Raw genomic sequence first — 72089 nt, 5'->3', positions numbered from 1 at the left:
GACACACACAGGAGAAAAACCTTATCAATGTGATATATGTGGTAAAGCGTTTAGTATGTCGCGAAGCGTCAAGAGACATAGAAAGTCACACACCGACAAGAAACATTTCAAATGTGTTGTTTGTGGCGAGGAATTTAACATATCAGTTGACCTTAAAATCCATCTAAAGACGACACACAAGGGAAACATGCCGTACAGTTGTGACTTCTGTGAGAAGGAGTTCAGTAAATTGTCTAGTCTACAGTTACACGCGAGGCTACATACAGACGACAATCCTCACAAATGTGATGTCTGTGGTAAAGGTTTCACTGTAGCTGGTAGCTTAAAGGAACACATTAAGAAACATACCGGGGAAAAACCATACAAATGTGATATCTGTAGCAGGAGGTTTACACTAACAAGTAGTCTTAAGGCACACATTAGAATACATACTGGAGAAAGACCATATACATGTGGTGTCTGTGGTAAAGATTTTAATAATTCTAATGATTTACTCGTGCACCTCAGGTCACACACGGGAGAGAAACCCTATAAGTGTGATATCTGTGGTAAGAAATTTGTCGTGTCGAGTTCTCTACGAAAGCATCTCAGGCTTCATTCACAGGAAAAACCCGTGTGTGATGTATGATGTAACGGGTTTAGTCAACCGAGTTCTCTGTGGGAACATGATACTTACAGACGATAAAATCATACTAATACATCTATGGTGAAGAAAAGTCACCACTTACGAAAACAACTTGTTCCATAACAATGGACTCTATACAAGCGTGATGATTGGGTGATGAGTTAAATCAGTCATGGGGCTAAAAGGATCAACTCAGGACCTTTAGTGGATTGTCATGTGATGTGCTATCGCCGTTTATGTAACATGCATCAGTCACGTAACTCCTTTGAAATAAAATTATCAACAGATCTTTAGAGGACTAAAACATCAACAGATCTTTAGAGTAATATAAGTCATTTGGAGTAAAAAAAATCAACAAATCTTTCAAAGAGCGATTTTTGTCTGTATTTTTAATTCATTATACAGCTCCGTTGTCTTTCTAAATTTGTTTTGAAAGACGCTGTAAACTTGTGTCCTTTGTTCAGTCGTGGTTACCTAAAAAAGCTTAGTTAACTTATTTGCAGCAAAGAAACTACCACGAATTACTAAACCGAGACCTTGGATAACTAAACCATGGCCACTGATTAGTAAACCGAGGCAACGGATTGCTAAACCGAGGCCTCGGATTAAAACAAAAATGGGATGTCCCTTCTGGGGCTCCGTACTAACCTCAAAACCAAACTCGGGAAAAGAATTTAGAACCAAGAGAATGATGAGAATTTTATATCCTTTACATAAACGCTGTCTAATGATACTTATAGTGTTTGATGCCATCCATATTAAATTAGTTAGATTTGATTAAACAAACTAAAACATTCAGTCAGTATTGTGCAGATTTTCACGAGGAACATTGAGACTTTTTTGCTCCAAAACACTGACGTCTTTCTCACACAAGTGGTAATGAGAGTCAAAGGACTTTAGTATTGGTGTTATGATAATCTTTGATATTATTCCCTGATCACTAATGGTGGTCGTTCCCTCGTAAAATTCAGAGCGTTTTTCCACGCAATTAAAGATTTCCCCCAAAGATATTCTTAAGGATTTGGACCGACAATATTAGCTCGAGGTTAATCTGCGAAATTCCGGCTCAGTCGCTCAGAACTTGGTTAGAGTAAACGGTGTTTAATGTGAAAGTTAAGTAGCTGTCACTGAGCAAAATCAACTCTCAAAAATATCAACTAACTGTCTCAACAAATCTACATCTGGGAAATGATAAAGAATGTTTCCAACTTTGTCTTATTTGAGAATTTTTACTAACCACTGTTTAACTTTAACCAACCTTTAAGCAACTGATTCTAGGAGTCGTAAACTTGAAAATATTCTTTACAACTAAGAGTTGTCTTTGCTTAGACATCTCTTATACAAAACTCATTAATTTACATATGTTCAAACTTAATTAAGAGGAAAGCAATTTGTAATTGTCTTCAATGTATTTAATGCATAATTGTTGCTTGTAGAATATTTTTAATTTTTCCGGTGGGAGGTTCATGTTAATGAAATTGTTTAGTATTACTTTCTTACATGATCTGATAGAATTAAGATCGAACCACTGTCCTATTATCTAACAACTTTTGGTAATATTCTGGCGTTTGTTAAGTGTATATTTCGAATACATTGTGCAGTATTATACTTGTTGTTAAAAAAACAGAATCGGATAACAATTCAACATATGTTGATTCTTTCATATCGTTACGATAGCACATCCACTTTGCTTAGCGTCCACACGTGCTTGCACGGAAAATTATTTGTAGATATATATATGTGAAAATGTATCAATTAGTATTCATACGATATAAGTTTGTAGTTTAGAAAAAGGATTCCTTCGTAAGGACATAAACATAAAATAAGAAAGTAGTGGCTTAAAATTACATTGTTTGATTTGGTAAATGCGTATATAAGCTTGTGACTTCACTAGTCTAAGATATAACTTTATTTTTCTTCAGTTGGCTACCAGGTTTAGGTCCTTAGCATCACTGACAAGTCCTAGATGGTCAAACAGATGTGTGATGCAGTTTGATCAGTTTGGATTTATTGTATGGAATTATCAATTTGTATCTAAAGGTGTCATTCACTTGGGTGTTTTTAGTATAGTCTCAATACCTGTGCGCCTTAAAGGATGGCCTTAATTTCTAAATATTAGCTTAGTTTGGAAACTGAAAATTGAAGGAGGAAGATATTCAACGAGTCAATTTGGCCGAAAACTGAATCATGTAATGTGGATGTATATTTGTTCTGCAAATAATTTGTGGATTGTGCTTGGCATACTTTTTTCCCTGCTTATCTACTCTCTAATAAATTATGATGTAATATTTTCATTTGTTCTGGAGTGTTGTTTCCAATTTACATGTTGTTTTGGTGTGAGATGTCTGTCCTCTATGCGAGTCTCAATTTTCTGTGTTTATTTTCTTAAAGTTTGATTTTATCTTTTAATGATAGTTAATAACATATATTCTAAGAAAAATAACACTGTGTCCATATTGAAAACGAAAACTTTATTGACAATGGATATTATTTAAGTAGCGTAAGAATAGAATGTGTCTATTTCGTCTTTTGTATTACATGTTATGATGTAAAACACAATTATAACAAGCAATAGAAAATATTCCGTCATTTCCTTCAACCGATAATATTGACTTCTAGAAAGAATCTAATTAGTTTCGAGGAAGTCATAAGTTAAGGAGGCGCGACCCATTCAAAATTATTCGCCAAATTTTCTTTATACTTTTAAAGAATGATTATGTTACCATATGTGACATATGAATGTGGTTTTTCTGAAAATCTAAGAATTCCGAGTTGTTAAATTTTTGGTGAAAAATGAAAACAACAACAACAACAACAACAACAACAACAACAACAACAACAACAACAACAACAACAACAACAACAACAATATCAACAACAACAACAACAACAACAACAACAACAACAACAACAAAAAGCCCAACATTTTCCTTTGTATTTATTCATTTATTTATTTATTTATTTATTTATTTATTTATTTTAAAACGATTAATGAAAATCGTAACGAATCTATCAATTGAAAAAATCTGTATCTACAAATACCTTATTTATGTAAAAATATATAAAACAATATTTACAAAGTCGATCAGATTTGAATTTAATAGACAGATTTCAATATTTACACGTAAAATACCCTCATGGCACATAGTTGTACACACTTTAAACAAAATATCACAGTTACAGGAAACATTTTTAAGTGGGTAGTATTATTGCATAACACATACACTATGTATATTGAGCGTTCAGATACACAACATGGACACTTGTATGACTCGATGTCTCGCTTCCCAGTGAAGAATCCGGTAGGTGTACTGCCGTTCCTTCTCACTCTCATCACTACACAGTCACTACTGAAATCTGACCATGCGTCGATATTTTTTACATCAACCGGCGACGTTGGCTTCAAATAAGAGTGATCATGACAGCTACTACTTTTGATACAATAACTTTCCAAACGTGTAAACCGTCCTCTCTCGTCTCTTCTGGCCATTGTTGACATCTCGACGCACTTTTCATTCTCTATATACAGAAGAGTTCTCTTTCGCGCAACATGAAATGTACACCCCACACCACAAAGATAGGATGTTGCATCACCTGGTGTGTGGAAACATATTACTTATGCATTAAGCATGATCAAGTCTCCTTAAAGAAATAATCTTTCGGTGACAGCTTGCTTATAAAATTCAGATGATCAGTGAAACTAATATAGTAATATAATTATTTTTCGACCAAATAAGCGATAAATTTTTCTTATCTTCCAGTTTGTTCTGCAATAATTCATTCATTATCTTAAAAAACCCATAAACAATTATTTGGCAAATCGATGTGCCATAACTGTCGTCATATAAAATATTTGCGCCTTTCCATTGGTCAGCTTAAACACACTGTCACAAAGATTGGGTTTAAAACACAAGTCAAAAGCAATGCAAGATGTGGATTTGCCTCAGCTTCAACTTAAAGATTGGCGTTCTGCCAAATACGACGACACATTGACTTTAGATAGATTTTAAGTAAATATTTCCGTTAACGTGAATTCAATTATTTACCCTTTCACTCAAATATTAACATGCAACATTGATAAGACTATCCAAAGATAGAAAGTCCAAATGAAGTTCTGGATGAACGTTTATGCTTTCGTCCGACACTGATACGTCCCATTGATCAAGGTAGATAATATTGTCTCGCAAGTCTTTTAATCCTCAAGCAGAACTTGTCCTAAGAACACACTAATGTAGGCCCACGGCGTTTTAGCACCGAAATATGTCGACATATACCGCCAATTTCAAGAAAAGATATTCGACAAAAAATACTTGTTTTTTCTTTACTTATCCTTTCTTTTTTATAACAAATGGCACAATTTATTATTGTGATATTTCTTTTGTATCGACGATAAACTTTACAACGACCAGAATTAGACTATTTAAACCATAGCTTATTGCCGTCGTATTTCAGGTAATACATATGTTAAAAAACATGAGATTGCACTAAAAGTTTTTCTTAACTTATTATTCTATTGTAATAAGCAATGTCATTGCATTTTCAAAAGAAACATTATGGTCAATGCATTACTAGGTTACCTTCTTGGTTTTTCTTTGGGTCGGTTTATCAAAGCTTTGTTAGCTTACATTCGTTATAAACGTTTTATTTTGTAGTTTAAATTAAAATCCTCACATGATGAGCGATGTTATTTTACATATTGTTATATTAAATAAGCTCCATTCAATGTTTTAATATATCACATTTTAATTTTCGTTTTCTTTGTCTTTGATAGCTGCAAGAAATGTTTCATGAATTTTGCTATGGAATTACAATACATCTTACGTAACATAACTTAGCATCTAGTTACTAACATGCTCGGAAGATTTAAACATGAAAAACAAAAACAAAAACAAAAACAAAACAAAATACACATGTTACGTGTGAAGTTGATATCTTATCGCACTTATGTACTTGGGCATTAATACATATTATCAAATACAATAATGGGATACAATCGGACACTACCACTGAACTGCATACACATGTATCGTACCGAAATGTACATTTCTGACTGAGCGTATCAATATCCCATTGGAGAAATATACGTATCAAAACTATACCATAGCTGAAAATATATATTCTGATATTGAACTTAACTCGTAAATGTGTTTCCAAACGGACCGGACTAACATTGATTGAATGTTTAAGTTTATTTGCATGTACATGAGAATGTTATTTCTGTTTTTTCCCTTAAAGCATGTTAGACATTGTATGGCCTGGACTAAATGTTATTACATAACACATCAACTTTCACGTGACGATAAATTCCGCAATATTCGCACTAAAAGGAAGTCTATCATTATAATTAATTTATGGTAACTTTGACAAAAGGCATAATGCTTCAGACCCCTGTTTCTAATATTGAGGACTAGGTCCAATTGCAATGCAGCTAAGTATGCGTGACTCCCAATCCTTCAATTAAATAGGCCACACATTTGATTTTTTAAAATTGTTTCAATTATAGCATACATTCATATATTACAAAAGTAAATACAAAACTGCTCATCTGCTCGCATAAAATCCATATCAATATTGATGTAGGTCAACCGGATGCACACGTAGTATATCACAAAACGAAAGTGGAAATACCACCTACAATTAATACAAAAGTGATATAACAATTTGTTTTTGTTTTGAAACTAACAAAAGTTGTTATAGGGAACAAAGAGATGAGAGATGATGTATGTGCAGTCCATTGTCATGGCATGAGCTAAGGTATGTAATCATTTAAAGTTTTCGCTGTGAACAGGCTAAGATTTTTCTTGTCTAGTAATTTACCAATAGTCGGTATAGGACCTTATCGATTTAAATTAATACGCAGTTATGAATTTTCTACATGTGCAAGGACTGTTACTGTTTGGGGATGTACTATTGAACGCGATGTATATGACGTTTTCTTTAAATATTAATAATGATAATTATGATTTCATTTATTTAGACAGGGTGACATATTTAGATAAAATCTAGTTTACAATATGGCCCTTCTGTCGAGTGTCGGCATATGTATGTACAAGTTTAATAAGACAATAAAAAGTCACAAGTCAACAATTTATAAAGCAATGTACATGTAAAGTTTATACAATGAAAAGTATCACAGACAAACAGGTACTGCTTCATATAGCTTACTGGTTGTAAAACATTTCAATGTATTTCTTCTTAAAAACATCAACAGTGGAAGCCCTGTGATATCTTCACTTAGACTGTTCCATGGAACAGCAACTATAGCTAAAAGATCTCTTAAATAGAGTTTTTCATTTGTAGCTGCTCTGGTAGATCTTCTGGAAACATCTCTGACATAAGAAAAAATACTATTTAGAATATCTGGTGTTTGTCCATTAAGAATTTTAAAAGTCAGAACAGCTTTCCTAAAATTGTAAAAATCAGGAATAGGCATCCATTTCAATGCATTAAAAAATGTACTAGATGGAATTAAAATATCTCTGATGTTGAGTAAAATCCTGGCTGCTCTATTTTGTAGTTTAAAAATTTTGTCATTGAACATTTTGTTGCTCGGAACACACTAAACACTTGAACAATATATAAAATGTGGAAAGACAATACTCTGGTAGACTTTCAAAATAACACAGTCTGACATAAATGGTCGAACTCTTTTAAGAACTCCTACTTTTTCTAGATATTTTTTTTGCAAACCCTGTCAATGTGTTCTTTCCATGACAGTGTTTTGTCTAACAGAACACCAAGAAGTTTGGCACAATCAACAGTTTCTATGATTTTTTCATTAAAGTTCAAACATAGATTTCTACACACATAGTTTTTGTACAGAACCAATCATCATACAGTGGGTTGTGTTGAGATTGAGACTTAATTCGTTATTCTCCATCCATTTGTATGTACAGTCTAAATATTGACATTGTCACTTCAGGCTTTGTTATCCTATCTATTATAGCACTGTCATGTGTGGTATAGATTAAAGGGACTAAATAGTTAGATATTCGTTTCATTACTGATAAAATGCATTATAACATTTAGATATCTGTTGAACACTGTTTACTTTCTGTTAATTATGTTATTTCAAAGTTTGATTAATTATTTTGTTAAAATCGTCAAAATTTAAAATAAAACAGGAGCGATCCAACACTTATTCATATCATTATCGTTCGCAGAGTGTAAACAATGTCTTTGCGCATGAAATTTTATATCTAGATTGATTCAAATTCATTTATTTCGCTCTGGCACGCGTTAAGCGTGAAACAAGAGTCATTTTGACAAAGTACGAATTGAAACGTGACTGGCAAATCGAGTTTTGACTATTTACATAAGTATACATAGAAAGAAATCATATGTAAAACGGCGGGTGAAAACGAGGCTCTGAAAGGTCGCGTGATAAATCCGGCTATCTCCGATAGAAACAGCGATGGGTGGTAGACACAATAGTAAGTGTTGACAAGCGTTAGTTTGAAGCTGATAATCGTTATCGATTTCTCTCAGAAAATGTCGTCGATGAAGCTTCTGGGACAAATTGGTCCTATTCTCCTTATGTGTTGTCGAGAGTGTCGATGTTGATCATTCTGATGTTCAGATTTTGCCCTCGTCTCATCGATCTTGAGTTTGAATATAAATTTTATTGATATATTGGTATTTTCTTCAAGCTTGATCCACCTTTTTCCCCGCTTAAAATAAATCACTTAATCTGCAGCTCCCTACAAGATACGTCAGATACAAAATAAAAGCTGTCTCATGAAAGTGACTAATATATAGTATTTTCCACTTTCTTTATAGGCAACAAAGTGCATTTATATCAAAGTTACTGCCACATGACCCTGTGATACTAATTTGTATAATTTATTATTGTCATTTATCTCTGCATATGCCTTGTGTTTCCTGTACGTGAAGAAATAAAGTTGATAATTCCTATTGGTTACCGAGACCTGCTGAACTTCTTAATGTACTAGTAACACTAGAACCCCTTTTCATACAACTAAATAACTTACTATAATAGTTGTTACATTCTGGATTGTTTGCCATCTATCATATAAAATACTTTTATGTAAACTGAGATTCGAAATATGGCGAATAAACACCAGCATTTCGTTTTTAAATATACTTTAAATTTATTTAAACAAAGCATTTTATGTAAATAAGAAAGTGAAAAGTACAGGCTAATCGTTTTACTGACAAGTTAAATCCGAGTCTCTTAAGACTCTTTAACAAACGTCAATACAATAAAAACTAATTTGCAAATTGTAGTTTCATATCAATATTTCAATATACCACATTCAACTTTGAAAAGGGCGTTACTTACAAAATCAACAACACAGGGCTTCAGTTACGGAACCTTTTAGAAAACTTGGTGGAAAATGTGTGATCTCCATTGTGATCTCTGAGTGATTCTCTTTGTCCGTGTGCGATATGAAGTTAGGTGTGTTAGATACTTGATAGTAAGCTTAATGGTTTCGTTGTTATAAACCTACAGTGCTTGATATTGATAATATTACATTTCAATTTACTTTTCTTTGTTAAAAAAACCCAAAACTAAAAAGTTACCAAAAGCTATTGCGATATTCTGCCTGTACAGTTTCAAATTAAAAAAAAAAAAATAAGATAAAATAAAACTTCAGTGAGTCCGAGATGTGTTATTTCACAATAATTAAAAGTATACTTTAGTAATGTGGTATTGTATACAATGGTAAATATTAAGTATAAGGCTATATATTTATTTCTATGTATTTTTCAATGTTATATTATTCGGAATGTTGTGACTTTCGAACACTAATATAAATTTTACGACAATATCATTGTCCAAAATCTTTACACTTCTATAGCATTCCGTTTCTAAGAATATTGATAAAAACATCTCCCATCCCGAAAAAAAACCCAAAACAAACAAACGAAAACAATAAATAAAAAGAAAACCCAAAAGAAAAAACACACACTTAAAAAGAATTGAATACAAAATATATATATTTTTTTTTATTGAAACCTGACTTTAGATCAGGAACCCGGAGAATGAACTGTAGTCATGGCCCATCAAATCCCTAACGGGATGATCTGTATTTTGAACGTGAACTCGATCGTCTCCATTCAGTGTCAGTACTACCGTGCATACTGCCATATGGTCTCCGTGTTGTTTGTGAACGTTACATACACGATTTCCATTTTTGAGAATTATGAAATATTCGGCTAGATCTGTAAAGGTGTAAATCTGAGACGTAAATGAATACATCCCAGCGACTGGCGCTATGAAGACACCATGCGAAGGGTCGTATCCGTTACCAACATTTGTTAAAACGTTCTCGAACACTATGCCTTGGTACTTTCCAACGCTGATAGATGTCTGCTGGCGGATGGTGGCATGAAACCCTACCTGGCTCCCTAAAGGATACATACAGAAATGTTATGAAATAACTTATAAAATGTAAAGACAAGGAATGAAATAAGATAAAGAATTTGGTAATTTACAAGAACATTTCTTTCAAAGCAAACACATTTAATTAATATGTAAAAATCTTTTTTTTTCAAAAGGTTTTTGCATGACTACAAAGACCAATCAATCTTTGTTTTTTGGTATGCATGCTATACGACGGATAAAAAAGACAAAGTCCTTTTTAATGCAAGTTTAGAATAAAATAAAACATGTATGAAGCTTGTTCATTATGGTTGTGAAATGACATTTTGTATAAAACATTTCTGAATTTCTGCCGAAAGTGTGACCACAATAGAAGTATTGATGAGAATCAGCAATAAAAAGGTCATTTTGACTGATCGTTCTACTGGCACCAAAACGATGCTCCAAAGATAATATGCATATTGTTTATTATTATTGTAAATTTCTTCCACATTAAAGAAACATATGTTTGGTTTCATACCAGAAAAATATTGTATCTCAATCCATTTTCAGTTTTTGTTTTTCATGGAAAGGGATTGCTCTCTGCATCATCATCGGCAAACCAGTTGCGAGAAATTTGCGCTATGAATTTCATAATTTGTTTGAGATCAAATGTTTGTATAGAAGTAGGGTCAGGTTACAGAGGGGATTTAAAATGTCTACATATTTCTACAATATTCAAAATGTCTAGGCATTGCATGTGTATTATAAGCATAGGATTTTTTTGGGTTTCGACTTAAAGTTTTACCATAGGTATCTGATAAAGGTATATTACATATTATATATGGGTTTAAAAGTGATTTGTGATTTGAGTTGAGATGCAAAAGTGCTTTGCGGATTTAAGATTGAATTTATTCAAGAATTAATTGTGAATATGTTTCAAAACTTTTCAAACAGAGATACGTAAAGAACAGGAATGGTGATATTTATCTCCCCCTCCCCACCTTAAAATTCTATAACTTTGCTTAATACTTTCGGATAATTTCAAAGCATTTTCACTTTTGTCTATGCTATGTGAAACTATCATCACTTTCAAAGTTAAATGGATTAACAATACCTTTCACCGATAAATTTCTATAACATACCACTGTTAGGAACACTTCTTAAAATCGTTGATCGCTTTCCATGGAATACATTGCCACCTTGCTTGTTTCCTATACCGATTTCTCCATCCTCGATTTCATCAGATTCACGCTGGTTTTTGGAATCCGTCGATCCTGGGTGCTTTACGATAACCGTTTTAAGCTTCTCAGGTCTGACGTGGTTGGGTTTTTCTTGGAGATTATCTTGTAGTGTTTGAATGCTGCTTTTCTCATCAATGGCGTACGTATTTTTGGTGCCTAGTTCCAATCTTGATTTGAAGAATTTGTTTTCTCCCTCCAATGCATTTATCCGTTGAACAAGAATTTCGTTCTCCATTTTGATGGAGTCTGTAACGATCAGTGGAAAAATGCCTATGATAAATCTGTTCGTGTTATAAATCAAACTTTACGTTATACAGATTGTACGCGGTGTTTTATTATTTGAATTGCTGATTATTATTGTTAAAAACACAAAATGTACCTACCAATCTGCTTCTTATAGTCTGATAACACAGCCATGATATCATGGACGTCCACGACTGCATCCTTGTTGTCATGGCTACAAGCAACTGGTATAGATATTACGCAAAAAATGATTACCCCGAGCATTCTGAGCGTTCAGCAGCTTACACGATAGTCTGTCTCAAAATCTCAGAACGCAAAACCCTGTATATCAATATTCTTATCAATGATGTGTCCCTGTGAATATTGCTGGGAACAAACAGGTGAAAAATTGGCTAACACATATTTCTATCTTAGGTCATAATTTTTGTTGTTGTCAACGATAGCATTCATAGGAATGGGAGACGTAAGATGTATTATCAAGTGTTGTTAATGTATCGAAGATAATTGTCTTACTTTTATGTATTAAAACGCAACAAAGTCTGTGAAATCATCGAGTCATATTGTTTCCGCCTATTAAAGGATTTGGACGATAATCACCGTACAAAATGGTCTAGATAAGATCAAACTTGTTGTAATTGCTAAATCTAAAAGTTTCGCCTATCCAAGATTCGTCAGAGACGATAAGTCTAAATCATTTTCAAAGTATAAGTCAGAGAGGTTCACTGTTTGTCTAATATACCAGTCATTCTGTATTAACATATCATTTATTATAATTATTTCCACCAAAATGTTCTTTCTATTGTTGTTACAAACCTAGTTCTCATTTGAAAACGTGGCATCACTTTTTTTCCTTATCAGAGGACGCTTTCTATCCAGGAACACCAGGTCTTATTCCCCTTGTACTTTTGTCAATAGTCATTGTTTATATATAACATTCTTTTCATTAATACTTTTTGTTTAGATTATGAGATTGTCGGTATCGTTTGTTGTTTTTGTAGGTCAGTTTAAAGGCATGACCTATTTTATTTTAATTCTTGGTTAATCTTTGCCTATTTGTAAGTTTTCAATGTATTAATTTTTGATGTTGTTGTGAAACACATTTCATGTATGATACGTTGATATACCACCATTATAATGATCGAATTATTTTCTTTGTTATGTGTCTTATTTACATGTGAAATTCATATATATGTAATATGACTTATATCTTGAATAAGTCAATTAATTCTTTTTACGATTCATTACAAAATATGCATTCTTACATGCAGAGAGTTCCGAAACGTAATTTTTAATGGGGGAACGGAGAAAACGAGAACAAACTACTATACATAGATTATCAAATGAGGTAAGATGAAGGCTCGGCTGTTACGCTGCTAGGTGTAAATATCTCTACATAACATCAATAACCATATTAATGAATCATTGTAGCAACACGTCCTGTTTAGAATAGAAATAAGTCTAGGTTTTTCCATCCAAAGTTAATCATACATAAAACAAAACGAAAGTGGAAATTCCAGTTACATAACAAACGGAAGAGACAGTAAGTATCTTGTGATCGATGTAAAAAGGTATAGTACATTGTAACTGTGATCATTTAGATATCACAGTTATGTAATAATTACAAGGTCTCTCTGAGGCCAGGATAAAGTTATCTTGTAGCTTGCTGATCTTTGGAATAAGACCTCGATTTGATTATGCAAAATTAACCTCGATGATGTTTTATTGCGTCATTTTGCCTGTTTTTGTTATATATATATAGGGACTGTAACTATTTTGGGGGTGTACGATTGAAAACAATATGTAACAGATTTTTTCTCTAAATATTGATACAGTCACTTCAAAATCCTTTTTTTTCTTCATTTTTTAGGCTTGAAATAAAGTATAGATTAAGGATAAATGCACTTATTGCTTAATGTTGTTGTTTGATCAGCTTACACTTTACTATTTGACAGTTGCTCATGAGGTACAAAGAATGGGGCTGTTGATGATGTATCGATGACTGATGAATACCTTGGGAATAACACTTTGTCGAACTCAGGCGAGAGAGGATCCGCCACTTGGTCCTCAGACTATTGTCTCCACTGTTCCGCTTAGAAAGGTGACTAACACAGTTGTAATGGAGACCTTGGAGTCTATCGAGCTACTTTTGAAAATAAAAGAACACGTTATTGAAAACAGACTTAAGAGGCTTATGGTAGAAGTAAAAGATATGAAATACGATATAACAGAATTTAATGAAAAGAAAGATAAAGTCCAAGACCAACAGGAAGTTCAGCACGATCCAGTGAATATCCGTCAGGATAAAGAAAGAATATTGAACGAGATGAAGATATTCTCGGAAAAATGGGAAGTTACGAAACAAGAATTAACGACAGAAATAGCTGACCTGATAAATCAGCTCACCACTGGAAAGTGTGATTTTCTACGGTCTAAGGCAAAACTGGGTAAACCAATAGGTAAGATTTTTCATTGGATAAACACTTAAGAATTCTACTCTATATTGATAAGAAGTCATGCTGTATTTTATTTGCGAATGAAAATTACTTCCTGTCCTTAAATTACAAATAATCTTTAAACGTATTCGAATTTGCATATAAGGTTAAGAAAGATACTGCTTAATACAAATTACTTCCTACCGCACTCCGAAATGTCACAGCCTGACTGTGAAAGGTCAATCAATTTCGTTTTATTTATCATATTTATAAGTTTTATAAGTTAAATGATAATTAAAAAGCTTTGTAAAGGTGTACAAAAATAACCTTTTTTTTCAGTCAATAATTTAAGCTTGTAAGAATTTTTTAATGGTTTAAAATCACTTTGTTTTCAAATTTTGTGGTAAGAAAACCTCACTATTATGTATTACACAGACCGCACTCCGCTAATGCTTGTAAAATGTTGATATAATGACATTTTTCAGACCTGTAATAGATACTAAGTTAGTTATATTATACATTATACAGCTTTATTCTGTGTATATATCATGTATGTGTCATGTTTCATATGGTAAATTCTACTTTCACTTTACCTTTATACCTTTATATAATTATACTAGTACTATATTAACTAATTAACCATTAACTATTATACTAATATCAACTGTTGTCATTATCCCTCAAACAATATGTCACGTAACCAACCATATATCTAAGATGTGAAATCATGTTAGCCTATGTGACACCCTTTTCCCTATTAACTATATCGACATAAGAGGATGTTGCTTGTTTAAAAGTACTCGCACGTTATATGACAAAAGATAGCAATATGCTATTTATGAAGATAGTGTATGTTTCCTTCAATTTAAAGTATGTTGTACAATCTCACGTGTATAATCGCTTTTTTTGCATTTTCCGTGTTACAGAAACCTGATCATACATTAACTTTGATCACACGTTAACAAAGAAAGGATCACTCAAAGTTAAAAAAAACATGCCAGGAACTTTAGTTAATGCAAAATGCAATCGCTCGGATAATCTCAAATGAGAAATAACGAGACCTGGGTTTGATTTGAATACAAACCACAAAAACATGTTTCTAAAGCAGAAATCTTACACCATTTTCAGATATCAAAGATCGGACAGACCAGCCACACTCAATTTATTATGATATGTGTTAACTAGCAATTATTTTGATTTTTTTTTTTTTTTACACTTTTACGCTTTTCACAAGTAACGCATCATTTAATTAAGCTAATCTATTCTATGTTTCGATAAAACTTTTCCTGTTTCTTTGCAAAGTCGCCATGCTTTTTCTCTGCTGCAACAGATTTCGAAAGACTTTTTACTGACGGGATACGGTATTTATTTGCGATATGAATGCCACAGCTTTGTTGACTGATATCAATTTGTGCATTTTTGTAATACAATATTCTTGCTTATGAAGCCTCGATGCAATGATCTGACACGTCATTAATTTATATAATCTTTAACTTTGGACGACTGGAGAAGTCAATTGGTCTCATTTCAGTATTTCGGCATCTGCATCATAGTTGAACTGTAAACTAAATGTAAAGTTTTTAAGAACCTTATGTATTTTAAGATATGCTCATTTAATTCATAGCATCTATCGAGGTTTTATTCAAGTGTGGACAACGCTTCCAGAAACAATAAAGGGGACGCAATACTCACTTGCATACTGATGTATGAACCATTAAAGCATTTAAAGAAAACTACGGTAAGATCTTATTTTGAATAAGATGAATTGAAATTCTTGAAGTTCTTCTGAGCTTCGGTAGAAAAACCATCATTTATTGCACTTTTCTCAAATAGATGTTCACTGATTTTGTCATGGAGGTCTAGTGTAGTTTCGTCGATTCCATTAGTCACTTCTACGGAATTTTAGGAGGTAAAAACGCTATTTCGGAACATGTGTACATTCGACCACTACTTACTACGATATACGTACGACATATTTGAGGAAACATCGAGCAGTGATGTATTTTTTAGTGGTCATTACGAAACATTTATCAGGAGCTTCGACGGGTGCAAGAACCAGAAACAAGAGCAATAAACAGAGTGATGTTGGATAAGAGTCAAATCTACAGTAAAAGTCGATTCACGAAAAACTTTAGCATTCATACTACTATAATGGTCACTCGTGACTTCACGTATACAAAGTTACAGAATTTGAAACGTGACATCAAACAAGAGGACAAGGTTCTGACAAAAAGGCTGGAGGGACGTATTTTATATCTTTAGACTGAGAACGAGTATCTGAATGAGAGAATGAGTGTCGAAGAATTCTGAAAGGTGGGGTCAACATTTATGGGAATTTAACATTAGCATCGGCCCCACTTGGAATTTCAAAATATGATAACCATAAACAGATATGGGTATTAGAAGCTTAAATACGGAAAAGTTAGTATCTAAATTGATTGAGAACTCCTTGACTAACACCTTGGTGGTGGGTGTTAAAGTAGTTGTTATGTAATTCCTTCTAGTGCATTATTACGAAGCAATTCCAAAAACAATTATGTCATTTATGTGTGCACATTGTACCTACAAACATTTTGATACCACATATCACACTATTTCAGGAAAAAACATTTTTATGTTGAAAAATGCAGCCAAAATTCATATAACAAACCATTACTTTTGAGAAAAGTACTGTTTTGGACACTTCACATTTCACACTTCCGAAACCAATCAATTATTCATACTTGTTTAAAAGTTGGCAACAGATGATATCTTTCAAAAGGAGGATTCTTGGAAAAAATGAAAACCGTTAAATTTGTCATTTTACATATTTGCTTAAAAAACCAAGAAACACTGATTTTCATTTTCGTTAAATAATGACAGTTTAATAACCAAAAGTCTGTAGGTCATGCTATTTGACAAGGTGGTTGTTCATGTCAATTTGTATCAGTTTGGTTAACACTGTTGAACTTGACCCCTGTTCAAGGTCACACAAATGAAATTTGTGAAAATAAAGACATTTTTGTGCTTGTTTCACAATTCTAAGATTTATACAAATCTTTTGATGAAGGTCAATAAAGTGACTTTATTAGATAGATTAGGTACAGTAACAGTGACGGGTTTTGCCTTTGTCAGTTCCGATCCATAATTTGTGGCACTTTGAGAAGCTAATAACAGAAAGAACAATTGCAGTTTGCAGCACATTACGCTGCGTTTTGGTATAACAGAACTGCTCAAGTGATTGCTTGTTTGAACTTGAGTGTTGCATGAACTGGGTTAGTTTGATCCTGATGCTGAACATGGCCCAAGAAATGCAAAATTGCACGCAACATGTGCACACATTCCAACGGTTCGCTTGCCCGCTGGATAGACACAGTAGTAATCTTTGACAGGGCCATCTTGATTATTTCTGTGAAACGCAATCCAAATATTGTATTTTGACTGTGATTTGTGCCTTGAATGGATTTGGCCTCGAAGAATATTTTCATCATGCTGATAGACCCAAACTTCAGCCGGAGTCCGATGCTCAGAAATATATCTGGGTGCTACTTTCAACTGGTATGATCCGCCGGTTACTGTTTCTACAGGCATGTACACAGAAAACCCTGAACCTCACAGTAGCTCCAACACATCCCTAAACCCCCGGTCAACAATCACATTGTCATCTTCACTGAGCCACAATGTCATGCTCTTAACTGTTCCAAGAATTTTCATTGCCATAAAAAGGCCCAATAGTGTCTAGTACATAACCATCTGCAAAGACAATGCTCATGAATTTAACATAGTTGCGCTTCTTTTGCAGACAGTATAAGGATCTCTGAAGGGGATGATCAGCACTTTTTTTGACATAAATATAAGTACCATCAAGGATTAAAGTTATTTTGTCCCCGTAGAAACATCTTGTAAAGACAGTGTTGTGGCACTTAGCGTCCTTGCGGGTAATGTGTCTTGGAACAAGGAAACGGGACACAATGGTCTGCCTCAAGGCTTTTCAGACACTATGAAATGTGTGAGACACATACTTTTTTTTTGTCATACCACACAAGACAAGTTGAGACCATGAAATATTGGTCTTCAGATTAACCCAAGGCATGGAATGTAGAGGAACATGATCATCTATTGATGTGTGAGGAGCAAATGCTATGGATTTGCTGCCTTTGTCCAGGTGTGTAACCAGTCCATGCTTTGAATTCTACATTTCTGAGATGGTCGACATCTTTGCATGTGTTGGTTGGAGTATCAGCAGAAATGAAATGGCTTAGTTCAAGAAGGTCATTGATAACCTGATTAGCTCTTTCAGGGGGACACCATAGAAAATGGAAAAAAATATCAACTTTGTCCTGGCACGCTGGGGAATAGTGCATAGCCCAATGTCCCCTTTTCCACATATGACACATTTTTCTATGTGAACTACCACCATAAAATAATTTCTCATCAGAGATTAGTGGTAGTTGGTGTCATCTGCATCATTCGCAAGGTCATCTGGAGTGCTCATACCAATAGGTTAATACAATTCAGACTGAAATGGCCTTTGCTTGAGGTACCGCTTGTAGCATCTTCCACATAATATGCTTTCTTCTGTTATGCTAATGATCTCAGCAGTCAGCAGCTGGCGCAGCCAGTTATTCTTGGGTAAATATGCATGTCTTACTTGAGCTCGGGCTCCTTGAGATAAATTTGATGGGAGATTTGCAGTAATTTGAATTTAATACAGAATGTCTGACATAAGTGTAACTTTGTCTATGTAATTATCTATAAATACATAGCAAAAATGGTATGAATACTTTATAGTAATACCTTTATATGTTTCAGGAAATTACCATACTTGCACATTCAGGCGTCAGACAAGGTTATCATATCTGGCCTCATTTAGAATTAGAATATCTAACTAAATTATATCTATGATTGTTATGTTTAATGATAAACGAAGAAAAGTGGAATGACGATAACATGTTATCAGTAATACTGATTATTTAATCATTGTTAATGTTTTTATAATATAAACTAAACTGTCAGTTGTTCTTTAGAGGATAGATTGCTAGTGCAGAAAACACCATGTTAAGTTATACCGACTGAATTTAATTTTAAAACAAATACAAAATACTTAATGTGCTTTAGTACTACACCAAACTGGAAAATATAGCAATACTTGGCACAAAAAACAACGAAAATTGAATCTTCATGATTATGGCAAATCATGCAATAAGCATGTTTAAATTGCTAAAAATATATTTTACCAGTTTTGAAATCATATAAAATTTATTCAAAAGACAGTATATATACGTAGAAAGTTTTTTAAAGAAGTATGAAATATAGACTGATATTGCAACTATACAAAATGAACTTGACAAACTTTTATACATTCTATATTTTGTGAAAATTTGCATTTTTTTTTCAAATCAAAGTTATCAATATGCTTACATTTTTTTATGCCAATATAACATACGTGGTATCAAAATAACGGACATTTGATGTACTTTAGGCTGGTATATAAATATTTCCATTTAAAATTCTCTTGTGACAAGTATTTGTCATTATGTTAGGGTACCTTTGTCTCTCAACCTGGTGTTATACAAGGAGGTCCAGTATGACTATAAGCAGTTATAATGAGTAATCATTTATGCGGTTGTAGGTTATGTTCATGTATCTACATATGGCGAAAAAGTAAGAGAAATCTATGTGGGAGCCAAATGTAGACCCCACCTTTTGAATTTCATTTTGATGATGTGAAAGATATTTAAGGCATTTGGTTATGATGCTGAATGTATTTATAATGATTATATTGTGGATGATGATGATGATGATGATGATGATGATGATGATGATGATGATGATGATGATGATGATGATGATGATGGGAGTTATCATCACATTCAGTATTGTTAATCATGTCATAGAACTGTTGTGGTTGTGATGGTGGTGGTGATGACGATGACGACGACGACGACGACGATGATGATGATGATGATGATGATGATGATGATGATGATGATGATGATGATGATGATGATGATTTCTCCGAGACATAACACATGTCCGATATTGTTTCTATGTCAATAACAGTCTATAGGTTGGGATCTGATGTTAAGTTGATTAGAAAATACTTGAAAGACATTGCTGATATCAGCAAGGAAATGCCACTTGTTAACATTGTTATTTTGCTTTGTCTAGCGATCATGTTCCATTTCTAATTGTGATGGCAACTTATCTTAAATACTGTTTTAATTAAACAAATGTCTTGCATCAAATAAGCTGGATTTTTCTTTTAGAACTTCAGAGGAGCTTATACAGGTTTATGGGTGCATGAAGCATTTAAAGAATTTACGTTGAGCAGAACCCAAGAATAGGCGTAGGGAATGCTAAGATAAGGGGTAGGAAATATTTGCTTTGGCCAAAATATTTTTACGTACTTTCACTTTGCTGACCGAAAACCACAAAAATTGTCAGGGTGGATTGCCCGTTTAGTTATCTGTATATCCACTTCCCTCTTCATGGAAGGTATTCCAGAGACACTATTATTGAGTCAAGGACGGTGTTGGTTGTTAATGCATGTTTGGGGCCATTGCTTCGTTCTTATTGGTACGTCTACTTTTTATTCGTCAGCGATGAATCAACATGTGTTGTTCTCGGTCACGTTTACTCACAGAGGGACATCACTTATAGTGTCGGAATAGATCAACGTGTATAGTAGATAGATAAGTACTTGTGCATCTGGTTTCAGTGTATAATATGAATAGTTAATATTGATTGAAATTTCCTTCCTTGACGTAGGAAACTGATGGGGACAGTAAAGGAAACTGATAAGGCAGAATATTGTCATTGAATAATGTACAATGTTTATAAAAGAAATGACTGTAAATCATTAAAATAGGCTGTCACAAGCTGTTTAAGAAACATGTTTTTGGAATAGGTTCCTTTCGGCTGATGAATATTTTAATGCATATAGTCAAAATGAAAAACTATGCATGCCTTAACACGTTGAAAGTTTCCTTTTACATTATGACTGATCAAATCTGCGCAAAACATATACTGCATGCTAGCATTACTGTGATAAATAGTTTTTCTCCATATGACATATGGGCGTTAGTGATTCTACCACATGCATTTTGATCTGCTTCCATGCCAAAAGATAAATTTAGATATCAAGAGAAATCAGTAAAACTGGACTTGTCAATGCTATAGACATCATTATGTAAACATAAATACTGTAGATTCCGTTATTTAAAAATATACGGCACTGCATATTGACAAACCTCATTTGTGCTGTTATTCACAAAAGGATATCTATGATAATGAAAATGACTCGTTCAGAGAAAATCCAAGTTACAGATGGCCACAACATAATAAAAAATATTTCTCAATCCTCATTTGTTGATACAAGAATTTCGAAGAGCCAACACAACTTCTAATGTTTCGAAAAGTATCCTATATTCAGTTGAACTTAAAGTATCTTCCTTTCAACAATCAAACGTTTATTTGAGTGGCCACAGTATGACCTAAATCTGAATTGGCCTCTCTATCACGTACGTTTTATTTATACAAACAACGGAATGTTACATACGACTAGTGATAAATCAATGAATGTATGGTCCCAGACAAGAATAAATTGTTAATGCACTCTTAGTATCAGCACAACTAAATCTTGTACATTGAAACTATTGTATTTTTTCTCAATTAAGAACTAAAAAAATATTGGTTATACTCAAGCCAAACAGACCATCTTTGGAGGAGGGATGAAAAGTGAAAATCATGATAAAAATAAAAAAGTTATTTGCGTGACATACATTTGACGTTTGTTCTGTGTATTTTAATCAAAAATAATATTACGTATTTTTTAGCTTCAATGCATTTATAAAACTCTTATTTACCCTTGAAATGTAACTACTTTTTATACAGAAACCTATGGTGTTTTCTATGTAATCCACCTGAAAAAACACCAAACGTTCTCGGTTTTTAGACATACATATTCCATTACAATGTTTTCCGTCAAGTCAAGGTCACTGTTATTCTACAGAGGTGGGACTGCTTAGCAAGCACAGTGGTATGGGCAAAACCATGATTGAAGGAATAACCAGGGGACTACAGAAACTTTTAGAAGAGAGACTAGTCAGAGACAAAATAGATATCTACATAAAACCGTGTAAATCACCAGAGGATGTTACAGCTGGTCCTCTCTTCGTTCTCTGTTTGGCCAAGTCCATCCTTGGAACAAAGGTCAAAGCATTGGAAGGCATAGAAGGTAAATTCCATTTTGTCTACTTGAAGACCTATTTACAACAAAGTCAATATATAAACTATATGTATATGTATATATCCTTTGATTTTATATTGGCTAACCAGAGCATTGTTCTTGATTGTTAGAAAGTGATACTTTTAGTTTTTGTTTCAATAACTTTTTGAATCAATATTAGAATTTATCTACTATATGCTTTAGGGATTAAAGATACAGTACTTATCCTTATACACTTCGATGACTCCGAAGATCAATGGTCACCAATAACGAAAAACGGCGACTTCAGTTATTTTGGAAGCGACTTCCGGAAGCTCGGCGGCACAATGGATATGATCTACTACAGTGCTGGTGGATTGTACGACTGCGAAGTCAACAACTCTGCAGTGGAAAAAATGTCGACTTTCCTGAAGAAATATTGATTTGAAAAAAAGCTTAATTTATCCATTGAAATATATATTCAACTGGAAGTTTGCATGACTGTCGACGATTTATGCTATGTGATAAAGGATTTAACTGGAATCCCAAATGGAAGTTTCCCAGGTCCGGTGTAACATTGAACTTTGACCTTTAGGGTTCATTTTCAACGCGGGTAAATTTTCAATGTTACTCTGGCATTTATCATATTTCAGATTCATAAACAATGAAATTGATTCATCGTATTTTATGAAGTATGGAAGTAAAGCATACATAGGTACGCCACAAAATGATTTTGACGTGTTTCTAGATTGGTTCAAAACATTTAATGAGATATGATAATTTGGTATGCCACTATTGACAATGAAAGCTTACATTATACTTATTTTTGAAATGTAAAAGAAGAAGAAGAAGAAGAAGAAAAATTCAATTCTTGCGATACATTTTTTACTGAAAATTTGATTATTTTGATTGAGTAATTTTAATATGCTATAATAAGTACATCAAATTAGCAAATACAGTGTAACATATATTAAGCGATAATTAGGTCATATTGCAAATACGAATATGTGCAATCGACATCAATTGATCAGCTGAAAGGCATTCAAATATATAACATACAAAATTATTATCATAATGGAGATTTATTTCAGTGAACACCTTATGGACTTGGTTTTGCATCGTTTCTCTATTGAAATCGTAATTTAAAAATGCTGGTTGGGTGTTTTGTAAGGTGTGTCAATGAAACAGAAAACGTTGACTCTTCATGAACGTCTTGTCTTATTTTCCTTGCCTTGTGGTGTTTGTAGGTTCTGTGTCTTAATCTTTTGTTTGTTTATAACTTACTCCACCCCATTATTTTTGTGTTTGGATAAAAATGAAGTTAACATGTCTGTTATTTATTATTGTTTCAGTTATTAACCTCCACATAATGTTATCCTATATTAATTATACGTACATATTTTCTTAGTCAGCAATTCCATGAAAAGCATGATCACCACATTTTATATATTTGACTTTTGTCACCTCTACTGACATATGATATTACGTTGTATAAAACGAATTCATTTAAACTTAAAAATATACGATTATATAAGATACATGCATTTCTATGGAAGATTGAATGTTAGGAGAACGAAAGACATTCGTCGGTTGTGAATCGACCGAACCGTACCTGGTGAGAATAAACGAGATTTTTTTTAAAACTTAGAAGAGCACATTCATGATGTTAGTTAACGTTGACGATACCGAAATTGAACACTTCTCGAATGTTTGACGCAGAATTTTTCTTTTGACATATAAGTGAATATTAACTATTCTAAACAAGAGATGAGGTTTTTTTTATAAATTATGGAATCTTAATTAGCGAATGTATTCCATGTTACTTTTCATCTCTATTTAACGTTAAAAACTATTATAATATATTTTTGGAGTTGATATTTTTGATAGACAAATGACTTAGATTAGTAGAAAGTTAATGAAGTATTATAAAATGAAAAAATATATTCAAGATTACGTCGTTTGATAATTTGTATTTTGATAACTGAATTTAAGAAGCGTTCCATTTTGGGTACCCTTACCTGTTGAAATGGATTGCTGAGCATGGCATGCTTTTCTGTGCTCTAGACATGCGTACTGCTGGTAAGTAATCGAAGCATGAAATGAAAGCTGAAGGAATCTATTTGAGAAATACCAAGAAAAATACAGGATCAAAACACTCAGTTATATTTTGTTATATTATTTCTTTTTAAAAAAGTGTTCCAATTCGGGTAGTGTCACGTTAAATAAGGTGTTATTGATTATAATGAATTAAATTTTAAATTTTTCATTGAATTTTGTATCCACTTACATTTTTTTAAAATAATGAACATGTACATTAACGTCTTTACACGATTTTTCTTCAACTATCTTTTGAGATACGTTGAAGAAGTGGTGCTAGTCTTCAATTGCTCTGAATGTCTAAAAAGAATTGGATTTCAATTCAGCGAAGGTAGCGTTTTTTGTTGTTTATAAGATTATATTCTTCAATCTTATTCCGACAAATATTGTTGAATAAGACAAACGTTATATTTTTTGATGATTTTTATATCTTTGATTTTTAGAAAAAAATTAGGAACTAATTTTCACTTTTTTACGACTTTGTAGATGATCAAACGATAAATCATTTTATTTATTTGTTTCCCGATTCAAAGACAACCGCCTTTTGTCATTTCAATTTTAATGTTTACACCTAGTACGAAGTGAGGTTCATATATACGAAGAGGTTGGAGAGCTACATCTTTTGCATTTGCATTAATAATAAACACGTTTTCTGCATAATACGTTTGTTATTGTATTATAAGGATGCTGCTCTGCTACTACTACTATTCTCATCAGCAAAGCAATAACAATATCTACACAGTATTCAATCAATGATACGTGTATAACCATTCTTATATTCTAGATCCATTTTTAATAGACTTGGTAAAACAATACATTAATGTAGCGATTCAAACATATGTAATTTCAAAAAGATCCATACTTACTTCAGAATATAAATGGGGGGTATTAACCAAGCGGTTATATCTCAAAATGATTTAATGCATTCTATGAAATCTTATTTACTTTTTATTCCCGTACCTTTCCCTTCACTTAGTAATCATTTAACTATACACATCTCCATGTATGACGTCGTAGTTCTAGCAATTTTGTCGAGTTGGAATGGAGTACAGAACAAAGAAACATGTTATATATGTGACTGCCTATCAACGAAAAAAGTAAGACGTAATAAGTGTACTCCTCATTCACTTCTCTAAACACGTGTTCACTGTGCATTACTTACTTCGTATGCAGCAACAAAATTCTAATTAAGTAGCTACTTCCTACTCGTGTGTATACTATACTGTGCGATACCACAACTATACTTGCATAAACAGTAAATCCCTCATAAGGGATATTTTCACTTTGTAATATCTATATAGCCATTGTCTTCTAACAATATGAGAATTTGTTAGCTTACCTCATATTCTTTTTTTTTAATCTTTGTAGACGTATTTTATGTTGGCTAATGATGAAATATGTTGCGTTCATTATGAACAGTGTCTATAAATATATAGAATAAGAAGTAGACAGAACGAGATATTAGACCCATAATACTTCCACAAAACTATTTACGTCGATATAACTATATATATAACTTTAGACAGATGAAGACGTGCATGTCAAACGTGTATTTGATACATTTACTTTAATGCGTTTTATGTTTCTAACCACTGAAGTACAGTCACTTGAAATATCATATTACAGATTTGTTACAAAACCTTTTGTGGGTAAAACTTAAATTTTATATGACGGTACCTTAAAACGAAAGTGGAGAAACCCATGCTGCTATTTAAAACCATTCACGAATGGGTCGGTGGAACTAAGGACACATTTGTACTCACGAGCAAGGGGACTCTCAGATTTCTGAAGAATGCAGCATAATCAACGAATTTGCTGAGGTAGGAAGATTAACGTATTGGTACTCACCATGAATTCGATATCAAATAATAGCCTAAACGACATAGATTGATTGGAATATTCATGTTTACTGCTATGAACATTACATTAAAAGTGCTTGTTATGTTAGCTTTGTACCATACTAATCTCTTGTCCGGTTTCTAGTATAATATATGTGAGGAAATAGCGTATTGACCTTTTCCCACCGATAATATTACATATATTCATCTAACAAAAAATGGACAAACGAGTCTGGAGTAGTTGGTTTTATTCATTCTCAACGACAACTCTAGGTCTTGGTATAGGAACTGTACAACATCAAAGATTATATCTGCAGACAACCTGCCTTATTTATTTATTCAGACATGTTTACCTGTTTTCAATCGATCAGACCTGAGCTGAAATGTGACCACTTTATGTGGTAATTTCGTCTTTTCACCTTAAGAGGTCTTGCCACCAAAATCAGATCGAAAATGATTTTAACTACTAATAGTAAATTAATCATCTAAACAATGTTTGTATAAATTAATACACCAAATGTAAAGAACGTAACACTAAAATTGATTGCAGCCTCGATGCTTACACAACGTTCCTTTCATCACCAAAATCCAAGCATCTGAAGTCGATAGATGTATTATCGGTTATCACAGGTGGACGAAGCAGAAGGATACTGGCGTTTTATTTATAATTTAACGTTAGCAATATCTCTTTACAAATTAAGTTATTCTTCACTTCTAATATCATCAATGGACAGAAAATCTACATCCCTGAAATATTTTATCACAAATCGCAGGTTTGTGGTTAGCTATTTGCTTCTTGGTGGCAGGCGTGCAGACATTATCGATCAGTATGCAAATATAAATTAAACCATTTATATCCAATGATTTGTTTTAAAACTAAGTTGACGTACGATTCTTGTTCTATTTATCAAAGAAATCATAGATGATGTCATTTCTTTTCACATTTAAGATAACTGAACTACTAATGTTATGGAATTGTTCCTTCTCGCCAAATGAGTCTTCAATAACAAAAAAATATGCAACACGGTTCATGTTACATCGGAGGTACACTATGTATTGGTATCAAGCGTGTCCCACTGGAAAATTCAACGGAAAGTCACTGTGCCTGTGGCTGCAGAGTATGCCTTATTTTTTATCCAATCGAACAACAATTCTTAATATAACATTAAGTATTTTGTTTTTAATCGTTTCTCCTTTATAAGTAATAGGTCGTGTATAGGAGTGACACGGTACATCAGTCTGGTGATGATTTGTGCGCATGATATATCTTGTTCTGCCTTAAACATAAAAGTAGGATTAATATGAATTGATTGCGTAGGTTTATTTATATCCGTTCAGTTGAGTAAAACATATAATGTGAGAGTTTCAACAAGACCACTCACAACGTGTATTGACTGTCATGTAACGATCATAGCCCAGGCGATTAATCATAGGTGCGTAATATCTATCTGTATTGAATGTGTACCAGGCACCATTTTGTATTTTTTGTTATGCAGTGTATTGATTATAAACAGCGACTGAATGTCTTTTACAGCAATTAACTTTGGAATCTTTAAAACTCTGATCTCAAATCTTTCCACACCCTCCCCCCCACCCACACAGGCACACCCATGCCCCCCCACCCCCCCTCACCCCCCCCCCCCCCCCACACGCGCGCGCGCGCGCGCGCGCGCGCGCGCGCGCGCGCGCGCGCGCACACACACACACACACACACACACACACACACACACACACACACACACACACACACACACACACACACACACACACACACACACACACACACACACACACACACACACACACACACACACACACACATATATACAGTGTAAATGCGTTTCATCAAACATACAATAACCACCCAATCTACCTCAACAGAGTGGCTGTAGATTAGTAAGTATTTGTTGTATTCAAGGTTACACGCCTGATTTTCTTTTTGTGTTTTTCTCAAGCTTTGTATTTTACATATGCTAAGATGAAGTCACCTATATGTTCTTTGTTGGGCAGTTAAACTGTTATTAACTTATTTTGTCTACGTTGACACCATACCATACCATACCATACCATAAAATGTATTTAATGTTCACTTAACGATCAAAAACAATGTTTAATACCTGTACAACATTCTATTTCCTTATCAAACATAATACACTACAATGATTAAAAACAATAAACGGTGAAATAAGCATAGCGACAGGCATTCCACCGTCAAAGCAATATGTGCTATACGGAACACAAATGTCACCGAGAGGTAAATGAGAAAAAAATGCTACTGAACATAATGGGTTATCGACACTACACTCATTATTTATTCTAATTTATTCGATAATACAAAAGACATTAAATAAATTTTACTTTTTTTTTGTTACAGAAAACCACAGCTATTACAGAAGAATGTATTCAGGAGTTAAACCAATCAATCGATACAATGACTTTACAATCATTCCATGATTGGATAAGATCACTTTAAATTTGTTATATATTGTTATACATATTGACATGAAACTGTCATTGTGAAGTATTTTATACAGTTTTATTTATTAATGTTTTCTTGTATGAGGACCAATTCGTAACATAAAGCGGAGGTTATAAATTGGAAATCCGAAAATGAATATTTTCCAGACTCACTTGCTCCATAAACATTGTAAACTAGTTTCAGGAAATTATATTTCTCTCTTGTTGAATCAGTGTTTTAAGATAGATATCTGTTTTTTTCCATAGATTATTTACTTATCCGTTTGGTTCACTTATCACATACATATCTTAGTTTACATTCAGTAACAAAATTATTACATGTTTTCACAGAAGTTGGATTACGTAGCTTGCGTAGTGGTATGGGAAGAACAATGATTGACGGGATAACTAAAGGAATACTGAGGCTTCTACAGGACAGATATTAGCCATGATCAACAAAGTTTTAAACATCAAACCCTGTCAAACTTTAGATGATGTTGCAGATGGTCTGCTCTTCATTCTTTGTCTGGCCAACTCAATCGTAAGATCATCGCATGAGAAGGAATACAAGGTACTTTAGTAAAATACCTTTGTAAAGAATTACAACTTAAAGCTTATTCAGTTAGCTTTTACCGAATTTCGATTATCGTGGAAAGTTAATCTTCGCTTTGAAATCATGTACGAGAACTTGACAAGACAATGAACGAACATATTTCGAATTGAAAAAGCTTGATTTACAATTTTTTTGATCTAGTGCTCACTAGATCCCAACGTAACAATCCATGTACTTGTCATATTATGTTAAGATTGTTATCTGAATTCACACCATTGTATTAAATGACACTATTTGCTCACTATGACTGGACAACTAAATAGTATTACGTAACGTAAATAACTGCACAGTTCCTTGTAGATCAGAGAGAACTTTTTGTGGCTCGCAACACATAAGCTTCTACAATTGAAGGTAAATTGCATGAAAGTCCGGAAATGAATTCAAGACAGAAGGACATCATCAAAGTCATCATTGTACAAAGGCTCATTTTGAAACGTCAAATGTAACATCTGTAAAACTATCTTATACACATTATCAAAACAATTGTTTTGGATGCATTTATAAAGCTCATATTTGTATATGTAAATATGTTTTACAGCATAGAGTAAACAATAAGAGGAGAATTAGTTGAGAATGTTTGGAAATATAGTATGTACATGTAATATACGTTAAATGTATTCATATGCTTCAGTGTACAAAGATACCGTGCTTATCGTTATTCACTACACCGAAACACAAACTTCACCGTCTCTGACTGGAACAGAATCCTGTCGTTATTGCGGAAGTGACATACATCAGCTTGGCGGAACGATTGAAATGATCTTCAGCTGTGCTGGTGGACTGATCGATTGTGACGTCAACAACTCAGCAGTGGAAAAAATGGCGACATTTCTGGGAAAATGTTCATAATAAAATGTCTTCTATATGAGAAACTTTAAACTCTGTTATATGAGAAACGTTAAAATATGCTATTGGAATGCAACAAAATTATCTTTAAATGGTATACCTTAAATTAATATGTTTTTTTGTTTTGATATTAATAAATTAATAATTTGGGAAAGGTACGCCCTCATAATAATATGTAGATGCTATCTTTTTGTATTTGTGGAAATGTCAGAAAACAGCTATTTTTCCATTCAAAATTGGTATGATGTTTCCTGGTATATCAAATACATCATCGAATTCTTTTCCTTAAGTCCTTGGATCGGACATTACCATGTTGTCTTTGTCTCTTCATAGTTCATCTCAGAAATTGGTTATTGAGAATTGTTTGTTCGAGTTCTTACAATATTTTTACATTTTTTTGTAGTCTTTCAGTGCTTTCGAGAATAATACGTATTACCTTGATCATAATGCCAGGTAATGCATTGTTTGTTTCATCTATCGGTATTTTCCCTTTACTATATTACCACGGCATGCTTCATTAAAAGTTTTATTTGTGAAATCGGTTTTTAACAAAGATTTCTTTGTGTTTGTATTTATTTACATTTTTATGTATAAAACTGTTTATAATGTATTTCTTGCATCTTTATTAACTTCCTTTATGTTTACTTTTTTATCTTATTTTTAATTTTTATTTTACGTTCCGCCCTTTTTGTGTCGTTCACTGTTGAAAGTAAAACCTAAACGATCATCATTCTTTTGTAGGGAATTTTGCATTTTATACGTACATGGTATATCTATTTCCATCTTTTCTACATAAAATTTTAATGGGTTGCTTACCGGTCACGATTTTAAAGCACATTATACATACTTTTATATTTGATAATTGTGTTTATAAGATATAATTTATATGATACAATTATCATTGTAAAATGTTTTGTAATGTTTTTAATTTTCAAAGTTTCCATTATAAAATATAAAAACATTTTTGCACTCATACAGGTTTTCATCTGTGATCATATATCATATATACTCGAATCAGATTAACGAACAGATGCTGCACCGTTACAACAAGATTTTCCTTTTGGTTATGCATTAAAATGTCAAAATAACCATTTCATATTAATAATAACAACAATTTCCTTTTTTTAACTAGGGTTATATATTAAGGTTAAGTTCTAATTTACGATATTAATCTGTCGCGTTTTGATACATGATAGATGATAGCTTTTTGCTACATGAAATTCCTGTTACTCGCGAATTTGTTGATAATAACCCAATATCAGTAAAGATAGATAATAATTCAAGGAAGAAAAATTATAAATGACTTTCTTTACTTTGATCAAATTGCAATAGCAGGTGGTAGACACACTTGACAGACTTTAAGTTCCCCAGATTTGTCAAAACCTGTATGCCACGTTTAAATTTATTCGAGTAATGACATGGTTCAGAATATACACAAGTAATTGACGTTATTCTAAAATGATCTGATATATGAAAACTAGGAAATTTATTTACTTATTAGGATGCTGCACCTCCTCGTCCTGATTTTGACTTTTCTTTCGATCACTTTTACTCAGTCGCTTCCTAGGCTTCAAATTTTAGGCCCTTAGCATCACTGAAGAGTTCTAGAATGAAGAAACAGCTGTACTATGCATTTCATTTAAGAGTTTGTCTCTACTGTAACTAATTCTAACTTACGAAAAGGATCTATCCTCTCGTGTGTCTCCTGTACAATCGTACAAGTGTATCTCCAAATATATTTTGCTAATACATTAATGGGAATTTGCATGCACTGACGTTATGATGTTGTCAGAAATGCAGAGTTACCTCCCTGTTACAGGACGACTCGATTTTGATAAGGATTTACATTAAATCACCTAGCTTATTAGTATATATAGGTCAATGGCTTTATATTAAATTATAAGTTGGATGTGTTGTAAAATTTCCATATTATATATTATTTTTTAAATTATCGTTATTCATGAACAGAAAAAAAAACAAACAAAAACATGATTGATTTGGCTAACTTTCAACGCGGAGATGAGGTGATAGATAGAAATGAAAATAAATGAGTGATTACCAAACACACGTGTAACAAGAATTGAACCGTTACAGTTTACGACCACTGGTGATAGTAACGAAATATGATTTTACATGTTTTTATTTTCTGCTAAAATGCTCTGCATAGATATGTTGTCAAGAATGTTGTACAAATCTACATCATCATTTCTTTAGTATCTTTGATTAATTGCATGTAACTTAAAACTGGAAGATTAAGTGGAGCTTTCAATCAATATAGTTGTGCCTGAGTGGAATATAAATTTCTCGTAGTGTTGAAAAGATAAACTGGAGGTATGGAATACAAGATGCGTTAAAAGGAGGATTTCAATTCCAAAGGAAATTTAATTTAATTTAAGACATATTACAAACCGAAACCAAAAAAACCCGTATTGTTATTCTAACGCCCGTCACTGAGTAAGGTAAAGGTAACTGCGTATTTGTTAAATTCCGGGTATTCGGTGACAGATATAATTATGGCTGTGTCTGGTGCATTTGAGACTATCGATGAATGGTATGGACCACTGGAATCACTGACAGATAAATTGTTCGAGGTGAAGTATTTAATACGGTTTGATATTGTAAATTCGGTATTTAATCTGGAACAGTGGACACCATCTAGGCATATGTCAGTAAATATCAGTACATGTGCGTTCTATCCCGAGGAAACGACATGGGATATACGAATGTATTTATCATATGAATAGTTCATAACAAAATTAATTATAACATTTCATACTATAACAGACATTCAAATATCAGTTTTATTTTCTTTTAAATAATTTCAAAGTGACCCCGATGTCCACCGTAGTGATATGGATAATGAGTGCGCTTTTCAGATCAAGCGGACCTTATGACATCTTTGTTCTATATTTAGCCATTCCCCTAAAACATATTTATGCTATTTACCTGTAAATAGATACACTATACGTGTGCTAAGTAAACCGAATATATTACTAGTATGTTGTGTATCTTAATGCACCTATCAAAACTTTTGACAAAATGTTTTACGGTGTGGCGTGTGACTACTGCAGAAGTTGCTTTTAAACGGTTCTATCAAAAACGAGTAGTTGAAAGGATTTGTGCTTTTCACAGATAACATTAACTGGACTATCTTTAATCTTTATTTTCTAATTATATCTATGTTTTCAAGATCATTTTCCAATGATAATAACTGAGTGATTCGAGATAGAATCAAGACAGCATTTAAGGTATGAACCTTTTCGGTTGTTTTAAATTGAGCTTTGTTTACTATTACGTAATACAGGGCGATAGGTATTGTATCTGCAAGAAGTTTTTAACACACGACTTTGTTTTTGTTACGCTTTAATTGCCTATGCTATTCAGTGTTTTGATTCAAGTTCTAGAGACATGGATATACACTTCTGTCATTGAGAAACAATTGAGGTATCAATTACGGCACACAATTAGTTTTGACCATCATGTACTATATCATTTCATATCTACAGAATGTTAAACGAGATGCCGGAGGACAAATACAGGAGGTGAATAAATTAATTACCAATCTGAATGAGGTTCTTCACAGAAGCAAGGACAAGAAAATATCAAGGTATCCTGGTTGTAAAAATAAATCTATTTATGCCACGCCTTCAGAAAAGTCTGGCAGTAGAATTTTAACACAGTTGCTTTCCATGAATGAAATGCACACCAAACAAGATTTCTTTACTCTTGTGGAAGACAACTTTACACAGGAGTACTTATTGCTTATTGTTAAAGCTAAAGCGAAGGAAATAAAACGTTTAAAATCAGAAATTGACGAACTTAAGAAATCAGCTATAAGTGCGCGCGAGTCAATGCAGGAAGATGCTGAACGTGCCCACATTGATAAGGAAAATGGTATAACTGAAACGAAACAAATTCTTCCCGTGGGATGGGAGGCAACACGACAAGACCTTACAGAGAAAATCGCCGAGCTGACATGCCAGCTTTCTATATTAGAAAAGAACAAAAAAGCTATGGAAGATGATCTTGGTAAGTTTAATTGTTCTTCAAATTGCAATTACACAATGGCATTGATATTGATAATTATGAAAATACAACCTTTGTGTAATTTACATTGTTTATGAATTGACAAGATACTTTCTTAATTTTGTCTATAGGTAAAAAAGATGTTAAATTGCGTTTGGCTGAAAGAGAGTTGGCTGATGTAAAGCGCCCACTTCAAAGTGAATCAGGTGAGAATTGTGATTTCACACTGTATGCAGGATTACAGCATACAATGGAGGATTAAAAGTCCACACTTGTCATTGTTAGGCACATTGCGATATGAGCTTTCAAAATGGATGCAGTTAAAAAACATCTATTAGCATATTACACCATTGAATTTTCATTAATTTTAGCGGACAGAAAAAATGGTGACCTCATTACCATGCAGTTGCGAAATGAGAATCTTGAGAAACTACTCGAGGAAAAGCAGAACATGTTTGGTAACTATATTTATAGGTTTAGGAAGTATTGCCAATAATATGAACTAATGTTAATTGCAACGAAAAAAAATATAATGGTGTTTATGCAACATCTGGTGTGAAATACACAATACATATTTGACCAAAATTAAACGCATACAATTACCAATTACATCGGCATTATAATGTAATTCGCGATGAGTGAGCAAATTCTTTCTGACAATACAGAGATGAAAAACGATGAACTCCATGCCATGACGTTGAAGCATGACGAACTAAGAAGACTACTGACCCAAACCCAGATCATGTTAAGTATGTATGATTGATGGTTTGCTGCATTTGCATATAAAACCATGTCTTTTAAGAACTGTTCGAAACTGGACTTGAAAGCATATATTTGTCTCTTACCATTTACAAAAGTCTCACTGGGCAGTATTCCTTAATATACTGTACACAACTCTTATCTTAATGTTGCCATGAAGAAAATATGATGGACCTTGTGTCATACGATCGAGAAAGGATGAACCAGAGAAAATATTCAACGCAATCAAAATTTTTTTGTTGAGTATTAATGTCGACTCAAGAAGTAAAACTGTCGATATGAGACTTTATCTTTGGTTTTTATATCTATGGAATACAAAGGTTTCTTTAACGAATACATATTTGTGTTACATGTTGATGTCACTTATACTTTGCACTGAACAAAAGATATTAAGGTTGACCACCGAATATCTACAAGTATATTTCAGTTGATATTTCTCATCTTAATATCATCGTTGCCAGAGAGAAAGGTTTACGACACTCATATGCTGCAGATCAGATATGACGAGCAAGAAAAAGTACTCAACGAGAAGCAGGAGATGTTAGGTATCTATAATTCACTTTATCTTGACTATGAGTTAGTGATAAGTGCTTATATTACAGGAAAAGTCTATGGCTTTACAGTTAACGCCAGAAAATCATTTTTTAAAAGAAAAACCTCTCAACTTTAACAGAGTATAAAGCAAACATATCTCTTACAATCTTCAATATTTTATTCTGTTAATGATATTTAATCGACTCATATGTTTTTATTCAATGTTAAAACAGAAATGTGTTTTGTGATGCTATGCAGTTGAGAAAGGATGGATTTCAGACACCACTCAACGGAAGGCAGAACACGCTTGATGGTTTTATTGGACGATAATAATTATCATCGATTTCAGCAGATGTCAACATTTTTCATTTGAGAAAGAATTGAAAACGGCAATGCTCCATACATTCTTACATACGAGAAGCAACTAGAAACACGGAAACAATGACTAGTTGACAGTGAACCTCTAGTCGAGGGCTATGTTTCCTGATGTCACTGACATACTACTCAACGAAAAGCATAACATACTGGTTAATTACAATTCATAATTCGAAAACGAAACGATAGAACATTATTAGTCAAACAAGATTATTTATTCAACAAGGGGCATGGAAGGCATGACAAAGAAGACACTCTTAATTCCACTTTGAACAACTTTATGCAGATAATTGGCGATTCTCAGATGGGCCTGGCTACTCCAACATTTGCTTGTAATATATGAAGTTATATATTTGAAAACAGGTCATTGTTGCATATAGATATTAATATTGCTAATATTCAGAAAAAATTGATTTAGCTGAATCCGCTGGACCTCTGTAGATGATTGTCGTAAAATTTTGTTTGAAATAATTACATAACCTTTCACAACTAGTAATGAAATTAACACGCAATTAGAGATGAGAATACTTAGCGTGTGCATGATGAGATTGGCAAAACCATGAATTACGGAAAGATACAGAAACGCAAGAAATGACAGATTGATTAGGGAAACATGACACAGACATAAGGCTATTGCAAACTAAAGACGATATTTCGGATGATCCTGTGTTCGTTTGGAAGTTTTATGGTCGCCATGGGGATCTCATTGAGAAATATTCTGTTTCTTTGTGCGACATGAAGCTGGACGTGTTTGATGTTCGTTAGTTTGCCATGTTGGTATTTTCTTGATGTTTCTTGTATGGTTATCATGACAAACTTGGTAAATGTCAATGCATTGCAAAGTATATCAGGCGAGGTGAATCCGATTTTGTTCGATTCGAAAAAATCGGATATTGCTTATATCAAAATATTTTTCTCAGTTAAAATTTCAAATATGTTCCTTGATATTTCGAGAAAATAAGTTTCTGTCTGAAAATAATATTTTTACATTTTCATGTCGAATCCAAATATCCGGTACACACAATTTAAGTTTCTAACAGTAAAAATGTTTTAACCAAATTTCCTATATTGATAATTTGAATAGTAAACTGAAAAAAACTTGAAAAGAAAGATGATATGATACAATATTCTATCGTGCTACTATATTGTTCGAGTGAATATTTCTTTTGATTTTAAAATGTCATGTTTAGCATCAGGAAATAACGATTTTTCATAGAAATCCCTGAATGAATATTTAGGATAGCAAATAAAAAACATTTCAATCACTCATGTATCAATTCAATGAACAAAGTTCCAAGCTGAGAATAATCTTTACATCGACACATGATCCTATGCTGCAGACAAGAGGTTGTATATCAGTTATTGCGCGTAAAAAGTTAGAGGTAGGACCATATGATTTACAGCAGTGCCACTGGACTCCTCGTCTACAACAACAGCTCTGTAATGGAGAAATGAAAATCATTTTGGAGAAATATTTGAAACAACAATATTTCCCAAGTTACTTTTGTGTATTACGCCGTCAAGCGTAATGGCTATATACTTGATAAATCAATAATATTTGAATGCATTGATTTGATAAGTATAACAATCCCATGGCATATAATTTGCTTTTCACAAGATTATCACTAATGCTATTATGGATAATGTATTTTGTATATAAAGTTGTAATATGTACAAAAATAAGCCCCTGGAGGATTGTTTTTCTGTCATGATATATAATAAATTTTCATTGCATCGTAAAGAAAACATTAACTTTCTTGTAATTTTTATTTATAAGAGATATCAAGTGGGAATGAATGTAAATGATCATAACCAACACAAAGTTCCACTATCTTTATATGCTATGGCATGTGTAAGTATTTTGAAATATAAAGTTAATAAAAAAAATATATTAAGACTCCTTGTATGTATCAGAACATTGCTGAGACTATCTACCTTAAGATTCTGATGTCAGTGGCATTAAATATTTACACCACTTGATTAACATCAAAACAGATAATATAGTAAGGTAGCAAGAACCAATAAACAGATCTCTAACTGAATAAGTGTTAGGGAGTTCAAATGAATAAAATCCTCACATTGCTTTTTAAATGACCAGCCAGTTATTGTCTATGGAATAATCTATATTGAGTATCATACGCCAGTTTGTAATGTTTGTTAGATATCACCGTTATTCTATTTCTACCTGCTAATCTGCCCAGGCATGATTGTTCAATGAGAGATCTTAACCAATTATAAAAGAATGTACATGTATATGAAACTTGGTTAGCAATACTGCTGCACCATGTATTGAGCGACCCACTATTGTGTCAAAACAGCATAGATAATAACGTAGGAGATCGTTAGACTAACCTTGTTATGTTACACGTAAACGCCACAGCTTCATTCAAGCGTAAATACATATTTCACCTTCTTGATCAATAGAAATATATGTTTCGGGAAACAGACAATGCATGTACAAAAGGCAATAGATGGAGATATAAACACTATATTGATATATAGATAATATATTGATATATAGATAATATACGGATTTATAAAAATGTATGAAAATATCAACAATGTATGGTTACACCGAGGTAAATCAAGAATACATACCTAAATGGATATTTTTCTTCTTTCTATTATTCAGCCAAATTAGTGTTATTAAAACATTAAACGTGGACGACACAACAATGAAAAAATGAATTGATATCGTTCATTAATAGAGTTCACCTCCCATCTATTTAAAAGTTGTACCATGACACACACATACAAAATGGCAAAACATGGGAATTTATATACATATGTCTCAAAAATTTGCATTACAATCGTTGTAGTAATATTTATTGGTTTTAACCTCAAAAACTGTCGATGTTCGCATAATTCGTATTTCTATTGTAACAAACTAGTCATAATATGCAGCATATTCCTAATATGCACTGTATTTATACTATTGATAAAGTAGTGAGCGACAATCAATACTTCGTTTGCACAGAGGACCCAGGGAATCTAAGCTTCGTTTAATTATTGATCTACTAGTCTTGGTTAAATTTAAGTAATGAATACCCTGCTACTCCCGTCTACATAATGTCTCTATTGTTGAAGTTATGTAGACCGCATAGGAGTGTCAGAACTAATTATGTATTTATCGGTTGTTCCTTTGTTACCTGCTGTTTTATCAGTGAGTATTTTATTACGTATCGTCAAATGATATCAATCAATGGACATGTTGGTTCTTTAGAGGCTATATTTATAACAAAGAAATAGCTATGCGTGGATTTAATTACATTTTTGCATGTTTGTGCCATATTTTTTAATATACAACCAATTGGAAACCATCGCAAACATGGAGATACAGGAGATATTTAGACTGAAATATGGAGTATAGTTTTATTTGAAGAATTTCCATTGGTTAACGTGTCCGAGTATGGCAAGATTCCTCATCGATTTACTACAAAATTGGAAAACTGAATCGATCTAACGATGACGTTACTATATTAAAAGGGATACAATTCCACTGGAACAACCCAGTTACCTTCAGGTATGTATTCTTGTTATTTGCTTTAAATTGCAACAGTAGAATGTGAATGCTTTCGTTCCTGAAGTCTCAAGTGATTATCTAATTAAAAATAGAATGCCCCCTAACAGACAAAGGTAATAATTGACAATGAATCATTTATTACAGAAGACTAACGGATTTTAATATGACTTTCAATGTTTTTTAAATTGAAAACCTGATCAGTCAGGAATATCTTTGTTGTAGCGGTTACGGTATGTTCTTCCTTTATTTAAAATATCACAATGATTGTAAAAGTATGTTCTGGTCGAGGAATTATCAAGTGTTGTCCCTGATTAAATCAGTTGTAAATCATATTTCTGTAACGCGATAGCAATGTCATTGAATCGTGCTTGTGGGAGTATTCATAGTGCCAAAATGTGTTCGTCAATCTAATATTTTCACCTCAAGCGTTAATATATCTCTATTTTACCGAACAAAGGATTGAAAAATTATTGAAATCTAAGGCAGTGCATATATTTCCAAATCCAAATATTTTGGTATCAGGAAACAGTTAATTTGCATTTTTCCTGAAATTATTGGTCATGTTTGAGATATACAGGTATAGCAATTACTTTAATAGTAGAGAGATGAAATTTGTGTAAACCAAAAATTTCCTCTGTTTTCTGACATTTGATTGTCATGGTTACCTCCTGAAAAAAATGCTAAAAATGCAAAAATACTGCTAATTCCAACCTAACACTACAACTTTCTAGAAGAAATTTAATTCTAAACACCTATCTTAAAATCAACAACACTGTCGTGGTAACAAAGTTCTTACATTTCAGCAAATTCCAACTCGGAAATCCTTCATAACATAATCCTATGAAACAATTTTTCACAAAACACAATTTCACTTCCTGTAAAGCTAGTATTTGGTGTGTAGACATAGATTCGAGACTGCCCCAATAGTAATCGCCAACACAAAGCTAAAATATTATTCTGAAATAAATGAAACCCTACATTGTCCACTTTAACATGACAAGACCAATTTTAGCAAGGATTTATTTTTTCAATTTTAATTAAAACCTTTATAATGGGGTAATCTAATGATAAAAAAATCACCCAATCACCCATGGCCACACCGAGAAACTGTGTACTGCTACCTTTACATAATAATATCACAAATTATTTAGACAGTTTTAATATTACTAACGCATTGTAATATTTTTCTATTCTATTTAATTTTGGTGTCTTAAATAATGTAATCATTTCAAAGATATTATATAGAGACTATGCCGTTAAACATCACATGTATTTTACAAGTATGAAAATATATTAATACATTTAATATACTGTAATGGGAATAAAATGGGTATTTATGATATCAAACACAAAAACTACATTTCTGTTTAATTATATTTAATTAGAAACAAAACGAAAAAAAAAAATCAATTAAAAAAATAGTCATAATATAAATACTTATCTTTAGATAGAGAATTACTTATGTAAAGGATTCTTATATCAAATCTGGAATTATTCATATCGTCATATTGATATGATAGATCATCCGCAAAATGAAATAGAAATATTTCTCCAGACATGATACAGTGTTTTGCATATCTTATCTTTAATGAGGAAACAGTATACGTTTACAATGTTTACACACGATGTATATTTATCATAGAATTTTCCTTAATTTGTTTTTATGTGTTTTTTTTTTTACAAAAATAAAACCCATTTTACAAGTTAAACTCCATCAGTAATCTTTGATATTTCAAATAAACTATGGATTTTTTTATTTTCTAAAAAGAATATACAGACATGCCAAATCTATCGATTCTGACCTCTTCATTTAAATAGCTGAGATAGTGCCTAGTAGTTGAAGAAAATATGAAGATAGTTAAATGGATTCCATAACAAAGTAACTATTTCTGATGTACATACTTTTGATCTATTTTACAAACTTCAAAGTTAGTCTATCTATTCTCTAGACATTTCAACCATTTCGAAAACTGTGTGATCATATATATTACATTCCAATTACATTCTGCATACGTGCATTTGAAATCAACAAGCGTTTTTTCCAATGCAAAGAATGTATTCTAAAAACGACGTATTTGTTACACAAAATATTTCATCACGAAGTGTTCAAATTGATTCAAATTCATATATTTGTTTAATGAATGATAACATATCACAATAACGTAAAAATCTGTATCTATTTAAGGGAATTTCAATGCTATATTTCTAAATTTAAAGTTATTGCATGACTTCAGTTCTGTTTATTTATTATTTCAAAATGTCCGGATTTATCATGACGATATGTGTTTTTTTTTTTTATTCATCTTCAGGAGTGATGCAAATGTCGTGAACTTAGTTAATGCTAAGACAACATTGCCGTTAGCGACCATTGAAACAATGGAAGAAGACGGATATGTGAGGAATATTTTACACATTCCCTTGTTGTTTTATATGCACTTTCATCCTCATATATATTAACGAATTAAACTGTATTTTATGGCATTTCTGGTCGTTATCAATTACAGAGCTTGACAGTCAAACACTATATTGCGTTGGGGTACAATATGGTGTGTTTGATTGTAAGATTCTGGCATGTATAATGTTTATATTTTCTCTTTTTATATTGCTATTTTATATCGATTATAACTTCAATTATCAACATATCGACAGAATATTAATTCAAACTCAAAAGTACGGCATAATAAGAACAAAAGTAAGATTTACACGAAACTATCCATAGAAAGATCTAATGAGAACAAGGCAAAGCGTCCGGAAAGGCAAGCGTCTTCTGCTTCAAATAGTTATCATAACCGATTGCGTAAGACAGCCGTTTTGATGGTGTTCTGCAAGCAATGTTGACATCATGGTCTCGCTCTGGTTGTAGATTATATTACGACTCTTTCTGGTTGGTCTATATCGTGGCTGGCAAATGCAAATATAACTAAATGTGAATAGTCTTATTCAGGCGGATAGTCGTGTATTTGTTTTTAGTTTTAGATATTCGTATTCACAAAATATCAAGTAGGAAAGAAATGTGTTTTACTTATGATGTCTAGATACGTATTTCTATATTCATCATAACCAGGATAATATCCCTGTACAGATAGTCTATCTTTGAAAAATGTAGTAAAACTAGTTCAGAATGAAATTGAAATGGTCCGCGATTTATGCAATGCTTTTTATGATTATCATAGTGATAGCGAAAGAAAATCTTCAGGTTTTAAAGACTAGGGCTGAGTTAATCATCTGATTAGTCCAGGATCGTCTGATTCTTAAATAGATAAGTAAGAACGTAATAGAGATTCAACAGAATTTACTTTTAAAAGAATGCTAGATACTTACGAGTTGTAAAGATCAGAACATAATATTTGATATATTTTTGTATTTTTCCCAAACTTATTTCCTGGTATTTTCTTTAAAACATACCGTCGATCATATAGTACAACTACTTCATATCATAATAACATATCCACACAGACAAAACACTTATCCGTTCCAAGGGCAAGTCAATGTGCTGTAATTAAAGATATTAGATATTATAAGTAAATACTTATTACATGATACTTTTGCTATTAGTCAGTTTCACTATGTTCTCTATTTCAAGGATTTGGAAGAGGCAGCAGCAAATGGAAATATTGAAATCGTTAAGCAACGATTAGAAGAAGGACAAGATCCACATCAAGTGAGTCTATCAAATACTTGGACATATTCTTCGTAACACAAATATCTATCTATTTGTACCACATACACCGGTATCTCCGGTATATAGGAAGTATCCTAGCTTTCATTTAGCAATGGAAGTGTGCTAAGTATATACTGAGAGTGCGAATAAGGACACGCATTTTCATTTAAGTTAATGCCCACCATCATCGTAGAACAGCAAGACTTTTAGTAAACGATGAAATCTTGTACTACTTTTTTTCTGCTTTTATGTTTGTCTTGCTACTTTATGCTAAATGTAATGATGAAGTACGTTGAATATTATTGGTATTAAATGTTTGTATGTTTATTTCAGCAAATCAAATTTACTGCTATATTCATATAGATACATATTTTTTTCAGCCTGGAGTCTTCAAAAAGGCAGCAGGAAAAGGACATTTTGATATTGTAAAGCTACTATTAGACAAGGGAGTGGATCCCAAACAGGTATTGGTTTTTAAAAAGAATCAAGATGTAGCTATATGTCTTCCTACTTCTTGTTCTGTATCAATTTTGAATGTTTTTTCTTGAACATATATTTAAATCTTTTCTACACATAAATGAAAAAAGGGGTTTTTTCCGCTTACGCTTTTCAATATAAGACATCTTATCTTAGATTTCAACACATCAGTATTGCATAAGTCAATAATGATATAATCAAGCAATTGGGCAGTTTGATCATTTAGATGAAAATGTATATATAGTATATTGATAAACGACAATTGTGTCTATATCTTCATCGTTCTTAATTGATATATGTTTCTGGTTTGGCCATCAGTGTCTCATCATTTTGCCACGTATGATGACACATCCTTTTCAAGCCATTTAAACTATGATGTGAAATATATCTCCCCTTCCCTGTCAGGAAATTAAGACACCTTCTTGCCGGATTTGGCTATTCAGTTTATAACTTTATTTGTCGTTAAGAGTTCCTCTCATTAGGTACCCTTTATGTTATTTATTGTAACATATCTCTGTTCCAGTCCTCTGCGTTGAAGAAGGCAGCGAAAAAGGGGCATTTTGACATTGTTAAGCTGCTGCTTGACAATGGGGTTGATCCTGATCAGGTAATATTTACAGTATATGATATCAAATTTTGTACTCGAGGTTACATTTTCGTTCAATTTGTTTAATTACTGAAGTCAACATAAGCGTTTTCGTTCATCTATATCAATTTAGCAACAATTTAATGTGATAAACATTCGGATTATACACATTTTGTTTTTCATATTCCTTGACGGAATGTTCCTTTGGACATGCTATTCTGGAAATGTTTTTTTATTCTAGTACACGGTAACAGTAATAATATTTATTGATAAAGTGTGTAATATTGATACAAATGCTAGAATTTCTAAAATTGCAAGCTAAGCTGTTTTTAATAAATACCATCAATTTTTAATTGGTGGTAAGATAGAAAACTTACTTACACAATAATGTCCAGTATGGAAAAAAATATTGAGTAGGGATATTCAAAGTTTGGTAAAATGTACGACAATGGTTTTATAAAAATCAGTAAAGATTTGAGTGCGTTCGTTCCATAACAAAGGCACCCTGTTGATAATAATATCATTTTTTTCATAGTTTTTGTATGTCGATTCATATGATCTGTGGCATTTCATGATATTAATTCATTGCAGTCAGGAATTTTACAAAAGGCAGCAACGAAGGGTCATTTCGATGTAACTAAGCTATTACTCGAAAAGGGAGCAAATCCTAATCAGGTAATGTTTTATGGTGTATTGTATCTTATATTCAAATCTTCCTTGTAATTTGTTCTTCCTCAAACATTATTCAGATTTATTTTTTATTGATTTTCTGATGGTAGCAGTTTGTTTTAATGCTTCAAACACTACGAATCAATGCATAATCAGGAATTTTCCCAGGAATTAGTATGTACTTACTTTAAATCTATTTGATAAATTCCTTACGGATAGTCTTGATATTGCCATGAAACCGAATGCATCTGTAATCTGTTTTTTCGACAGCAGAACTTTCCAATACAGCATAATATTCTAATTTACCGTCTGTAATTAGAGGTTAAATAACATGTTTATTATTGGCTTGTAACAAGATTATTTTTGCGTAGGTACATGTTGGGACACACCTTAGCAAATATCTTATGCGTAAAAAGGGGTGTGGCTTGTGAGTATGGGATCAGTTTTGGTTATATTTATAATTCCCTGTATATTACAACGAACTAGTAGTCTTAATTTGCCAAATTAATTTATACTTACCATGGTCATGTACCTTTATTATTAGTCTCATATCTTTCATTCCGTGGATATCACCAGGATCTAAAGAACATGGACTGCTAATTTGTTATTCAATAAATATTCTTTGAATAAACTAATAATGTTGTCTTTTCATATCGGCTGAAGTTGAAGCTCTCGGAAGTGAAAAAGGTTGAAACACGAGGTTACAGAGATATTGTCAAATTACTGATTGATAAAGGACTTCGACCTGAGGTGAGTTCGAATACTTTTCCAATATTTGGAAAGATATTCAATACGTTCCAGGCCAGCATCATGTTTCTGCTGAGCATCATTCGTCTTCCTAATGCTGCGAATTTGTTCTGCTCGCGGTTGTTAAACACAGTTTTGACATAATTTATGCTGCAGTAAGCGTTCATTTCTTAGTATTGTAGTTTCTTTAGCTTAAGATGATAAATAATATATGTTGATGTAAGCGTCTATATGTAGTTAATACCGAAAATGCCCGCCTTATTTTAATTTCAATACTTCGAATGACAACTTACACTGTTTTTTTTTATATAAAATATACAGATTACTGTTAGAGGTACGGTTCGAAGATATTTAGAAGGCTTGTTTTTAAAAGGTGAATATCTGTATATCTTGTAGATAGACGTCTTCTTCCACGAAAAAAAAACCGATTTCCATGAACGTTAATATGAACTTATTTTTTTATGCTCAACACCATTATATGATAAAGAAGGTGGATAGTCATGTTCATGATTTACAGACAAGTTGACTTCAGCAGCGAAACCGCAATGTTTATAAGATATCAAGTATTAGTTTAATTGCAAACATTTTCATTTCAGAATGTGCCATCTGGAATGCAACCACCAAGTCCAGTCAATTCACAAGAACCGTCTCCTATTACTAAAGAAGGTAATGTTAATATGATGAAAATACTTGTATCGAATGATTCAACTCGATAACCCTAAAATGTACAAGTAGAATAAGACCAGGTGGTCCGGATGGGTAAACGTTTCTGCTTCATATAGATCTTGGTCAGTTCATAAAGTAATGTCACGTTAGACATTTAAGATATAATTACCGACAGCAAAAATTCAGAATGGCGTTTCAAACATGGAATAGAATTTGGAAACCGCCCAATTAACAAATTACATTTGATCTTAACAAAAACAAGTTGTAATAACTCAAGAACTTTGGACAGGACTGACATAGGCATAGCCTGTTGTCTGATTCTGTTTACATAATTTGTTAAAACTGAAAATGAATACAGTTACCTTCGGTATGCAGTTTTCCGAGTAAGATATATTGTTCTGTGAATAACGGAGAGCATAAATTAAATATTTGTAAAGGATAAGATGCATCACATTTGTAGGAAATAAGACAGAAAGGCACAATATAAGCATTATCTATGATCAAAGAATTATTATTGTAAATTTGATACTTTTAACCACCTTGTGTACTAACAGAAATTGAAAAGATGTAGTTAGTTTATTATCATTATTTTGTAAATAATAATTCTACGGCAATGCCTCTTTTATGTTTTTTACAATCTGTTGAATCCATGTCTTGCATTTTACAATAGTAAATATATAAGTACTATGATAGTCGATGTAACACAACAGTAACCGATATGGTTTGTTTATAAATTTTATTTTCCTCGTATTTAATTATTACCAAGCGTTACCGAATGTAAACAAACTTTAACTAGAATACATTTCAATACTATATAGATAGTAAATACAGTAATATATTAATATCTTATACATATAAAAAATTGTTACTCATACGAACTTTTCCTTTAGTAAATAAAAATAAATAGATAAAAGGATCTTTTGTTTAGAAAAAATAGAACAACAGCAATACACAAATGGAATAGCTCAGAACATGGAAAAGCCCTGTAATATCACCATCACTGTTGTTGGGCACAAGGGAGTGGGTAAATCCTGTTTCGTTAAACAACTCCAGGAAGAACTTATTCCGGAAGGCGGGCCTGAACCGACAGATACTGCTGATTTATTTATAAATTATATGGGCTACAACCCTAATACTGGATTTCGCCAGAAATTAGATAAAGACGGAGAGATGGAAACCGGTCGTCAACGACTGAGGCGAATCATTGACCGATACCGGAAAAAGGATGATAATGCTACGCAACCTGCTACAAGTGAACAGGACAAACGCAGTGTTGAGCAACCACGAGCAAAACAAACTGTTTTAGAACCCGATTCCTTACCTGGTTCTCCATCCCCGTCATCTTCAAATTCAGCATTCTTGTTGCAATCTAGGTCGCCATCTGACGAACCACCTGCGAAACTTAGAAGTAAGTTTCAATTTTTTTCATTTCTGATAACATACCGCAATATTAATTATTATTATTGACATATATTGCTTATGATGACGATTAAGATAAGGCGCAACATTTGAAAAACGGAGAAGGTTATGTTACTTTTGCATTAAAATGAAAAAAAAAGGTTAATATTTCGATAAAGAACAAAACAGAGATCTTATAGCCCCATCAACAATTACCATTTAAAATCTTGATGAAAACATTCCATATTTATGGGATCGCATAACGGTAAACAGTTTGCAAAGGTCGAATGTTCAGACGATGTGCAGGGGAGTTTAAAAATCACTTATAAATAAATGCTATATGATTATGATATTAGTTAATGTTTTGACATATCGTGGACCTAATTTTTCCCTTATCAAAACCTAATCCAAATGCTTTATGAAAAAAGTAATATCTTTTATGATAAAGTTACAAAGAGAATACATGATCAGTGTCTTAAAATGTATGCTGTATTATGGCGAGGGTCAATAAAAACAAAAGAGGCGAGCCTGTGGCAAAAGTAAAAGTAAAAATAAAAACAAATCCTAACCTTATCATTGACAGGCAACCTATATAATTGTTATACCTAAGAATGATTAGCAGTTTATCGTATTTTTAAAGACTGCATAATGTATATGTGGAAATTCCTTCATTATCAAGCTAGCCTAGTTCTTGATAAATCGTCCAAATGTGGACCTTGTTTGCAAATTTAGGGTACAACAATGTATCAAACATAGTACGAATGATATATGCATGGTGTGTGAAGTGATCCTGCTCTACCTATGTGATGTTATTTCACTTGTATACGATAGAGATATCTATAACGAGATGCACTTATAGGCCGATTGGTGACATATAGCAGTCAGTTGCTGCTAAAATGTACATTGAATCACAATGGTGTTACATTGGTGTGGACAATTTCACTAATAAACTAATAACATACATAATCATTATGCAGGAGTTGAAATTAGTGACATATCAAGCACAAGTCAGTCCAGTTCAGAAGGTATTCGACAGGACAATTTATCACTGGAACAGCGGAAGGTGATCAGGGAAATAATGAAAACAGAGACAAAAGAAAATGACGAACAGGTGAAGGGTTACATCACCATTTATGACTTTGGAGGCGAGAAGGTATTCTATAATACCCATCACTGCTTCATGTCAAGCAACATGATTTTCGTCCTTGTGTTTGATGTAGCAAAGTTTTTGGATCCGGAAACATCAAAAGATGGCTACGGTAATATGTTATGATCAAAATCGTTCTTATTCCTTTCGTTTCTTCATTTGTCATCTGTTCATTCAATGTCATGGGGATATTGGTAATCTAGAATGAAACAATAGAATTAATATCAAGCATTTTATATTTACAGAGTCGATAGAAAATTGGCTGAAGTCTATCACTACTTATACGATTGACCAAACTACTCAAGATAAACGCACGCCACCTGTCATCCTCGTTGGGTCACACTTAGACATAGCTTCTCCTGATGTGAGGATTTAAAATGACGGAAACCATAATTAGCACAATACAATGTAATAACTTGATACTGGGAAACTTTCTCTGCAAATAACATTTCTTCAGGTTCATCTTATGGACTTAAGATGGACTTAAATTTGATGATAAAGCAGAAAGCAAGATTATTAACCTTTAACGACGAATCAGAGCGAAAAAGAAGTTACATGTGAAAGAGACATTATCACGGGGAATGCTTCTCTATACACAGTTGTCAATAGGTATTTTTTATAATTTCGTTGCTTCTTGAACCCATTATGTGTAAATTGTGAATAAGTTGTACTGAAAGGTTGATAATATTCATGGAGAATTCAACAGAACAAATGATATTCTATTGATTTAGCCAGCCTCATGATTTTTTTCGGCAGGAAGAAAGACAAAGAACATTATTTGCTTCAGTTTTGGAGAAGCTGTACGACGATCCTCAGTTAAGTAAAATAATGGAGGACCACGTCCATGAAATGTTCCCTGTAGCAAATCTGGATGATTCGTCAAAGAATCAAGACACTTACACCCTAATATGGCAAAAGATTATAGAGATAGCGCCACTTCAGTCACAGTGGGAGAAGCCAGTACCTGCTAGATGGGTAGCATTGGAACACGAGCTGTTGAGATCGAAAAATGCCGGAAGCATCATTCTTACATATAAAGATTTATTGGAAGTCAACAGCAAGTTATCTGTTCCTCTAGAAGAGCATGAAATCACGAGTTTTTTAAGGTCAGTAGAAGTTGTATCATGCTCATCATGCTATGTCAGAATATGCACATGTACTTGACGTTCTTTAGAAATTTTCCAATATCTAGTATTACGAAATTTATTGAACTTTATGGTCAGTACACCTTCCAATCTGGATTAAATTTCAATTTTTTATTTTCCTCGTTCATTTTCAAAAATTAAGGCCCTAGCAATACTGAAGATCCCTAGAAGGACGAAACAGCTGTATTATGCATTTCGATTAATTATTTGGCGTAACAGTTTGTAATTCTAAATTAGAGTTCAATGTGTTTTTTCACTTGTGTGTCTTTTTGTAAAATCTCTTTACTATTTTGCAGCAATTTGAAATTTTCCGGATCTTTCCTTTGTTTCGATCTTCATACAAAGAAACCATTCATCGTCCTGCCGGCACAGTGGATAATTGACGCTTTCAAAGCCGTTATCACTGACCCAGATTTCACTGTCCATCTTTCGATCAAGTTACGACTTGAGTGGACGAAATACACAAAATCTGGTGTCTTAACACTGGACTTCATCCGACAGCTTTGGGGACGCCATAAAGAAAAACAATTCCTTGAACATGCAGAAACACTGAAAAGCGTTATGGAGACTCTTGGTCTGCTAACAAACCCATTGTCAGACAATCCCGATGACGAGGTGAGTTACTTCATAGTACCAAGTATGCTCCAAATGGCCACTCCTGAGACCATCCGGCCAGTTCTTGATGATCCTGATACCGTCACCACTGCCACTCTCTGTCTCAAGTTCGACAACCCATTTATCCCCCAGGCTGTATGGGACAAGATGATTGCCGCCTGCATACACAGATTTCATCGACTGAACGAGCCAGGTCACGATAGTTCAAAATTCATTCAGCGCGGCTTTGTTTGCTTATCTATTAATTCTCTTTGGAATATGATCATCCATTGCGAGGAAAATGCCATGAAAGTCACACTGTTCAAAAAAGATACCGATACAACTACTCCAGAAGGAGCTGGCGTGAACTTGCTCAACATTCTTGAATTTCTTCTCCGGCGTATTCTTGAATCAAATCATCAGAGCCATCTAAAGTATCGATTTTACATCCACAACAACTACCGGTTCACACCCGATGAGAAGATGGTAAAAGTAGAAGAACTGCGAATGACCCCTCGCTTACAATGCTACAGTGCAGGTGAACGTGGATGGATTGAGAGACAGGACCTCTACGTCTGGTTCAGAGACCCAAATCAGAAGGTATATTATTTTTGATTTATCATTATATCAGTTTATTATTATTATTTTATAATAAAACTATGAAGGATTTATTGATTCTAATTTGATTCAGGATTCTTCCAAATTACATTTGGATCTTGAATTGGTCATTACTTAAGGATTGTTTCTTATTTTCTGTAGCTGCATCGAATTGTATTTACATTGGGGTAAGTACATATTGCTTGGTGCGCGTTACAGAAAATAAGAAACAATCCTTATATTTACACTTGGTCACTTTGAAATTGAAATAATAATAATAAAAAAAAAATCACCTTATACACATTGTTCGAACAGCCGCCCGCTTTATAGAACAACCAAGTAAATCCAAAAACACTAGGTGGCGCTGCCGTTGACAAGTACAGTAAACAAAATAGTTCTCAAAGATAAGAGGACAATCAACATGTTTAATAATATCTATTTAAATATTTAGACATCTTCTTTTAGTTTTAAGAATCAATAGTTCATCATTGACACAATATTCCTCTATCATTGTACACAAATTCATTATTTAACACCGCGCAGGTATATATCCATAAATACGTGAACGTGCATCCATGGATGAGTTAGATAGAACCCTGATGACATGTTTGACTGAAAGGCTGCAGCAGAATAATTCATACTGAGGTTAGGTTGTGTATTTTCTGAGGGCATCGGTACACCATCGGCCCCTCGTCATCGCATATAGCGCCAGCCTCAGTCATGGTGTCGGTGTGTTGCAGACGACAAAATTCCTATCTCGCGAGCTTAATTCGAACAAGATCGATTTAGGTTTACTGACTGAATTTATCTTTTATTAATGGCATATATTTTAAAGTTATTTTTGTAAGGATTGACATGTTTCTTTACATTTCCGAACGACATAAACTATAATCTCGTTTTGTAGCGTTCGCAACTTGGACAAGTAGTTCTTACATTTTATTTGATATCTATGCGCAAGCCTAATCACCGTACGTAAATATCGAAAATTATTAACATTGGGTTGGGCTTAGTTCATCTAGAGAGAATGCAACGCAAGTGTAAATATGATATAATGTTTGTTGTTCACAGAAACACCAGACTCCGAGTCGAAATGGTAAGTCGATATCTTTCTATTTGCAATGACGTGACCACTCTACGGTTTTAATCTAAAAAAAACCACATTGAAACTATATTTGTAAACCTATTCAACGTTTGCAAATCTATTTACTGAAAGAAATCATGCATTGCTTTAAATGAAATGTCAACAGTATATATAAGCATTTTACGGAAGAAATTGCAGTTACAATCAAAGTCGTTGTTGCACTTGTTTCTCCTCAGTTTGTGTATGTGCTTCCTTATCTCGCCGTGCAGATTGGTATAGTACATTATAATCATTAGACAAATTTTCAATGTTTCACAGAGAGATTAGATGATTTACCAGACAGAATAATGACAGTCAAAGAGATTGGAAGAATTTCTAGATATATTGGGAGTTCCTATCAGATGTTCTTCCTCGAACTAGGCTGCCCTATTGAGGTACTGGAGCAGGAATTAGAGGAACATAACCATCTCGCTTTCAGATCTCGTGTCACAAAGATCTTTCTTCAACTACACAAAATGAAGGCCGCCACAACATGTAGTTTCCGGAATGTAGCTGATGCTATGTCCAGAAACAAAATGGATTCTTCACAACTTCAGAACATAATTGACCATAACAGGGACATGGTGTTTAAAGGTATTTAACATCATTTGGTTGTTAACATGTGCAAAGTCAGTACTATGGATTGTCTGGAAACAGTATATTCAATCTGCCAAGAAAATGCAAACTAAAATCAACGTCATGTACTAATAAAAGTTACAACCAAATTAATTTTCCTCTATGGGTATTGAAATATTTTACTGAAAAACTGTATGAAAGAATAGTCGAAATATTCAGTAACTGTATACATTATATCTTCTTTTCAGACGACAGATTGCCAATGACTTTGCTGGAGAGAGATCTAACACCCGATGATATTGCTCTCGTCAATGAACAATTGAGTTTCAAATTGTACTTTAATTTTTTCCTTGAACTGGGATTTTCGCCAAACTATATTGATGAATTCGACTTCCAGTTCAGAAACAAGAAAACCCATGTGATGATCAATGCCATGTTGAACGCATTATTCTGCGAAACAAAGCCATGCCCAAACTGGAGCAGTGTTCTCATGGCGATGGAGGAGTGCAACATGGATACGGAATCCCTAATCACAGCGTTGCAAGCAATATAGATATTGCAGTGAATATTTATTGAATTAGTAATTTTGTTTGATATTTGGTCAAAGCTTTTTTGATTGGTTAATAATGTTTAATGTTCTTGACATTCATCGTATTCCTTTCTACATCAGATATCTCATGATGACAAATATCAACTTTATGGCCAAATATTTACAACCACAACATTTCCTTGCTTTCATTTCACTTTTATGATTTTAGAGGCTTCTCTGATGCCTCCCTTATACATACTGCTAATATTCCATATCAATACGTGGGCTTTTTAAAATTTTGATCAAATGAATGTATATTCTGATATCCTCATTACTCTATTTTTTGCAAAGGTATTCGGTATTGTTTAATTACTTCACTCGCAGAAGGCTGGAGAAATCCTGAACAGGCTGAAAACATTAACAGAGTAATTCCCCTTTGTATAACCTATTCGCGAAATGTTCGGTTTTTGTTTCAGGATACTAAAAATAACGTTAGATAACGGTGAGACAACGTTCAAGAAAAGTAGGCGCCCTCTACGGATTGTTCTAGAAGTTGATTGGAAGATGTCATTGTTTAGATATCTTATCAATCGTCTCATTGTAAAACTTTATATTGATATTTGCCTTATAATATCTTGTCTTTGGTAAACTGTGGACATATTTGCACCGACAAAGAGAACGGTTTATAAGAGATCTTTTTGTTGGTATAATTCACCATTACATATGTTATCATTACAATGTTTCATTTATATAGACAGGTTACATATCGATATTTTGTTATTACAATGATATATCTTCAAGAAAGTTAATGTGTTACTATTACAGAATAATAAGTATGTGTCACCAGGTAGGCTGTTTACTGTGTCGTAATACTGATATATCTTATACACATGTGTTATACTAACGATGTATATACGAGTATTGAGCTATGACGTTTATTGTGTAATAACAGCGAGGTGTCGACATAATATATAATTTTGATGTTTAATATGGTCTATATAGATAAATTCCCACAAGAACGTTTACATTGATATATAAAGATATTTAATTGATGTTTGTTGTGGAACATTCATTCACGCGTGACAAGAATATTATATATTCTTCAAGTCAAACACAAACACAAGATGCACGTATAACAGCAATTTATGTACGAAGTCATAACTAATGTATCCCATGATGAAGTACAAACAAACATTGTAATCATAAGAATCATTTATAAAAGTAGACCGGGTTGTTGAGTATGAGAAAGGCTACTGATGACTCACAGATTAATGAGTTTGTCACTGAGGAAATTCCGAATAAATCGGTTTATGGTTGGTTTTGATGGTAATCGGGATATATAAGTGTATTGTGGTTCACTGATGACATTCCAGGATAAATACCTTAATATTGAATTACTGATGACAGTCTGGAACAAGTTCATTGGGTCACTGTTGACATTTCACTGATTAAATATTGATTTTGAACTATAAATGTGTTGTTAATTACCATTGATACTTAAAAAAGGAATTTGCTTTGTGTTTCTGATGAGAGTTCTATTTAATATGTTTGTGTTAGTTCACCACGGATAACCGATTTTGTCGGAATTTTACCAGTCCGGATAAATCAGATCATATTTGAATTTTGATACCAGTCCTGAAAAATGAATTTACACTTGAAACAATTTGTACTAGGTAACTTTTGGATGTTCTGATAAATAATCTTGTAATTGGTGACAACTCGGAATAATGAGAATGTACTGTATCAATGATTTTGTCTATACAATTCTGGCTGCTACAGTCTGTACGACGGACGTTTGAATTTACCCCTGAAAGATATGGATAAATGCGTTTAAGAAATGATAGATACCATACCATGAATAGTGTAACTTTATTAACTTTAAAAAATGTTTTAAATAACGCAATTTCATCTGTTTCCTCGTTCAAAATAAAAATGTGATTTTTGTATTAATTCATTTGTTTATTCATTTATTTACAGATAGAAGCCTGTTTAATCACTTTACATTTCGCCTATAACTTTGACCGATATTAATACCGGTACATATAAAATAAACTTTATGGAGCATCAAAACAATTAATATTGCTGAAAATTTCGTAAATTTTACCTTTGTAAAGACAAAACTAAATATTTCGATGAGTATCATATTAGTTTATTCACTGAAACCAAATAAAAGGAGAAAGGAATAATAATAATAATAATAAAAAGAAAACAGATACAAAACCATATTCTTCATGTCCTTCATCACTGAATTACATCTGATTTGATTTGATTTTGTATTGATTCTTAGTAACTGTTTGGTTCCGAACAAAATCTTAGATGCATTTAAACAACATGTACATCACAAAGGAACTATACTTATACAAAATCTATCACTAGTTGTAAAGACCACTACATAATAATTCTTACTGAAAAAAACACACACACTAGATACACAATAATTCCTTACTCGCTTAAATTATCTTAGGACCTTATTTCGATCTGTGTCAAGTGAGATTTGATACTTTCCATTTAGTATCTTCACAATAAATAATTAGTCTTGTGGTCCGTCTAAATTACATGTTTGACACTTTGTTTGTAAAGAGGCGAACAGTACATTTACCCTACCACCGATAACTTTGTAACTTTATAATGTTTTTTTTTCCTTTGAAAGACCAAAAAAAGAAAATATTTTTAAAGGAAAAAAAAAAAGAGTAAAACCTTTTTTCAAAGATCGTTGATACACACACTATATATAACCGTAGAATGTCGGTCGGTATTTGGGAAGCCTTTCCATTGCAAAAGAGTACGGGATAAATCAGAAAGCACCAGACATCTAGTGATAAAATGTCGCTTAATTATTAAGTGTCTGACTTTTAAAAATATTCGGTAATGTTTATATGTTTGATACCATTGTCAAGTGTACACATATAGCGATCTCGTAAATGATCAAGTTTTTGCCTCCGATAACTAAACTAACTATACGCTTGACAACTGAATACAAGTTAACCCTTGAACATGTTGTTAATCCTTCTCTAACGTGTTCACCTGTCTTTCTTGATTTTCTATGGTTCATCATACAGCCAAATACTGTAGTAATACATAGACTACCATTTAACATGATTTTTGGCCTGCATAATACTGTCGATCAAAAATTGAAACATCTGTTTTATTGTACCTGTGTCTAGTTAGTTTGCAGTGAAGCACATAGTATGTAGTTAAGAAATGTTTCAAATATTTCATGAAAACATATCAAAAATATGAAAACATGAAATGAAAGTTGTATTTTAAACTAGAGTAATCAAGTAATTAGTAGGACCAGGTTTTATTATTGTTCTTCATAAATTTAATCACAGTGACACGTGTCATGTATAGTTCTAGTTTATATTTGATATCTAAAAGAAAAGTTATATTTTTCAACAATAATAAATCGCCACTGTCTTATCATATGCATGTCTCATCGATATGAAATATCTTATTCGTGATTTGACTATTTAAAGATATAAATTCATACTGTACCTCACTAACTAGAACCTAGTGTGTAGTGTTTGTATGATTATTTGCGCATTTAATCCGGAGACACAGCAAGCAGACAGCAAAGCTTCTTGATCTTGTTTATTAATACTGCGCATGCTTATACACAATACACCAATGTCCAGCTGAACTATATATCACCCAAATATGTGTCCGCTGATGTACATAAAAACGATTTTCAATTATATTGTGTACATGAACGCATACTAAAATACGAATACTTAATATAAACAGCTCAAACATGGCATTACCCTGGTAAGTATTCCACTTGTCATTGGTTGGAAATTGATATCAATAATTAATGATAAATGATAAAATGGATTCGTCAGCTAGCTTTCCATTGGAGTCATCTCAACAACGTCCAGGTGAGCACAGTGATAAAATAGTGAGTATTTTAATTTCTTACTTATCGATTCTTAATTACATATGTACTAATGGATAACAGAAATAGTGCATTTCGACTTTTTGATTTATAAATTCATACACAAAAGAATAAATTGCATTTTTGTACCGAATATTTCTATACAATACATTATCTTTAAAATAGCACAGTATTTTTGAAATTTTTGAGAGTAAGGTCATACAATCAGTCAATTTAAACCTATCTACTTGTTATGATGAATTACTACTTTATACTACAACACTGGTGCATTTTCAAGTGAAATTTCTAAGTGAGGTATGTTGGTTGTTTTTATATGTGAAATCTTAATTTTTAGGAGCAATGACTGCTACATCAGCACTGAGTACCTTGACTTTCCTGTGTTCGTGTTTATGTTACTGTGAGTATAAATTAATGTATAATTATATTGAATATACAATCCTGATCATATCATCTTTATCTTGATATGAAATAAATTAAAGCAATTGTAGTACAAGGAGATTGCTGTATCAATTTTTTCTTCCTTTTCATGACAGAACCATTGAACAGTAGGCACTTTTTCATATGAAGGCGCACATATTGAATATTAATTTCTGAGTATTCTTGAAGGGTGGCCATTTGTCAAATGTTTTTGTAACAAATAAACTGCTTTCTTTGTCATAGATTCAACTAATAAGAGAAAAGCAATAAACGAAATTTAAGAAATATTAAACTCAGTTCGTCATACAATTTTGATATTATGAAATACTTTGTTTTCACAGGTGTCACGATGAATACAACAGCAATTGCTTTCTCAGAGAACGATGTCATTTACAATGTAAAGATGTATATCAACATTGTAAATCCGCTGAGTACAGGTATACATGTGGATATATCTGCTCCACTTACCTCAATGTTTCAACGTAAGCAAGAACGTATAGGACCAAAGGAGGTCATCACCATCAATGTAGATAAAACAGCCTTCCAAATAAAAGGAACAGGCAAGAGTGACAAAGGAATTATCATCCATTCAAACGCTAGTGAGATAATTATCACAGTACTTTCAAAGGCTCTTAATAGTGCCAATATGTACTTTGCTAGAAATCCAACGCAACTTGGAACCGATTATGCAATCCTTACGTTTTGTAATCATTCGAGTATTTGTCAGTTTGCCATTCTTTCTCAGGAAGACAATACTGTAACTGAAATAGCCTTCCCTGGATATTTTTCTTCTTCGATCGTATTAGATGGAAAGCATTATGGTCCAGGTGATGTCATGACCGTTACTTTACACGAAGCACAAATTTTTCAAATCCAATCAAAGTCTGATCTCAGTGGAATTAAGATTTGGTCAACTAATAAAAAACATTTTTCTGTTTTATCTAGTAATCCTATTACTTTAGTTTATAACCACAAAGGTCGTGATCACATAGCAGATTCCGTACCTCCTTTAGAAGCTTGGGGAAAAGAATATATTGTCGTTCGACGTCATTTGACAAAATTCAAACAGGATTACGTTAAATTTCTTGCAACAGCCCGTGGTGCTAACATTTCAGTAATGGGATGTGGACCTGTTCTGCTTCATCGTATTCTTGGGTTTCAAACCTTCTCGTATAACATGACATGTGAACGAATTCATATAATTTCTGATGAAGCTGTACTTATCGCTCACTTCCCTGTTGCTAAGCGAAATGGCGACCCGGCGATGTACTTCCCTACTCCTATTTCCCATTACGTCAGTGAATACACTTTTTATGTTCCATCAGGATTCAGTCATTGTGCTGTTGCATTCGTTGTTGAGACAAAGCATGTTACTACATTCGACTTAAGCAAATTCAACGACTCCATTTCCCACTGGGATGAAATAGAACAATCAATATACTCAACAGGGTGGTTGAAAAACCTTCGATCCGGTATCATGAGTATAACGCATACCTCACCATTTGGTGGTCATGTGATATGCGAAATGAGTTGGGCAGTTATAGCTTTAACTCTCGGACTTGGCAACCAGACTACAACCAAATCACAGGTAAAATAATGACAATGTTTTCAAAGATATAATTATACGACGGTTACCGCTAATTCTTTGGTTAAATTTAACTTAAATTTAAAACAAAACAAAGAAATATCTGAACACATGAAGAATTGTTTTTCCCCTCTTGATGTCGCGAATAACTCGAAATATGTCCTGATAGCGTTTTTGTTATTGCCAAGGTGGTGTTGGTTTTACTGAGTTATCCGGTGTTTCAAACCCTTTGTTGTTGAAAACCATTTATGAATATCTCAGATATCGCAGATATACTTATATAATTATAAACTAATTCAGGAACTTAGGGAAAAAGTATTATTCATACGCGGAATATAATCAATATGTTTGCTTTCCCTCCCTCAGGAATGCTCCTCGGCTTCCAACATTGCTGAAAGCTCTGCAACACAAATTGCTACAGGTAAATGATGTTTTCTGATGATGTGAACATTTTTGACAAATAGACATGACCATTCATGGTATTATTCAGATAATGAATTATTCAAATAAATGCAGTTAAGTGATTCCTGAAAAATCTATTATAGCATTTACTCTGAAAAATACAAACCAAACTTAGTAGACCCCCAATAGCAGTTTAAGTATTGGTTACCGTGCTCTTTCAGGTATCTTCAATTTAAATGTTATATGTACATTTTAGATTCCATACTTGTAAGCGATGTTAATGAAATATCCTTCTTTACTGCCGCATGTTTTCAACTACGTCTAGGCCCTAAGCACCACTGACGAGTCCTGGAGGGAACAGACAGCTGTATGATGCAGTTTATTGTGTCTAAGTTTAATTCATTAAACGTTGCTGTTCATTTGTATGGATTTTGTGGTTGTGTGATCTTCATCATTACTAAAACGTATTTTCTTGGTTTTCTAGCTAAAAGGGTGAATTCGGATTACTTATCAAAACACTAGGAAGTGCATGTGATTGCATTATCTGCTTTTTATCAAATAAATAGATTGAGTTTGATTTCCTATCCAGAAAACACCGAAACTACTGATTTCACTCGCTTCATGCCTATAAATAATTTCATTTCCTTCCTATTCAGGAAACACGGAAAGTCCTGGCATCACTCGCTTCACGTCTGTACCTTTCACCGCCGATATCAACAATACCTCGGCAACCAGTACAATTAGTCCTGAAGTCTTTAGCACAGCTAAAGCTGTCACAATCAACGGAACACAGTCAAATACAAATGATTCATCATTGCATTGTTTCTGTTGTCCAGCGTCATCCTATTCTAATTCATCTAGACCTTCATCTGAAAAAATGCAAGATATAATTAACGAACTCAAGTCAACTCTTGAAGTGCCGAAGAAAAAAACTTCAGCCTACATTCGAAAACTCACTAGTGCTTGGGATGAAAGGAAGTCCTCTGCAGGAATAGGTGTTTTTGGTGTTGTCATTCTCTGTGTGGTATTTGGAAGTGTCATAGCAATGGACCTAGCAACTTTATTTCAAAAACGAAAGTCGGTTAAAGTATTAATATAAGTTTTACATTAATCATCACCTACATTTTCCCGGAAAGGACCATACATTCTGCGGATGTTTATTGAACTTTAGATATGCATCCCTGGATTTGTAAAAGTTCGGATATGCCACTCTCTGATATTATAAAAATGTCTCGAAGTAAATTAGAAGTCATCATCGCAAATGTTGTCCAGCGTCATCCTGGTTGTATTTCTTACAAGAGATAGGTACCACCCTATGTACACAAAGACAACAAAGATCTCGTCATCATTTCAACAAAATCGATGAAAACAAGAGCAAAAGATAAACTTAAGGAAGATTTGCACTGTGCCCGCTGAAAACGTATCTGAATCTGAAAAAAAGATCACTTTGTGAACACAACACCACAAACTACTTTGAATGTATTTCAAAAACATTCATTACTATCTATGTGTTTGTTTTTGTTTGTTTTTTGTTTTGATGGGCTTTTTTTTATACAAATAGAGCTGGCTTATAATTCATTATTCTTTTATCGATTGTGATTTTAATTACTGTCCCTTAGTGTGGCATGTTTGTTCAACCTAAAAATGACCTTAAAATGTTAAAAAAAAAAAAAAAAACAGAAAAGGAGCATCAGAATTTATTCATCCTGATCACAACCCATCATTTTCTTAATTACACAATTTGTTTCATTGAATGCTTCTGAAGGACGTAGCGTGTATTCACAAAAAATAGGAAGCTGGGGATATTGGTACGGTTCCTAGGATGATCTCATCTGAAATTGCAATATCTGCAAACTTTGATCATCGCCTTTGTTTTTGTCCATCCTTCCCCTCTGAATCACTTTGAAGTTTTTTATTCGTTATTATTAGTGCAAGCACAGGCCTGTAGTGTGTTTTGTATAACTTGCCAATCTTAATTTTTTGAAATTTGTAGTCTTAAGCTGATTTTAATCTCATGAGTATTTATCTTTAATCATACCTATTGCTAATTTGGTACACTTTGATTTCTTGTTATTTTTCATACATATTTTTGTCACAATATCAACTCGCATGAATTTATGTTTTTGTTCGTGTATATACATTGTTGATTTACGTTTCTTATATATTACATGTTCTATTATTCTATGTTGTATAAAACCATTATTCTCATATCTAACTTACAAGAGCATTTGACAGCAAATATTTGCTTGCAGAACCGTTTTTGAAATAGTCACGATTTATAAGTTATCTCTGAATTGTGTTGTATGTGTGACATTTGGCTACTACAAGTGTGTATGTACATGTAAGCTGTATGTGTGGTTAGTATCATATGTGTGGTGTATTCAATACCAGTGTGCACTTGGGTTGTCTGTTGGTATGTGTGTGGTGAAAAATGAATTATCTGCTTTGTGTGTGAAGAACATATAGTCAACAAAGGGCCTGTTTCCAGTAATGTTAATTCTCCATAGGAGCCTGCCCTCGTATAATTTCTTATCTAGCTCAACTACTGTTTTTTTCTTTTCCGAAAAATAATTTTACACCTTTCCGACACCCAGATTTCATAATTTCAGTGAAAATGTATTTTTATGAAGTTGTCAATTTCAGCCTCAAAGACATAAGTTCGTAAATAAAAAAAGGTTATCTCGAAATTGTAATTCGCAACATAGTATAAATTTCTTTTTATAAATATTTCCAAAACATCGTGTTTATTCATAAAACATAAAAAAAAAAAAAAAATCTCGGATGAAAATGCACTTGCAGAGACACAATTATGAAGAAAAATGCCATAAATTTGCAATTTTCTCCCGTTATATAGTTTTGGATGCAAATTTCCATCAGAAAATCGGATAGAGCTTTACTTGTTTCATATGTGTACCAAAAATCAGCTAATTCCATGTGTAGGAACGTTCTCATATCGCCGCCTGAATGTGGTTGTAAATTGAAAGAAAAGGGGAAATGAGTAACAACAACATATATATAACATGCCCCCCGGAAAAAAAAATTGAACCCTGTGAAATTTATAACTGGTCATGAGAAATCTGATTTATAACATGAGAACAAAACATATGACAAAAGGTTACAAAATACATATCATTATGACCGTCATCTATAGTTACGATACAAGATATGAAGCTTGGTAAAACAACAATTATGCATATAGAAGGATAGGTATGGAAGATAAACTACAATCGTATTAAATGGAAACAGCATTTGAAACCATAACTGCAGTGCATGTTAGCTGGCCAAGCAAACATGACATTACATGAAAAGTCTAACATACCTCCTTAAGTAAATTACTCATCATAACATTCAATAATTGTCTGTTAATTCCTCTGAATAAAATATACATAAATTGAATCACTTGTTATACATATGCTATCAAAAATCAATTGGGAGAATAATCTGACAAGACATACTACATTAGGACCTTCCATATCAGTATTAAGAGACAAATGACTGGAATGTATTATAAACCTCTAGCATCCAAAATCTAGGTCATGTCACAATTATATTCTATCAATGAATAACACCTTGATCATAATTAATAAGCATATTATTCAATGTCTGATTAACATTATGGTAATTATAGGGTAGAATCATATGTAATACTGACAATATATTGCAACAAGCATAGTACTGAGCAGAAACAATCACTGAAGATCTGTACATTAATCAAACTTTATAGAAATTACACATTTGATAAATCAGAACTTCATTCAATATTATTATACTTTCCAACAATCAAATGGCATAAAATGTCAATTAATCACAAGCAAATACAAGGCAATTACATCCAAAAATCTGTCATTGTTCATGAATAAAGTCAAATTTCAAAAACAAATATTTAATCAACAATAAATCATGAGGACAAACCATATTTAACATTATGATTATGCAAAGAAGCATAAGTATTCTAAAGAATTCACTTTAGACTAATAGTAATAGTTCATTTGACCAACATATCAGATAGTAGGAGGGGGTTTGGCTAAAAGGTTTGCTAAGCACTTTGATGGTAAACTACTCTTGGTTAGCCATTTTGCATTCTGAGCAGGTTCTCCAACTAGTTGCACGAGATATTGGAGACCATCCACTGTATGTCTCTGAGCAAGAATACGTTTAACTTTCTCCTTGTCTCTCACACTGTCAGACAGATGAAGATTAGCAGGATCAATATGATCAGAGCCATAGAACCTTGCTGATTTGCGCACAACTCGTTTGGGATGAGTGCATAGGGGTACTGGGTTAGAATCTGGGGTTGAACTCAACGAATCAGTACCAGTAGACGAACTTCCTGACGGAGTGGACGATTTAGGTAAATCCGGAACTACACCAAGGGGCTGATGCATGTCTGTCTGTGTAGACATATTACGAAAAGTTCTTCTAGTGGTAGTGGCAAAGAAATTTGAGGGCGATGGACAACGAATGTGAGCTGGTTTCAGACGATCAATGTGAATGGGTTGATGGAAATGTCTCTTACATTTAGGTTCCTGTAGGGTCACCATATGATCACTCACAATATCCAAAACAACATATGGTCTCGAGTAATTGTCCTTGAGCTTGGCTCCTGGACCAGTTGCCTCATGGGTCATATAAACATAATCATCTTTCTGAAGATGTAGGGTTGAACGACCCTCGTTTAAACGTTTCGTCATCTTTGCCTTGACTTTGTTAATCCGTTCACAGATCACATTTCGTGTTAACTCCATTGCGTCGTGTTTGGTAGACAGGTAAGTTTTCATGTCCGTTGGTAGAGTGTCATCCACAGAAGCTATATGGGCCAGAGGAAACTTAGGTCTGAACCCATACACTACCTCAAACGGTGAATATCCAGTAGTGGAATGCTGAGAATTGTTAATAGCAAACGTGACACTTGGAAGAACAGAGTCCCAATTAGTACAGGCAGAGTTCATGTAGGGACTTAACTTGTTGGCTAGAGTTCCATGCGAACGTTCACACGCACCAAGGCAATGGTGAACAAAGCTTGGGGTGAATTGTTGGGGAATGTCCAATAGTTTACAGAGTTCCTGTGTCACTTTAGCCGTGAACTCTGTGCCTTGGTCGGAGATAAGCGTGTCACAAACACCATAGTTAGTCACTAATTGGAAGAGAGCCTCCGACACAGTGTAAGCGTCCTTATTGGGCATAGACACAGTAAATAACAACCGAGAGAACATGTCTAATGCTGTAAATATGTATCTATTTCCGCGATCCGTACATGGTAACGGACCATACAGATCTACTTCCCATACTGAAAATGGGCGGCTAGGTGTCGAGTAAGCAGTGATCTTGTTTTTCCCATGATGCTTGGTAAACTTGCGCGCTTGACACTTCACACATGAGTTAATATAGTTAGCTATAACTGTTGCCATTTTAGGAAAGAAATAATATTGGTTGATTCTTTCCATAGTGTCTGTGATTCCTCCATGGGATCCTAAAACAGAATCATGGAAAAACGGAAGAATAATAGCAATCAGTGGCTCTGGTAAAACAAGCTGATAAGGATTTGCAAACAGATGACTTTGAGGTTTAGCTTTCCTGATACAAAATAATAAGTCATTTATCATAGCATAGTCACTTTGTTGTAATAAAATCTGCCGCGCCTCACGCTGTGCTGATGGTAAAGTGCCTGTTGTTAGATAGTTGATGATGGCACAATAATCCTTCCTCTGATATATCTGGATATCCTCCTTTGAAAGGCTGAGGTGAACAATAATTTTAGCAATGTCCTCCGCATCTCTGCCCGGTTGAGGATCAGAGTCTGACTCTTTTTTAATGATTACCAGATGAAACATGTAGTTCATTGACATGAGAACTAGATATATTCACAAAGTCTAATTCAGTGTCAGTGTCACCATGAACTAAATAAAATGAGGTTGACCTGAGGATGAATGGCCTCTATGACCTTGTCCTCCTGAGAGAGAAGTCGAACCTCAGGTGGTTTTCCTTTGATGTACTGAAAATGAGGATCCTCCTCCTCAGGACTGGAGTTCATTATTGCAGAGAAATTTTCTTGACGAGACAAGGCATCGGGGACGGCCATTTCCTTTGCTGGTTTATAATAGATGTCGAAGGAAAATTGTTGAAGAATGGCGATCCATCTTTCTTATATAGCACCGTGAAGCTGTTTCTAGAATAGGGCTAGCAAAGCTTGATGGTCACATTCAATAGCAAAGTGTTTTCCCCGAAGATATGGAGAACAGTCCAAAACACTTGTCACCACTCCAAGGAGCTCTAGCTTCGTTGGTCCGTAGGATGCCTGCCATTTAGAAAGACCTTTCGATCCAAAACGAGGTTTCCCGTCCTCGTGAATTTGATACAAGGTGTATCCGATACCTTTAGAGCTGGTGTCTACCGCAAGACGAAATTGGAGGTCGAACCGCGGAAATGACAAAACATCCGAATTAGCTAGTAACTGTTTGAGTCTTAGGAAACTCAAATCACAATCCTTGCTCCAATGAAATGGCATACCTTTTTTAAGTAATAAATGCATAGGTTGAGTCACTGCACTGTAGTTTGGTATATATTTCCGGAACCAGTTGAACATTCCGAGCATGCCCTGAAGCTGTTTTCTGTCCTTGGGGACAGGGTGTTCTGTGAGGAGTTCTATGCGATTCTGAGGGGGTTTAATGCCTGCTTTAGATACCTCATGGCCTAGGAAAATACAAGAGTCCTTAGCAAAGCTACACTTGTTAGGGCCAAGTTTCAAGCCTGCAGATTTAAGCCTACCTAGTACTTCAGACAGATCTGCTATGTGTTGTTCAAATGTCTCTGATATAATACATACATCATCTAGATAACACAATACAGATACATAAGTCAAACCCTTCATGATTTTGTCCATAAGGAGCTGAAATGAGTTAGATGATGTACATAAACCCATAGGTAATCTCAAAAACTTGAACGTGCCATAGCAAGTATTGAAAGCTGTGTATTTGGTGGATTGTTCATCTATGGCCATTTGGAAGAAACCTGAACTCAAATCAAGTGAGGAGATGAAATTTGGTGTACGGTTAGCAAATGATTCGGTCAAATCCTGTAGATCAGGTATAGTATACTTGAAATCGGATGTCTGGCTATTCAAATAGCGAAAATCGCAGCAGAATCTGTATGAAGATAAACTTTGCTGCTTAGTGATCTCCTCACCTACTTTGATTCTGGGTTTGTTGCGTTTGGAAACTAGTACTATAGGGCTAGATATAGGAATTTCTTCAGTCTCAGAGACTGGCTTGATAATACCCTGGCGTAAAAGTTCATCAAGCTGGTGGCGAAGGACAGTTTTCTTATCACTAGGTAAACGATAAGGTTTCTGATGTTTTGATACAAACCCAGGTTTTAAATGAATTCTGTGCTTTACAAGGTTGGTATAACCTAGATCAGAATTGTCTCCAGTAACAAAAACATCTTTGTATTTGTACAAACACCTTTGAAGTTCAGTTTTCTGTTCACTTGACAAGCTTGATCTACTTTTAAAGTCAAAATTGGACACAAAAGTTTGAAAATCATCTGACATTTCATCATCATTTTGTACATCGGACAATTGAACATTGGAACATGACAATGGACTTATCTCTGTAAAATTGTCATATAACTGACAAGATGACAAAATATTTCCTTTCTGTATGTAAGCAGGACTATTTCCTGGATTGAGTTTTTTTGATCGGAGTCAAGCGATCAACATGACATGTAACAAGAGTTTTGGCTATTAAGACACCTTTGTTTAAAACATCGAAATGACCTATATTGACCCCTTGAGTACCAATGGGCACTACATCTGGAATTTTTCCCATAACAATGCATTCTGAGTTAGGTTCAACTTTGACAGAAGATACACATCTGACCTTGACACTTTTCTTAACATCAGGAAAAATCCATTGTTTTGAAAAATCTAGAACAATACCATGATCTCTCATATACTCTACTCCTAAGATCAAGGGGTGTGAAGTTTCTTGCATGATATATACAAACACATTGAAGTATTTCATAGTACTAGATTTGTGACTTAATTTCAAAGTTACTGTACCAATTATATTGACAGTACTGTTATTAGCAAGTGTTACACTACTAGATGTAGGCTGGAAGTCAACAATACTAGGCAAAAATTTGTCAAAAAAGGACATTGATATGATATTTACACTGCTACCAGAATCTAGTAAACCTGTAATGTTTTGTGAACATACACTGAAAGTTTGATACATAAAATTGTGTGGTGAACATTCCAAACTAACATTATCATCAAAACAATTATTTACATTTTCACTGACATACTCATTTTCATGTTTGTCAACATTGACATCATTTTGTTTATATTCATGATCAGATCTAGATTCAACATTGTCATAAATGTTCGGTTTGGGGCCTGAAAGTTGGCCTACACTTTCAGGCCTTATCCGTTTAACTTCGGACAGGAGGGTGCAGTGTGTCCTGGCTGCGAACATAGCTGACAGTGTGGGTCAGGCATTGCCTCGGGGCATCTCAGACAGTTTTGAGCATTGTGACCCCACTGTTGACACATTTGACATTTTGAATTAGGAAGTTTATGTCCTGCACCTGACCAGTTACATGAACGCTTTATGTGTCCTCCTCCGCAATGATAACATGTCCGTTGTACATGTGCCGAGTTAAAATCCTGTGGGGTATGTGGCTGTCGGGTGTCCTGGGCATGTTTGGGTTTCCCTCGGGAATGTGTAGCATCAGGTAATTTTTGTTGTCGAGTCCCAGTGTTATTTTTCATTTCGATATTGTCCAGTCTCAGGTAATATCCTGGAGATGGGCCAATAGCTGTTCTGTAATGCTTCCAGAGTGAGATACAGCAGCAGTCATGGGGCTAGGGGTTGCTTGTCTGTATCCATGGGCTTCACCTATCTTAGCAGAGTGTAAAGCTTCACGTAGAGTTGTGGCTTTACCGGCACGGACAAAAAAAGCTAACTGAGAAGGGAGGCCTTCAGTAAATTTAGCACAAACGTCACGATCTGATTTCCCAAGGCGTTTTCCTTTTTGTAAAACTATGGAATGGAAATCCCCTAACTGTTGGTCTGACTGTAATGTCAAATGCCGAAACGCGGCCTCTTCTGCTACTAACGCAGGGTTGGACTCTGAACAATATTCCTGCTGGAACAGTGTTTTGACATTATGGAAACTATATCTATCAAGTGTCCCAAACCAAACCAGGGCAGGTCCCGTTAAATGTAGATGAAACGCTGCAACTGCCTGGGGGCTAGTTGTTTGGATGTTAGACAAAGTTAGATAAGATTCAAATTCCGTGAGAAACTTTTGTCCGTCCTCTGTCGTCATACCAGAAATTTTTTTTAACGTTTTCTCTGGGAGGTAAGCCGGAGCTTGTACAATGATAGGCTGTCTATCAACCATTTCTGACACGTTTTTTGACTGAGGTGGAAACGATGTGTCTGTATTTATATTCGCCTGCATTGAATGTAAAACAGGGGTTTGGGGTTGTCACGAGGCTGCCATATTTCCCGCCATTCCCGGTGAGGGTGGTTGAGGAAAGTTTACACTTGGGTTCATTATTAAGTCACAAGAATATGAATTCTGGGGTGTTTCGTCCATTATTTATGTTCATAAACGTTTGTAGTCACCTGAGATCTTCGTGCGATTCTCCACCATGTTGTAGATTTGATATGTCTTACTTGAGAACCATTACGTGTGGAACGTATCAGATATCTCTGGCTCCTGGTTACATCGCCGAACATTTAAGTGATGACGGCGACTATGATGTGTGGCTTTACCAGCACTCCCCAGACCTTCTCCGATGTCAAATACATTCTCGACACAAAAGCCAAACGAAATATAACGTTTGGATACGGTTCACCGTTTCACCCGATGTTGAGGCCCCAATAAAGGACTACTACTGCCAGTGTCCAGCTGGAGAGAGAACGATGGGAATGTGTGCGCACATCTCCAGTATCTTGTACTACCTTGGGTATTACAGGACGCTGGAAAACCCTCGACCATTACAACCACAGGAAAGAAATTCCGACAAAACTTGAAATAGTTTTCCATGCGGCAACAGAGTGCATATGTCGAAAGTATGTTTGAGGCTCGATATGAAAGATCCCCGTTACCATGTGACTAACCAAACTTATAAATATAGGTATTATACAATCGCCCGTAGCTATGAACACTCCCGTAAATGCGAAAACCAACCAAAATCATAAGGAACACGTTTTGTTTGTTGTTCTGCCTATTTGTCAGCCAATGTCTTCAACCACGGGGACTTGCGAAGTAGCTATCTTGGATTTTTTTTATGAAAAAGTGTTTCTCTCACTTTTTTTCATATCTGTGTACATATTCTCAACATACCGAGCAAATACTCTCGTTTTTTTGTTAATTATCTAAAGAAAGTCGAAAATCGGCAATTCAACCATAGGCTAATTCAACCCAACATTTAAAAATGTTCCACCACTTACATTTTGATGATTTTTCCTCTCATCAATAGCATATTACGTACTATTTAATAGGATAAAAATTGGTTTGCATCCAACGCCCATAAAAGGGTGTATTCTCTAAAAAACACAGTTTTTGTGTCTAAAATGTTATCATCGAAAATGGCATTTTTGAGATTGTTTCTTCCATAAAACAGCCAAATGGCGCGATGGAAACATGATTTTTTGTCACAATCATGCCATGAATGTATTCTTTACGGTGACTATCATTTGATTAGATTTTCATTAATATTTTACATAACATGCACATTTTATCAACACTTAGACAGCTTCTGAAAGGTACAACTTTGAGGAGCCATAAAAAACAAACCAAGTGACCTAAATCTTTATACTTTATAGATTTGTGACCACAACGGCATGGGCAATGCACCACCACCAGGAAATTTGAATCAGAGAAGGGGCCGTTTTGGAAACCGGCCCTTTGCTGTAGTTTGAAGATTTATGATGTACAATGTATTGTTATGTGTTTTAAAGATATGTATATCAATATATCAAAACAAAAATTGACATACGTTATCCCTGAAGTAAATGTGCCCTAACAAGTATAATCGGATACATGATTAAGGCTACCAGCTATAATATAAATCTATAAAACCAATATCAGTGACATTTTGGTGCTAAAATGGAAGGACCTAATATAAGACATCATTACCATTCTGAACTGAACTTAACATTATTTGCTTCTAGTTTTCTCCGACTGTTCAAACTTGTATTATAATTTATTATTTTGATGCATTCGACTATGACAGTGGATATAACAAGGCATTTAATGCAGATCACGGTCCGCTTGTCTCTCTCCACAAACATGAAATCATCAAACACATCGCCATGCTGATACATATAAAAAAGTCTTTACTCAGAGAGGTTTTGAAAAAAAAAATACACAATAAATTAAATATTTATTCGACTCCCAACCACCAGGGCGGTAGACAAATGAGATTTCCCTAAATAACCTCTCAGTAACTTCTTCTTGAATATCAGCTCAAAGGGGTAGCAAAAATATAAGATGAAAGGTTTTGGAGTTAAAAGTGGAAACATTCACAACTATAAAACGTCATATGTAAAAGATATTTTAGCTAATATTCAACATCACATGTAAGGAAAACGATCCCCAATATTAAGATCTAGATGTAGTTTGATATGAAGCCTTATCGATGGCGACCACTTGTACGAAACTACAAAACATATGCGGTGCGATACTTAATAATCTGTTGCGAACTAATTTGAAATATTAAAATGATCCGCGGAAATGTAACAATGACAATTCATCTATAAAAAAATTCACCCTAATTTTAACTGGAGGTGACCAGTGAAAAGCAGAAAGTAAACTCTAAGTGATATTGTTTCCAATTACAGTGGACTCTGAGGTCTCAGTCAAATGGTTTGAATTTGTTAAAATAAATTATGTGTACAGTAAATATAGACCAGAGTTCGGCGAGGTGAATGTAGTTAAAGACACATCAGATTGGCGTAACTTCTGAACAATGAAATAAGCAAACTGGAGAGCTAACATCGCATTTGGGTTACAATGATAGTCCAAAAGATGCCACGCGGGTATCTAATTTTATTTTAAAACAATTGCGAAACAAGCTTTTCAACTTTTTCCACTCTTGATGGCTCGGTTGGAAGCGCGCAACGGGTCTTACTGTAGGATAAAAACTAGAGTATCTGGGGAAACCCCACGTGACCCAATACCTTTTCATGTCCGTTCCGGGAATCTAACCCTGGACGTCTAGGTGAAGGGCAAGTGTGTTGCCGCGTCTTGACCACTAAAATAGTTTTTAATAATTGTGATAAAATTTATACGGAAAAAGTGTCTATGTCTGTTTATTGGTGTAAATAGTTCTGTAAATAATAAAATCATACAGGGGTGTAACCATCAACTCTGTATTCTAACTACATTACACAAAACACCTAAATGTTCACATCTTCATCAAAACCAGCAATAGATTTTAATTTAAGTGAATAATGTAATGTTCATTTTGAATGAACGAGGAGAGCGACCTTAGGTCAGGACTTGAAATATGTATGTTTTGTGTCTTCTTACTTGCCTTAATTTTTACTTGTTATAATGTGTGGAGAGGGCTTAAATAATTATGTAATAACTTGTGCCCGATCCGTTTGCTTGTTTGCTGGCAATAAAATATGTTTAAACTATACCTAAATGTTAGAATTATTGAGGAGTTTACCAGACCAAGAAAATAGGGATATGCTTGGAGTATGAGTAAAATTCAAATAGCAGGTTCAAGATGTAAC

At 33.7% G+C, this 72089-nt stretch overlaps 3 protein-coding genes and 1 long non-coding RNA gene across 4 annotated transcripts in view; all 4 read left to right on the top strand.

Annotated features, from left to right (window-relative positions):
• LOC132558403 (zinc finger protein 239-like) overlaps positions 1-985 on the top strand; it is a 2714-nt gene extending 1729 nt beyond the window's left edge. Inside the window, exon 2 of the mRNA XM_060222959.1 lies at positions 1-985. This exon is cut by the window's left edge and continues 509 nt beyond it. Within this exon, the coding sequence (XP_060078942.1) occupies positions 1-628 (628 nt within the window). The 3' untranslated portion in view covers positions 629-985.
• Positions 986-25802: 24817 nt separating this feature from the next.
• Positions 25803-29980, top strand: LOC132558405 (uncharacterized). Its single transcript, XR_009554544.1, has 3 exons — positions 25803-25974; positions 28802-29021; positions 29695-29980. It is a non-coding gene; the product is annotated as an uncharacterized LOC132558405 (long non-coding RNA).
• A 2442-nt stretch (positions 29981-32422) lies between these two features.
• On the top strand, positions 32423-53062 carry LOC132558396 (uncharacterized). Its single transcript, XM_060222949.1, has 21 exons — positions 32423-32500; positions 33416-33938; positions 34067-34141; positions 34307-34393; positions 34601-34684; positions 35156-35239; positions 35462-35472; positions 42710-42787; positions 43168-43251; positions 43788-43871; positions 44442-44525; positions 45183-45269; positions 45863-45932; positions 46861-47340; positions 48308-48589; positions 48723-48841; positions 49234-49583; positions 49919-50816; positions 51882-51910; positions 52217-52527; positions 52758-53062. The coding sequence occupies exons 1-21, from the start codon at positions 32423-32425 to the stop codon at positions 53060-53062; spliced, it is 4203 nt and encodes a 1400-aa protein (XP_060078932.1).
• A 3802-nt stretch (positions 53063-56864) lies between these two features.
• LOC132558395 (uncharacterized) lies at positions 56865-60433 on the top strand. The gene is made up of 5 exons (XM_060222948.1): positions 56865-56913; positions 57265-57327; positions 57689-58935; positions 59299-59353; positions 59991-60433. Exons 1-5 carry the CDS (start codon positions 56865-56867, stop codon positions 60431-60433), a joined length of 1857 nt encoding a protein of 618 aa, XP_060078931.1.
• Positions 60434-72089: the final 11656 nt, after the last annotated feature.

Source organism: Ylistrum balloti, unplaced genomic scaffold, assembly GCF_031769215.1.
Source record: "Ylistrum balloti isolate Yb309-2 unplaced genomic scaffold, AGI_CSIRO_Ybal_v1 Utg370788, whole genome shotgun sequence".
Taxonomy (NCBI): Eukaryota; Metazoa; Mollusca; class Bivalvia; order Pectinida; family Pectinidae; genus Ylistrum; species Ylistrum balloti.
Note: the sequence above shows the minus strand (reverse complement) of the source record. Positions and strands in the feature narration are given on the sequence as shown.

Bases quoted from the DNA above. Each gene is read 5' to 3' on its own strand.
- LOC132558395 (XM_060222948.1), top strand. From the start codon at position 56,865: ATGGATTCGTCAGCTAGCTTTCCATTGGAGTCATCTCAACAACGTCCA. The intron at 57,328-57,688 runs GTGAGTATAAAT...TTGTTTTCACAG, and splicing joins GTGTTCGTGTTTATGTTACT to GTGTCACGATGAATACAACA. The intron at 59,354-59,990 runs GTAAATGATGTT...CTTCCTATTCAG, and splicing joins TGCAACACAAATTGCTACAG to GAAACACGGAAAGTCCTGGC.
- LOC132558396 (XM_060222949.1), top strand. From the start codon at position 32,423: ATGGCTGTGTCTGGTGCATTTGAGACTATCGATGAATGGTATGGACCA. The intron at 34,394-34,600 runs GTAACTATATTT...CTGACAATACAG, and splicing joins GGAAAAGCAGAACATGTTTG to AGATGAAAAACGATGAACTC. The intron at 42,788-43,167 runs GTGAGTCTATCA...TATTTTTTTCAG, and splicing joins AAGGACAAGATCCACATCAA to CCTGGAGTCTTCAAAAAGGC.